The sequence below is a fragment of the Pagrus pagrus genome, assembly GCF_965226575.1.
Source record: "Pagrus pagrus genome assembly, chromosome: 7".
NCBI lineage: Eukaryota > Metazoa > Chordata > Actinopteri > Spariformes > Sparidae > Pagrus > Pagrus pagrus.
The window spans coordinates 20,661,854-20,733,942 of record NC_140191.1 but is presented as its reverse complement, the minus strand read 5'-3'; the positions used below and the strand labels follow the sequence as shown (position 1 = coordinate 20,733,942).

General features: G+C 41.0%; 1 protein-coding gene across 1 annotated transcript in view; it reads left to right on the top strand.

Moving 5' to 3' along the window:
• Positions 1–71,870: 71,870 nt before the first annotated feature.
• Positions 71,871–72,089, top strand: part of irx2a (iroquois homeobox 2a) — a 5,841-nt gene continuing 5,622 nt past the window's right edge. Inside the window, exon 1 of the mRNA XM_084358156.1 lies at positions 71,871–72,089. This exon is cut by the window's right edge and continues 292 nt beyond it. The gene's annotated coding sequence lies outside the window, so the exon portion shown is untranslated.

Genomic DNA, 72,089 nt, shown 5'->3' with positions numbered 1-72,089 from the left:
GTTGACAGATAATCACCTTGTTAACTGCTTAAGTGATAACATTTCTGCGGGTACAGTTTGACTCGCTTTTAATTGCATTGTAAAAAGTTGTGCTTCAGCAAGGTGGGCTCAAGCGAGGAGCCTCTCCATTGTTTTTGTGTTTGGCATAATGCCTGTTTATGACAGGCAATATAACATAGCAAAGTACGGCCGGTTTGACAGCAAGTGGGAAGCCGGAATTGTTTACTTGACTTCATTTCTTTTCTCCACTTGCTGCCTTTATTTCGTGCCAGTGTGAGAAAAGCGGAGGGAAGCAAGACGTGGTTGAAAAATGCAGCTGGCTGGCTGCTTGGCTAATAAGATGCCCATCATGCTAGCTAGCACGGCTGATTTGTGTCTCCCTCTAACTCTCTCCATGATTACATTCTAAGAAGCCCCCCCCCCCTCCTCCGCCTCTCTTCCCCCAGCTGATCCTCGTCTTGTTACGTGGCATTAATGACACTTCAGTCATTGTGGCTTTCAAGCAGAGCCCTTCCACAGCGAACAGAGAGTTGACATTTCCTGACATTTTCCCAACTAATTACAGTACAAATAATTAAGCATGTTCCTCTATGTAACAAATGAAGGCGAAAGCCGTCTGTCAGCCCGGGCCATGATTGATGACACTCCGGGAGACTTTATCTGATGGGTCCTGCCACGAGGTACAGAGGAAGCAAATTTATTAGAACGAACAATGCAAATTTAGAGTCATCTCATCCAGTTATGCGCCAAGGCAATATCCGTGTCAAGGTGAATGTGACAATGAAAGCAAAATATTAGCATTTTGTGGAGCGGGCTGAAGGGGAAATCAGAGCACTGAGATGACAGGCCTAATTATTTTGGCTCACACAGGCCAGGACAGCTGTTTCTGGTGTCCTGAACAAGCCTGTCACACAGGTAACCAAATAGGGTCTGCGTATGAGCCTCTGTATTCGACACTCGGCGGATGTGTCTGCCACTAATGACCAATGCTAATGTCGCTGCCATGTCTATAAAAACGGAAAGGAAAAAAAAATGCGGAGGTGTCACCACGGAAGTTTTTTTCTTTCTTTCTTTTCATCAGTCAACATTTTTCTTCATAATTATGTGTTTTTAGAATTAATGCCTGCCTGTCACCTATTGGCCACCCACATTTTCTATATGGTAATTTCGACATGTCAACTAAAAAAAAAAAAAAAAAGATTAACATTTGAACTCTAAGATATTGACATTGTTGTATTTATATAGGCCGTTAGTTTAGTTTTTGGGTACAGACATTGAAAGACTTTTAATGAAGATGGTTTAAGTGTTAATCGTATGTAAAAATATTTATAGGATAATAAAAAAAGACAAAAGAAAAGTGGTTAAAATATTTAGCAGTGGCTCATGAATCAGTTCTCACCTGTGTAGGTCTATGAAAAATATGAGAGTGAACATATATAATGATTAGAGATCAAGTATAAAATGTACTGCGAGCATGTAGTCATCTGTGGATTAAACAACAGACTAATTGAAGCTTCCTCCATTAAACCCACATGAAAAGATAAAACAAATGTGTTAAGGTCAAGTATGAAAAAACAATACATCTCTAATAGTTAATGTCAAGTATTTCACCACAAGTGCTCTGCTCTTTCTGCACTAGAGAGCTACTTGTGATATATGAACCAACAATGAACAATGGGCTTAGGCTTTTATGCTACCAAATAGCAATATGTTGTCTGCATACATCTGTGCTTTGGGGAATACAAAGGTTGCCGCCCACACTCATAATGAATCTAGAATTTGTACTCCGGGGCAGCCTCACAATGGCTCTTAAGGGGCAGGCAAATCCGGATGGGTTTGGAGAAAAAAAAAAAATCTACACGGGGATCAAAGTTTGCTGCTTAGTGGCTCGCTGGCTGCCTTGGAACAGATGGGCGTCGGAGGCACTATGAGCCCATTGAGATTCAGGATCCAAAGTGGCTGCTGCTGCTCTGTACACACAGGCAGATGATGCCTTTGTGTCAGTGGATTGGCGATATGCATTTAGGTAGGTAGGGGAGGGATGTGGGCTTTTTTTTTTTTTTTTTTTTGGCTTCTGACTGCAGAAGTAAAGCAAAAGACAAAGCGGCAGTGAAACAGGAGTTAGTTTAAAGGAGAGTGTGCTCAGGGACTCACTCACACAGGTTGGGTAAAATATGCAACTTTCGTATTCCTTGGTTGTAAGCATTGTAATTGAGTTTGAGTATCTTAAATGAAAACAACAGGCACCCGTTGTACACTTTGCCACAGCTTTTTTGGTTTTGTTTTGTCTCTCAAATACCACAATTAGCAGTAGCTTTGTAGGCTATACGATCCTCTATTGTATACACATCCTTCATATTTGCAAAATGAAATACTTTGCGACATATAAAGGTTTAAATACATATTATGGAAGGCTCGTTCCTTTTGATTGTGCCATTTTACAAAATCTGATTAAATTAAAATTCCTCTTGGGGCACATTTTAATTTTGCGCTGACAGGAATCAGCCCTCGTTTAGTGCTTCCTCCTTGGCTGAAAATATTTTAAAGGGTAGAGAAAGACAGTGTCACCTTTTCTGACACTTAACCCCTGACCTTAAGGAAGCTGATAGCAGGCAGAACAGGCTTTAGCAGCACTGCATTAAAGGACACTAGAACACTGAGGTACAATAGTTGCATGCACATACTGTAATATCATATACACATGCTGCACTATGCAGAAAAGCACACTTTCTTTACATGCAAAAATATGTATATGCAATTTATTCACTCTCTAAATGTGTGATTAATTGTAAATATATAAGTAGAAGAAGCCTTGAGAGTCAATTCCAGTGCTCTCTAAACATTTCCTGCTCCAGCAGCCCCAGATGTCAGAGCGCTGCCATTCCTTTAATGTTGAGTGCGGTGACGTCGCAGCTCTCCGGGTCTCACTGTTGACAGCTTTGAAATGCCATAAAGTTGAGCGGGGTTCAGAAACAGTGACTCAAAGCCTGACTTTCTCCTTCCAACACCACAATTAGTTCTTACAACACCGAATGTCAGCACTTCAAGCGCGAAGAAAAAAGCATTTAACAATGTAAAACAGGTTTAACATTTTCTGTTATGGAGACATCAGTGATCTTCGACAGTGCCCCTGGGGACACGGTGCTTGTTGTTCGTGCTGTACAAGCTGTACTGATTTAGCAGGGTATTTATTCCACTTTTTCATTTATTGTGGATGGATGTTTCTTTTGCACATTTGTGGTGGATCATTTGAATCACATCCTGTTTCAGTTTGCCATCGATTCTTTGCAAGTGGAACCGGTGGCAACTCCAGAGTCTGCTGGGGCCCGAGGCAAAAATTCCCACGGGGCCCCTCCAACCAGAGATAATCACACCAATGTGAAATGTACAAAATCCGAACCTTTATTTTTTTTTTTTCAAATTTCCAATGTTACCATTAGTAGAACTTTGAAATATAAATGACATTAAAATCAAGCTTGATTAAAACCTAAATTAAAAACTAAACAACTCTAATGTTGTCACAATGTAAATAAGCCACATTATAGGGCCAATCGTCAGCACATAAAGCATGATTTTGAGGCAGCAAAGATGTACAGTATAGTGTGTCTGTGTGAGGTGTTATAGGTGTTAAGGTGGTTTATAGTTGTAATTTCAAAATGTGCCAATGTGAGTTGCGATTGGGGGCCCCTTTTCCCAAATTTCTTTGGGGGTGGGGGTAAAACAGTATTACCTTATTTAACTTTATTTGCTTCTCCTGACGCCTCTGTGTAAATGTGTACTTCCCCATAAGAAGTTGATAATGTATTGGCTGATAGGCTGATTGTTACTCTTCAATAACAAGATAAATACGAGGTAGACAACACCCTGAATTTAAACTTGTATGACTTTTACAATCAGGACGCTGATTCTGACTCTGTGGCATAAGGGACAGTGGGGAAAGATGTACTGAGTCCAATAAACTCCCAGAGTTAAATATCCCGGCATGACAGGTAGCCAACGCAGATCATTAAGGTAACTCAGACAAATGACAATAAATGTCATTGCAGGATTCCTATGATACTGACAAATGTGTAATTTTGCAGCAGGGCAGTATTCTGCACTCCATCACATTACGGTTGGCGGAGCAAAAAAAGAAAGACAGAAGGAGACAGACAGAGTGAAAGCTAGAGAGAGAGAAGGAGAGGGAGAGAGTGCCTCAGGGGCTCGCATTTAACCTGCCCACCAATCGCAATCAATGTCATTACTCCTTTCCACTCCATTTTATCAGCTCCCAGCGACTGTAGTTTCCTAGAAGTGACCGTTGTACGGCGCTCTATGAAACAGTCACAGGGCTAATGGGATGAGATGCAAAGAATTATAAATGCTGACAGTAAATCATATTACATCCCTAATAAGCATTAACTGGATAACTGGGTCAAAGCTGTATTATCTTAATTGATTTTTCTAAAGAAACCTGACAGTGAAATGTCAATGCTTGAATATTTCTTCATGCATCATTAAAACAAGATTGGCTTTTAACAAAAGGGGAGGAGGACGGGGATCCTTTGGGCTGAATTGATTCTTGCTCGGGGCTGCCTTGCACAAGTAAGTGTATTACATAAAAATCTATACAGGATATTAAAACAACACCCATTCTGCAAGACAGTTACAATTAAAAGCTGACACCCACCCATGCTTTTGTGTGTCTGCCACTGCTGCCTGCCAACAAATGCATTTCAGCCCTGTGACTCAGTGCAATCAATGACGGGGGACTGTATAAACGCCCAGAACTCTTGTGTTTGCTGGGTAATAGAGCTGTTGCTTCCTGAACAGTGACAGCCAGCGTTTCCTGCCAAACTGAACTAGTCTACCAATACTTTAATGCTAACGATATCCCCATAGAAGTGATTCTGAAGTGAAAAAAAATCTGATAAATTAGTGCACTCCATATGAGATATAACTTCCAGAGATGTATCGTGTTATAATGTAAGAATGTTAGCATGATCAATTACAGAGAAAGGTAAGTTTGAATACATTTCGTTATTACAGTCAGATAAGCCATGAAGTTATTGGGCTACTGGGTCTCTTTTCTGAAGAATTCCCATCTTTGTTTAAAGCAACATTATGTAGAAATTGTCATGTTGTGCGATTTGGCGCCCCCTACAGTTTCTGAGTGCAACAAGACTGTCGTGTGGCCGAGACAGAGACACCATTTACCCTATTACAAGACACTGTACCATCATCATGATTTTGAAGCTGTTATTTTAAGGTAAATAAAATGACAATGTTGCTTTTAGTTCACATTTACTGTACTGTAGCGATGGCGTGTGCTATTGTCTTATTTTGAAGTCCTGTCCGTGCTCCATACCATGTGATTATGGTCTCAAGTCACATAAATAAATTAATTAAAAAAACTATATTTTTAAAAAACACTTCGAACGGCAGACGATAGTTGTGTTATTGTTGTTATTCAATTTACAGAGTGAAAGTTTGAGATATTTTAAAACTCCCCTACTTGTTGGTGTAGAACAAAAAAAAAATCTGATCAGCAAGAGCTGATGGTGTGACTAAACAGTCTCAAAATTGTTATGGATGATTAGAATGTGCCTAGTTAGTGGCCTAGTATAACGAAGTGCAGAGTTTCAATATCAGGATTTTCAGTTTGCAAAAACAAAAGAAAAATCAAAAGAAATGAATCAAATAAAACAAGGAGGGATCTTTTGCTCAGAATCATGTTCGCAGATTTACTATCACCATTTACTATCCCCGTTTAAAGACGACAGACGAAAACGGCACTCGACAGACTTTAGCAACATGATCTAAGCTTGATGCTAGCCGTCCACTCCATGTTATCCCTGAGACGGTAGCCTAGCTATCCACTATATTCTGTCAACCATCTGAAACTCGCTGTATATATGAACCGACTTGTGATCTGAGGATTATGCGAATGTGTCTGGTTGTTCGTACCGCTATAACTCATGGTCAAAACGTCAGCAGAAACTGCCTCGTGTGAAATGACTCATTGCATTATCAACTCGCATCTCGGGCGAAATTCAATCGGCTATCTGTGAAGTGGCGGGGGGATATTTTGCATATAAAGTTACCGCACCTTGGTGGGCTGGATCCTATTCTGAGGGTAAGCAGAGCCTCTCCAAGATGTTAGGGTCTGTGCGTGTGGAGGGCTGGCGTGGGGAGCGGGGTGGACCGGGTCAGTTGGCACGACCGCAGAGCAAATGCTGGGAATAAATCAGTCTCACTGACACGGTGCCTCTCATCAAGTGACATCCCGCGGTGTCCCCATCAGTTACAAACTAATAAAGACGTATGGGAGGAAAACAGAAGCGATCACAGCAGATGCCAAGGTGAAATGCATCTAGTGTCTGGAGAGATGTGTCAGGTCTGAGAAGTCCATCAGGAATGATTACCGATGTCACTGCGTTTTGAATCTGGGGCTGGTACAGCATGCATTGTCATGCACAATACATTTTCATTTTTGTTATTTGAATTTTTTTGCTTAAAAATGCAAAATTGAACAACAAAAATGTATGCAATATATTTACTAGTGTACTTATTATTATTTATCAAATGTCTGCATTGTTATTTTATCATTTTTATGACTTGTTAAGAGAATTTAATGGCATATATGTACTAATGTTGTTGCGAATGATTCATTTAGCTGCAATAAATGGTTTATCGTGACACCTTAAGCTTGTGTCTTCTATGTGTATGTGTGAGAGAGAGAGCGAGAGACAGGGTGTGAGAGAGAGAGAGAGAGAGAGAGAGGAGGAGCTATGTGGGTATGTGGAACGATGTAATATTCATGACAATCCTGGTGGAAGTTGTCTGGTCTCCGAGCCCCTGGAAAACACCACGCGCTCACTCATACACACACACACGCGCACGTACACCACACCGAGCTGCACAGTCCGGTGGTGCTCACCTGACATCTGCATATGCCATTCAGAAGGGCAATATGTGTCTGCATCAGTGATTTCTAAACACTTTGGGGTCAACAAATTATTAATATTTAGTATTAGCACTGATGACAATGTGGCATCCTCCTGAGAGCCGGGCAAAATGTTGAGCAGGGGCCATTCTCTTGACGTCAACTGTGTTTGGCAGATGGTGCTGTCAGTTTAGGTCTTCGTTTATTCTTCCATGCATATGGCAGCATCTCCCCTTCGTTATAAAAAAAAAAAAAAGAAAAAAATTCAGAGCAAGCTCATGTATTATCTATGGGGCTAAAAAGCATGCAAACATAAGCAGGAATGTATCAGAGGAGCTTAAACTTCTGTAAACAACCAGCAGTGGTTGTTGTAAATGGGATTTTACTGACAGAAATAGCAGAAACATATGGCCCGAGACAGGACGAGGGGCTGATACCTGGATGGGATGCAGTTCCGCCAGGGCCCACAGCGTCGTGTTTGTGACAGGATGTTGTCTGACAGTTAGAGACATGGCAGCCCCGGCAATGCAGATGACTTTTTTTTTTTTTTATGAAGTGCACAACACAATCCTGTTTTTTAATCACCTCACACTTGGCAAAATTCCCTCCTCTACATTTAAAGAAAATATTTAAATGATATTAGGAAGAATGTTAGACTGTGGTCTGACAGTCTAAGGTTCCAATAACGTTCAAATCCAGAGAAATCCAAAAGTTTGCTCAAGGTAGCGGTGTGTTTCATTTGTTCGCCTGTTGCTGTAAACCTTTGGGGAAACACAGGAAACACCAGATGACATGTCAACGAATGAGGAAGGAAGTTGGGAAAAAAAAAAAGTAACATTGAGCAACACTGAGGTACACTGGATAGACTTTCATCAGTGATGGTGATTGTTAAACAAGACGGCAACTCCCATGATCCCACGCTACTTCACAGCGTCATCAACCTGCGTCTTTTGTTTTCATTGTTTTGACTGAGAAAAATAACATACTTTGTGTAAAAGCAGCTCATATATACATTACAGTTAAAAGTCCTGCACGCAAAACTGCAATAAGTAATAAATGCAACAAAAGTAAAAGCACTCATTATGTGGAAAAATGGCCCGTGTGAGTGTTATTATCATATATTATATTTTATTATTGGATCATTATTACTGACGCTTTATTTAATGTGAAACATCTCAGCTTTTATTTTTTTGGGGAATTTTAACTTGAACTTGAATGAATATACAAAATAGTAAATAAAATGTTAAATAAATATTACTCTGAGGAATGTGAAGTAGCAGATACAGTAATGGTAATACTCAAGTGAAGTGCAAGTGCCTTAAAATAGTGGCACTGCATCACTGGGGCTGCGTCACACATGCGTATATATAGGGTGGATATAAAACAGATCATGTTATATTAGTCTCAGAGTTCTCCCTGTGTCAACACGGTTGTAGTTGACATTGATTGCCTTTAAACTTTAATGGTTGAAATGCTCTTATTACGTTAGAAGCTATGTCATATTTGTGTTTTATTTTTAGGCATCTGGTCTTTTAAATTAAGACTTTTTGCAGCAGCATACACACTCATACCCAGATCTTCTTGTACACAGGGAATTAATCACAGATATACAAACATACATATCACCAGCGCTTTGATTCATCTAAAGAGGTGTAAAAGTCATCCTGCAAAAGTGCTGTTACTTTACGTGAATGTGGTCGAGGATGTCTTTCATTTGTCAAGAATGTCTCCTTTTCATTTCCACAGGAGAAAATCAGGTGTCTTTCTGGAGGAGGTAAGAGAGGAGGGGAGAGGAGGGAGAGAGAGAGAGAGACCCCGGTTAACTTCTGGAGTGTTAAACAGCGAGGGGTCTTACTCCTGCTTTTCTCTGACATGAAGCTGGGTTGGATAGAATCGACACCGGGGTTGAGCAGGCGGATGAGTGGAGATATGAGGGTCCCTGTGGCGACCTGGCAGGTGCCATAGCAACAGAGGGTGGGAAGATAGGAAGGACAGACAGGGAGAGAGAGAGACAGAGAGAGAGAGAGAGAGAGAGAGGATATCCCGTTAAATGGGGGATGGGGGGGGCATGGCACCAGCAGCGAAATCACTTGTGACAGACCCAAACACAGGTCGGCAGCTTTCATGTTGGAGCCTGTGTCTAATCTTTGGGAAAGAAAAGGAGTGAGGGGAAGGGAGAGACACTGAGACAGACAGAGAGAGAGAAGGTGTGAGAAAGCAACAAAGACGGAGAGTGTCAATAATTAATCATCAGATTGTCGGATGCTGCAGTTGTTGAAATGACAGCTGTTTTGATTGACAGATTTGGAGCATTTGATCTGCATGCTATGGCTCTTGCCACTCTGCCACTCTCTCTCTCTCTCTCTCTCTCTCGACAGTACTCCTCTCCTGCTCTCGCCCCGCTCTTTTTATCCTTTAAATCCTCTGCAAGTGGCATGGCATCTATTGCATGGGAGTTGTAGCTGCAGGGCTGAAAAAGCACCTCCCTGCATTGGAATTTGGTATTTACTAGGTTGTTGTAGGTAACGTGTACTTAACAGCTCATATAATACACCTATCACTGTATTAACAGACAGAGGGTGGACCGTGTTCGAGTGGGGATGGATGCAGTTTAATTTGGAGCAGGGCTTAATACTAAATTATGTTTTCCTGTGAAAATCCAACAGTCTGATCCGAGGAGATGAGCAGAATGAGACAATTATTTAAATAGCAGAGCTGGAGAATTGCCAGTTGAGTTTGAGCGGAGTAATGTGAAGTGTAGGCATCTGTACAGCTTGTTAGTGGATAGTTTAATTCAGCTTGTTACATGCTTAAAATGCAACGAGAATCCGACTTTAAACAGTATCAGTCCACAGCGCATACCATTAGGACCGTAGAGTCTTAATAGACATCACGGGCAGGATTCGGCTGAAATGCGGTGCGACGTGTCCGTCGCCATCTGCTGATTTGCCGCATTTGAAAAGTTATTTCCAGTGCGTGGATGGTGGGAGTCCATCATTCAGTGAGACAGTGAGCGTTCCCTGCTAAACAACGCCTTCATTGACCTAATAACTGGCAGCCTACTCAGTCACCAGCATGTTGAGTAGTATTCATTATTCATGCTCATTAAATTCTGGGCCTCATACGAGCAAAGACTGCCAGCTTGCTGCCAAAGTGTGTTGGTTTTGTGATGTGCCCACTTGAGACTTGGGGATTTAAAACCGGGACACCACTTCTGAAAAAACTAGCATACAAATACACAGAATTCATTCCGCTTCCAGTTTAATTTGATCACATTTGACAAAATACACAATTATACTCACCTCCATTCTTTTGCCATGAATAGGATTTGGAATTAATAAATGGGAGAAAAATGTGCACATGCTCCCCCATGAAAGGAGATTTGGAGTCAGTTCCGGCTGTTTGAATATGCATATTCATAGTTAGTTGATCGTATTTTTCTTTTTTTTTTTTTCCTGCCACACTCCTCATCATTTATTCTGCAAGGGAATGGAGCTTGTCAACAAAACCTTTTTTCAATGAAAGGCGTCTTTGAAGTGTTTTAAATCGTTGCATCACATCCTATTTAGTTGTTTTCTCGCAGACAGAATCGGCAGCTCCTCCATCTATCTGCATCGCATTTGTGATTTTGGAGTGAAAACAAAGCGCAAACTCGGTATCTTAAGGCACAGCGTGTACATCTCATGTTAAGTCGGTTTTAGCACGGTGCTGATCTTGAATAGACGTGTTGTTTACTTTGCGCACGATGCCGGTGCCACTCCAAAAATGTTGATTTGTCATGATCTCAGCAGACAATGAAACACTGAAGGTTCGACATATGCTTGGAAGGAGGCGCGACAAGATGAACCTGAAATGGTGCGCTAGAAAAAGAAAACTGCTACGAACGTCCGTGCTGTTTACAAAGATGGAAAAAAGCAATATATTATACATTTAAGGAAAAGAGGCAATGTTTTACATGCAGAGCAAAAGTGTTACAAGTGCGCCACGATTTGAAAGGGGAGAATTTTTCATACAGCTCTCCGCCAGCGAGGATGTGAAAAGAGGCTATGACGGATAGGAAACAATTATTTATCAGAACACACATCCACAAAGTAACAGCAGCTGTCTGCACCATTTCCAGGACTGCAGGGCCATCCATATTTGTCTCCCCTATACTCAAATCCCCAAGAAAAATACCCACAGTTCCAGCACAGAGAGAGGATTACTGCTTTCCCATATGTCGTCCTGTGCACACACAGCCATATCAATCTAAGCCTGGTCAGTTGCTCTTTCATATACTCCTAATGTACTGGAAAGCCTGCCACAGTCGACTGCCCCTCGCTGCTGGTCCTGAACAGGTCTCAGTCCCGGATTCCACAATGGAGAACAATCGGGCTTTTCTGCTGGATGAAAGCCCCTGGTGGCTGATCGTAGTCTGCTAAGGTTATGTTGTAATACTGAGACACTTCAGCGCTGGTTCTTTGTGCGGGAGCTGTGTCAGAAACAAGAGGTCTAAATAAACAGTGAGGCCCACCGGAGCCCTTTCATTCATCATGGCCTCCTCTGACAGCGGCGTGCCGAGGAATCATCTGGAATCATCTTCTGCGGGCTCCGGCGAATGTGAGCTCCACTCTCTCCGCTCTCCTCCCCGACCCCGAAACTGAGGCCAGCCATGTGACACACACAGGAAGAAGTGTGTGGTCTCAGAATACATGCGCGGAATGTGTGCGTGCATTGTTAAAACATAGAAATAAGCATGTTATCTAAGCGTCGCCGCTCGCCAAAACACACAGCTACATGTCATGTCGAGCATTATACGAGACTTCTTTGAGGCAGCGTCTGCCATGTTTGTAAAAGATCAGCAGCTATGCCTAAATCGCTCTATCTATCATAAGCAGATTCAAGATGACAGCACACGTTTTATGAGTCACACACTAACAATAGGCTCACTTGTGAGACATGAGCTCAAATATTAGTTTTGAGCCTGTTCTTTGAATTTCTGGGGTTAGTTTGGATTACTACCTCTAATCTAGGCACTAGTACGGAGGGGAATTTCCTGGACTCAATGAGATGGGAGTGTTTCCGAACAAACAAGACTTCAAAGGGGTGTGTGCGCGGCAGAAAAAGGTAAGGGTTGAATGCAAACATGTATTCATTTAACAATATTTTTTTTTTTTCTCCCCCTCAAAGCATCTCTCTGCTCGGATCAAAAGCTTAACCTTTTGACCGCGGAGAATTCCGTAGCTGGGTTTGATTTCTTAAAAGAAACTTTCTTTTTTCAATCAGAGAGCTCGATAACTTGCGGAGGGCGGAGACTGCTCCCTGAAAATGCCACTTGTGTGCAGATGGAGAGGAACAAGCTATTTCAGTCTAAAACAACAACTGCCAATTAGTTTCGACTGCATGTGAATGCCTTTAACAGATGTAAAGCACATCGGTTCATTTTCGCCGTCCTGCCAAGTCAGGTAGGTGAGGCAAGACTGTCTGGTGGCTGAGTGCAATGGAAGACAACGAACGTGAAGTAGTAGTAGTGAGTAGATTTATTTTTAATTCTTACACCAAAACAAGTGATTATAGTCCTGTAGTCCCCTTTAACTCCATGCAAACAAACATATCTGACTTAAAGGGGCACTATGTAGTTTTGGAGGAGAAATTCAAACTTCAAGAATTGTAATATTTACAATATAAAAGAGGAAATAATATATATATTTTTTTCCATAACTGAATAAACAAGCTGTTCTCAGAGGAAAAAAGGCTCCACAGAACACTGTTTGAAGCCAGAAAGGTGGCAGCGTCCACTAAATTCAAGTAAAACAGGAGAGAAATCCATTATTTTGTTTGTTTAGGCGTGAAACAAATCCGCCGATGAAGATCTTTCTCTTCTGATTAAAATTTCTTCCCCAAAACTACGTAGTGCACCTTTAACATTGAAAGGTTTGTGTTAAAACATGACGGCACGACAGATTTTGGACGGCTAAAGAGATTATTAGCAGCGCAAAGTGAGGTCTACATAAGTTCCAAAGCTCCCGCTCTAAGACAAGGAAACCCTTTCTTCTTCTTTGGTCACAAACTCCATCTAGTCGAGCAGCCACTTAATTGACATTTTGTCCTGTGGCTGGTTGCTGAGGGCACGTCATGAGAGGGCTGTAAAATCCTATTTCTGGAAACTGCTCCTTTCTTTAAATGGTTGCATGGTAATGTACTTAATATAATTACTGGATAAGCCTGTAATAACCTAATGACATGCCGCACTAATGTTTTATGATCTCTAACAGCTCAGTTCCGCCTTTGAAATAGATGATCTTCTATTGTGCTGTTTTTTCGCCAACTCCACACATATTTTGGGTGGGCAAGACTACAAATCCGGGGGAGGTTCTGAGGAATTTATAAGAAATAATTAAGAACAGATTTGGTATGCTAAGCTCCTCCAGTTGAGTTAATGGGATAGAGACCAAAAAGGGGAGATGGGGAAAATGCCAAAAATATATTGAATTTGCTCTTTAATGGGCATACTGTCAGCTGTCTTTTTCAGCTATTTGAGTAAAGAGAAAACAATGAGCTGATGTTCAATTAATTCCTCACAGCGTAACTGCTTACAGCACTGCATATAAATGTTGTCATCGCTATCTGCATATACATTAGAGCAGATTATCATCATCAGCTTGCACAGCCTGTGTTTTTGAAACGACACGCACATTGCTACACCAAGACAGCACTGCACTATTAATTCTACCAATGTCAACTTGAAAATCTAACACAGCCAGCTTTGCACAGAAATTAAAATGAAAAATTTGTTCTCGCAGCATGAATCATAGTCGACAAATAGAAACAAAAAGCATTTTGAACATGTCCTTATCTGGCTGTAATTGTCAGACAAAACACCCCGTCTTCGCCGTTTCAAAATGCCGGCGTGACAGCAGACATATTTCAACAAAGAGCAATGTGTTTTGGAAGGAGGCAGTGTAAAGACGAGCTCAATATCACACGCGGAGTTATCACACTGTATCCAGTAATCTAAGATGTCACGGGCAGGAGCAGTTTCACATGTGAGACAGCCGTGATCTGTGTCAGGCAGTTTCCGTCCCCAGGCGAGGGGTCATGACGGTTGACTTCATCTCCCTCCCCTGGCCTCCAATCACTCAAACATAAATCAATACTGTTAATAACTGTTTGAACGATGTCTAAATGGGATATCTTTGCTTGAAGCGATATTAAAAGATATTCCCTCGCCGGTCCCCTCACTCACACACTCACTCACTCACTCACTCACCGGAAAGAGAAGGAAAAGCCCTGAAACGTGTGCTCCACAGTCAATTTATTGGGCACAGTCTTTCTTATATCTCCATCAGATTTATTAGCTGAGGCTGTTCTTTGTTTGGGTGCTGATGTTCAGTAGATGCAAAACCACACCGGTTCCGAAATCACATTTCTGTACCTCCTAGGTGTATGTGAGACAGTTAATGCGGTGGATGTGGCCAGTTGTCAGTATTTGAGTGCAATAAGTAGTTTGTCTAGTTCTTTTATTTTTTCTTCCTTGAAGCATCTTCATTTCTCTAAAATATGAGAGGAATGATAAACCCTTGACGTTCAGTTGTACCATGAGACTCATAGTTTACCAATCTTCACAGATGACTGCCCCTTTTAATACTGCCCTTCAAGGCAGAATTTCAATTTAAGTCCGATCACACAAAATAAGCAGGCATCATACTGATGATGGCCTGCCTTGGTGAGAAAAAAAAAAAAAAAAAAAAAAAGAGCTCAGGGTGAGAAATGATCAGGTTTACGAAGGTCAAAGCCACCGACTGTGTGAGCGAGGCATCCTGGATATCATTCAAATTATCCATTAATTAGCTTTCACACAACTGCGGTAATAACCTACATGCTTCGGACATCAGCTAAGGCACATTAAGTGTTTTAAAAGGTGTTTCTGCAGTCATGTGACCTCTATCTCATCTTGCTTTCATTTTCTACGGGGGTATGCATCACTGGGCTAAGCGTATTTACTCTGATAGCGCTGCCACAATGGAATTATGTGAGCTTGTAAATAGAGTTAGCAGTCAGCTGATCTTGGCTTTTCATTATTAGGTGGCGGAGGGTCTGTGAAAGAACTGCAAACTGTTTTGCTTTATGATCCATTCTAAAACCCATTGAAATGACGGCCATAAAATAATGCCATTACTACTATGTATAAAAACCTTACTGCTCAGCGATGCAGGATGATCATCAGCACGATTTGTAGGCTAACAGTGAAGTAGCCGCGGCACAGTGGAGGTAGAGTGAAGCATGAGGGCTGTGTGACAATACGCTTTTTATGTGACAATGTAATACACACAGTGTGACAGGGGTGTTTGTAGGACAGTGGAAGGGATTTTGCTCTGGTCAGGAGATATCGTCCAATGAGCAGCTCTGCTTTACTTATATATCATTTAAAACAAATGATCATTGCAGCATTTTCCCAAGTGCTCATTCCAGCTCTCTGTAAAATATTTGACATCAGTGTTGATGCCACATGTACTGTGAAATTACAATGAAAGCAATAATGACCATTATAACAAACAATCCAATGTAAAATACTGCACAATTCACATAAGTGGTGTGTTGGTACCCTCCCAAAAACACATTCTTCTCCTCCAACATAAACCTTTTTCATATCCTGCAACTAATTTATACCATGGAGGTGTAGTCTGAAAATCACTGTATAGACATCAATGGGAAAAAAAGCACTCAGATTCCAGAGAAAATCATTATGTAGAAACACAAAGCTTCTGCCAGGCACTAACAATGTGATCATCAATGATGAAAAGAACAGGTAATCTTTTATTTTATTTTTTTTCCCCTATCCAGACGGAGGCTTTTATTTTTCTCCCTGCTTTAAACCTATTATGCTTTGCTGTAAAACTAAGCAATGGTGAAACTATGGTAACAAATAATCTGTTTTGCTTCAATGAAAAGTATGTATCATGGTGGGAGACAAAGCCAGGGATAAACACTGAGGGAACCCTGAACAATGGGCCCTAAGCAGGCGTGTGTCCAAAACTCTGCTGCTCTTTTTGCTCGCTGCCATCCATCCCTGTCCCCGTGTGGCTCTGTAAAATTATATTCCATTTCCTAAAAAAAAAAACACGCTGGCGACTGCGCCACCGTAATGTGTAACAAAATGACAGTCTCTCTGACAGACATCCAAAGCAAATGTATAACATTGCTGGCCAATTACATTCCTAGCCATACCAAATTACAAGTGTTAGAATGCTCATATTGTAAAAACATTTCTTTTTTTTTTATTACTAATTGGCTTTAGCTCGTATGTAATGAGTATTTATTTTCTAATATGGTTTGAGGCATGGCGCGGTTAGCTGTTGTTGCAGCAAAGAAAGGCATAAACAGAGAAGATGACACACTAAAAGGATTAACTGCTATGTGTGACGAATATAAGTCAGCTTCCTGAGGTATGGAAAGGAATAATAAAGCTCCATACATGGAAAATGTGTCTTTCAAGAGAGCTGCTGATTGCATTTCTCACACAATCAATTAGCTTTGCTTTCCAGCACATGTATCATAATTTAATCTACAGTTCAATCACTGCATTGATGTCATTAATACGTTGGTTAAGTGTGATGACAGGAAGTCTTTCCACTATGTCTATAACGCCATAAACATCTATTGATGTATATGTTTTTTGTCATGATTCACCTTTACGTTTCACATATACACATTTTTTTTTTCTATTATAACACGTTTAAATCCCCCATATTCAATAACCCATGAGGTGTTAAATTTCATAAGTACGCTCTGTATACACCTGCAGCCACCTACAGTAACCATGGCCAAAGCAAAGTAGGGAAGCTTGCAAAATAAGCAGATGTGTTTTCCAACTACCCTTAACTGGATTTGAGAGTCTGGGATGGCCCTCCTCCAAAAGAAAAAAAGAAAAAGGAACAGGCTCGAGCACATCTATCAATTTGCAAACCGACTTAAAAGTGTCAACAGTGGCACACAAGCCATAAGAAACGTTCTGCTTATCCTACACCAATGCACCCCTTCATGTGATGTAATTTCATTCTCTACAAGATTCTCTCTTTTTGCCCCTCTTCTTCTGTCACTATTGCACAGAGGGGAACAGAGAGAGAAAGCCAATTCCAACAGTGACAGAAAACTGCCCACTCTTCCCCCATAAAATTAGAAAAGCTGTTCGTGGTTTTTTTATCTTTCAGATTTCCTGGGTTTTATGGCTAAATACTAAAGCACTGGAGGCTGGTCATGCTTTAAGCTACTAGAAAAAGTTAAGCTTCAGCGTTGGGCAGCAGAGATATGGGCTATAAGCTGACAAGTAATTAAACTGGCATATCTGTAACAACTGTCATCTCTTATTTCTCCACAGCCTGGACGTAAACCAAAGGCAAGAAAGCCGAAAAGGATGGAGTAAGAAAAAAAAAAAAAAAGAGAAGAAGAAGGGCGGTGGGGGGTGAGGGGGGTGGGGGCAGTAAAAGAGTGAGAGAGAGTCTTTACATTGCCGGGCAACTGCAGGGTATATCTCCTGCCGAACAGTTTAGCAGACTTGGGCATTTAGGGGATTGTGGAGGAGATCAAAAGGGTCAGGGATCCTTTTACCAATTAACAGCAGGGAGACGGACATCAAATAAGGTGTAAATTTCAGCTCTGCACTTTTCACTGAGCCGAGCATGAAATGCATTCTAATGCTCTTTTTGAGTTTAGAGGCGGCTTTTGAACCGCCAATGATGTCACCGCGGCTCTCCCAAAGACGAGCTTAATCGCTTCTCAGAATGGCGTGTAGCCATCTTGTCCACTGTGTAGGTGTCAAAGGGAGTGTCGAGTCAGTTATTGATAACGGCGGGACAATATGACTCTAGATTTAGAAAGTCGGAGAGGAGACAATAAGCTTGCAGTGACAGAGGTTTGACCTCCTGGCTTGTGTCGCGGTATTAAGCCGTTATTGATAAATCTGCAAGCTTCGTAAATGAGTGATTACTTGAGTGATTTGTTTGGGTGAATTGAAATGTTTGGTTTAGCTGAAGGCATCTCTTATTGGATTTTCATACTGCACAGCGGGGCAGCTGGTATACACATTTTCCAGATACCCTGATAAAGTGATCATGGAGAAACATATATCCTGGGCAGAGAAGCACATGTTTCAGTTAGACTGTCTGCTACAGTCTGCCTTCAACAAAAGACTTAAAGTGTTTTGACTGCATGACTGGTTCCATTATGTTTGGTTGAACTCCTGGAGACACAAACCTATCACACTATGATTTAACTTTTAGAAGTGTTTGCTCATAAACCTGTGGCACTCCATCTGAGGAGCAAATACAATCTCATGACTTGTTAGACTAAATAGTAAATGAGATAAGAGTCAACTCTAAACTTTGTTTCCTTTTTAAAACATGTGCTTGAAACAAAGAACACAATGATTTACTAATTAATATCACCACAGCTGTCATTTACACTGGGGATGCTGAGGACGTGTCCCCACCACTTTTTGAAATGGTTGATATTGTCCCATCACTTTTTAGAAGTATAATTTGTTAAAAAATTGTGCTTAAAAATAGCTCCTGAAACTCCTGCTGCTGATTCTGGTGCAACATTATGACTCAAATTTTGACCTAAGACCTAATATGTACCTTTCACTATAAACTAAGGCTAAGCATCAGCATACAACATGTGTTGGAAAAGTGTTATTGTTTGTTAGATAATAGATGTGCTCACCGTATTTGAGATGAGCTAGACATTAGACATGATTCGTTGAACTTGACTCATCAGCTCTCATAAAATCTGTTTCTGTAGCATTAAAAAAAGTAACTAACATGGAAACAAAAAGACAGTTTAACTTAAACAATCTAAAGGTAAGCTTGACTTACTATCTTAACTCAATCTTAATGTTATTGCTTCAGCTGTTTTCAGGGCAGTAATGTTGGATACTCTCATCCCTGGGCTGACTGACGTGCACTGCTGCTTTCTAAAGTATTGGAAGCTATTTGAATTTTTTTTTTTTTTCAGCTGCACCCTTATGTCCCTACCACTTCTGAACACAAAGTGACGCCCTTCAATATCACACACAAACTTACCTTCAAGCAGTTGTTGAATTCAATGCTACTTGAATTCATGTGGTGACTAGAAGTTTGTCCATCAGCCCATCACTGAAATCATTGTTTGTTTCTGGTGTGGAATCCTTCCAGCAAGCTTTAGCAGAGGTGCTCATGAGGCATTCAGCTGGGAAAAAAAAAATCTGAGCAGCTGCTTTTGTAGATAATATGCATCTATGTACAATAATGGAGAGAAAGCAATGATCACTTTAACACTGGTGGGCTGGACCTGTTATTCATCCTGACCTGTTGAGCCACCACACCTAGTTTATTTCTATTTAATTGCAATTGCAATGGCTGTGGTGATCAACTAATTTTAAAACATGTTAACAATACAAGCCTGTAGCGGTGACTGAAACAAATGCAAATCATCTGAAGGCACTATCATTTAGTCCAGAACTATGACACGCTGTTTTTTTAGCGGGATATGATTGCACGCTGAACATTTGAGCTGTTTTTTGTCTAAACTGCTTGTCAAACATATTGCTTCACAATATGCCACAAAACCCAAGATAGCCAATCTGTCTGGCTGTATTTTTAAGAACAAAGACAAAGAATCTGTATGCATGGGAGCTGACTATCAAAGGGATCGGTGGTTATAAAGTATATCATCTGCCAATATGAAAACTTTCCTCCTGCGTATAATTACACACACTCCCTGACAGTTTACTTAACAATAACCTGAGGCAGCATCATTAAAATCATCATTTGTATCTCGATGAACATGCCTCCGGTTCACAGTCCACACAGTCACAATCACTGGAGCTTCTGCTCCATCTTCTTCGCTCTTTCATTATGCATGCGCTGGGTAGGAGTAAGTAAAATAATCGTTTGTAATTCAATAGAGCAATCTTAACTCATTTAGTTGTGCTAAAGGCTGAGTGAGGGAAAGACAAAGAGCCTCAACATTTTGCCACCGCGCTCATTATGCGTATTTTAAAACAATTTGCAATTCAAGGCCACACAAAGTGGTGGGGAGAGGGAGAGAGAGGTAGGCGCCTGGGCTTCAAAGGCTGCTGCTAGAGAGTGACCTCGTACCCCACTTCTAGGGTCGCCACCCCTGATGAGAGCCAGGAAGATGCAATTAAAAGAATTTAAAAACAATGTGTAACCAGAGATTGTGGTGCTTATTATCCTATGGTGCCTTGCAATATCAGTGACCTTAGCTTTCTCTCTCTCCATCTGTCTCTCGGGGCACTTACCTATTAAAATATCAGGGTAACCCTTTCGCAGGGGTGCGGTATTATTCTGGAAATGTATTTTCACTATGGCTACTAATTGTATAATTCATTAACTGTTCGGCTGCCCTGCTCCGATTCTATCCCTATATTATGGCTTCATCTTCTCGAGATGTGAAGGGAATATGTGACACGCCGGTTCATTCGCACTGTTAAATTGATCATGGCAACCCTCCACAAACACACACACAGTCAGACACACAAAAACAGTTTAATCTTCACATCGTACAGTATGTTTGCATTAGATTTCCCATGAATGAAAGGATTAACTCATTTAGTGTCAGTTAGAGGCTGTATGTGCATCGGCTCTTAGAATTCACAACACCATGCTCACAGTATTAAGAATCAGTTGCTATCAAATTACAGTTTGCTGCAAAACCCATTATTTCTGTCCTCATATTAAATGTGATATCTGTCTGTACAACCCATGTCAGAGTCACTTTGGCGGAACAGTGATGTATTTATTTTTAGGGGATGTGCTCTCCCTCTCTCCCTCTCTGTCTGTCTCCCTCGCTCGCTCTCATACAGTTATTGCTGAAACAAATGCAATCAAAATGTCATTGCAGGAATGAAAAGGAGCTGTTTAAAAATGCATCAGGATGCCGCCACAGAGGGTTCATTAATTCTACTCAGGCTGTGTTGAGCAGTCGTGCTGAAAGCACTACTCTGAGACCCTAAACATTCTCCGACACTCCCTTATCTTTATGGTGTAATTTCCCATTTAGCGAGTTAGCACCTAGGGAGAGCACAGTGTTGCTGGTCTAATTGGGCAAATGAGAACACAATACAAAACAAGCTCACTTACTTTGTTTACAGAGGTGTCCCCGTTTGAACTCATGCGACACAGCCGAACTATAAACTGGAAGCCAGTCTTAAAATTGCATTTGAAGATTATAGGATAACAGTGCTCGCGCATAACTTACACCTACGTAATGATTTTTAAAACGCCGTCACTCTAAAATGTGTGCGAGGAAATATATTACCGTGGATGTGATATGACTACTTTGTCAAGCCCATCAGGCAAGATAGATGGTCACTCAGGATAGTTTGAAGAAACTATTCATAAAAGTAATTGAGTAGATTTGACGGCGTCCACATTTTCTCATCCTCGGTATCAGCTTCCCATCGCTGAGGTGATAGAAGTGGGATTACCATACACATCATCAATAACTGAAGCTCGGGTGTCGCTTCATGTGATGGATAACAAACGACAGGTGGCGAGCTGATGCAGGTACTCAATCCAGCCTGCTGTTGTAACAAACCGCTCTGTTTCAATAAGTGATGCAGGCACACACACATAGCCACCAAAACACTACATAGAAAGCCCCCACGATACACACACACACACCCACGTATAAATATAAAAGAAACAATCAGACCGACACACACTCTCTTACACACAGGTTGTGTGCAGGGCAAGAAAGGAAGAGAGCTATTAGTCTGGATCGGTTGTGGGTGGGGTAGGTCTGGTCTAGTGCACCTTATCAGCACCGGGCTGATTCTGACTGTTCTGACACTGACACAAGCAATCCATCATGTCATCAGCCCCCGCTGAAGCAACTCACGCTGTGTGTGTGACTATATGTCACTGTGTGTATGTCACTGAGTGTGTGTGTGTGTGTGTGTGTGTGTGTGTGTGTTTTCACTCGGCCTGACGCATGCAAGTGCTTTTGCACATCTTCTCATGTGCGCATGTGCACAGTTACATATGTGTGGTAGTTTAGAGGGGTTTGTGTGTGTGTGTGTGTGTGTGTGTGTGTGTGTGTGTGTGTGTGTGTGAAGAAGAGACAGAGAGAGAGAGAGAGAGAGAGAGAGCAAGCCGGGAAGTAAGTATTGTTAACTCCATCCTGTCTCCCTGCTTCCTACCTGAGGCCTCAGCCCATCAGTCAGTCACAGCCAGCAGAAGGGCACGACCACCTGACAGCAAATCCATACTAACTCTCACAATCTACCATCATGACCATTTCACTACACTGTAGTTCCCTGGCCTCCAATATCATGGCAGGTGTAACAGGGCAGTGTGTCTGTCCTCTGCTGTATTATACAGTCGGAATGTCTCGCTGTCATCCACATGTGGCTGCTTCGTCTCCAAAATGGCTGACTTTTTAGCAATTAATAATAATCAATATGTTGTTAAAATGATGTATTGTGTTTTATTGTTCTGTATTATACAGTATATATAAGAATCGCTTAATTTAGAACAGCCTAAATGTGTTTGGGATACTTAGGTTTTATTTGATTCCTGTCCTGAAAAAAGATGTACCAGCTCAGTCACCAGGATAAAACGTTCCTGCAAACCACAAATACGTCCAAATGTACGTGTCATAGGCCATGTGCCATACTGACATTTGTTCAAAACATTTGTCATATCACGTTAATGTTTATTAACTAACTTTCATATCTGGAGGCAGAGGGAATTGTGGTGGAGTTTCAGGCGCCAAGGCTGCCAAACCAGTGACCACAGCTCGAGTCTCCGTTTCGGCATTTCTGAGTGTGAAACCACTGGATATTTTTGGTGAGAGACCACAGCATTTGAAAATTTGTAGGTGTGACACCGCAGGATATTTTTGAGGAGCCCTCGGGACAATTTCCAGCAGTGTTTGTGGCAACAAAAATCAAGTCTGGCTATCTCCAGCCGTGTTTGAGACGACCTAAACGTGTATTTTAAGCCAAACCTTGATGTTTTCCTAACCCTAACCAAGTGGGTTTTGTGCCTAAACCTTAAGACCATAAGTACAGTGTTTTGACAAGAGAGAAGTTGCAACGTTAAGAAACGTAAAGTTTCAACTTATCTGTGGTTTTGCTGAAACATACTTTGCTAACATTAATTATGGCGATTGGGTCAGAAGTACAAAAAAGATAATTTGTGTCATGTTGTGCAGCAAAACAATATGCAAGATATAATAATCATGTTAAAATGTTAATTGTGTCAAGTTAATTGAAAATCATTCACTCTTGCTGTGATTTCTCTGTAAACTGCTTACAATTAAATTATTATTGCATTTTGTTGTTTAATAAACCTTCCACACCAATAAATTCAATTAAAAAGGTTCTTTTATGATGTAGAAATATATAAACATTGTTTTTAATTTCTATCAGATAGAGCGGTTTGAATTCCTTTTTACTTGCTCACGGCAAGGTTAAACCAACAAGTCAGCTCTCATCACCTCTGGGCAGTATTCTTTTCCTTAAGTAAATATACATGTGTAACACCATATGGTCAGATTCAGGCAGAGAAGGTGTTGCTACAGTATTTTTTGTTTCAGCTCTGAAAAACTCCTGTATCAAGCAAAACCAAAGAGATCTCAATCAACTTGTCTGAGTTAATGAAATGGTGTGTTTGGCTACATTTGCTACGTTTGAATTTGAATATGGATATATTTTGTTTTTGCTTTATTCATACCATTCTTTATCCGTGCAAATGATGTGAGAAGGAACAAGTAGCTTCAGGTTTTGGGGAAATAATCTGTTTTGTAGGGTTAGTGGCTGATAAAGATCAATAGTTATAGCCTGGAAGGCTTCATGATCAGAGATAAGAGAGAAGATTAAGCATGTTGCTGCTTTGTTTTGCCTCAGAAAGAAAAAGCCCACCGTGACCTATCGTTGGAGCGCACACAAACACATAAAGTACTGTATAAACATTGATATCATGCACATGCAACACACACACACACTCTCACACAGCCCGAGTATCAGCACTGTGGTACCTCCTGCTCAGACTTCTCAGGAAACAAATGTGGCCTACTGCTAACACAGGCACAGCCCAGCTGTGGCTGGTAGATACTATCAAGTGCGTGCCTGCTTTTTTCATTTGAAAGAAAAAGGAGAGTGATAGAAAGGAGAGACTGTGGTACCTATGTGTGTGTGTGTGTGTGTGTGTGTGTGTGTGTGTGTGTGTGTGTGTGTGTGTGTGTAAAATGTGGCAAGCCCCTTTTGAGGTTGGTGTCGGTAACGTACAAGTCAGACGCTATGAGCGCTAGATGTTATCACTGAAAGCAGGCAGTGTAAAGTGGAAGAATAATATGGTTTCTGTTGTTTGGTGACTTACTGAGGTTTGTGTCAGATACATAACAGTCAGAATCTGCCGGCCACATGCTGGACCTAAAGAACATAACAGACATGGATGAAGAGATAAAGTTTCCAGAAAACTGTGGAGAGTGATTGAAGAGAAAGAACAAGTCTTTAGATGAGGCAACATATTCAAAAGGGATCCAGCAGATATCTTGTAGCCAGTGTAAAGCTTTGAAGGAAGTGAAATTTATTTGTTAATAATGAAGAAAGATTCTTAACTTTTAGGAGCCAAATGTGTTCTGATTGTAACTCAAGAGGAATGTTGATTTGTTTGAGGATCTAAAAGCTGTTTCTTCAAATGACACACTTTCTAGAGGGGGAAGAAAACACGCAATATCAAAAGAGGAAATAAACAAAACTGAGACAAAATTCAAACAAATTCATTTCAGCTGTGGCGTGTTGAAAATAAACACTGACATGTTAAATTATTAAAAGCTCTTGCATATTCAGAATGATAATTCAGAGAGTAATACAGTGTGGATTGCAATAGCAAAATGTGCGTAAAGTGAATTATGTATAATAAAATTTGTTTTTGTATAACAAATGAACAACATTTCTCTATTTCTGTCCTGCCATCAGATTCAATTAGTGACAGAATGTCATCTTCACAAGTTTTGTTTCTGGTAAGCATTGTTTTGTTTGTTACTTTGTTCTTCTCTCTCTATGAAGAGATCTGTCACACACATTTGCATGACAAGTTTCCCAGTGTAGTGCTTTGAGAGCAGTTAGCTACAACAATATACTGTCGTCCTTTGATTGTGTATAGTCTGCCGCAGTTTCTGCTGTAACTGCATGAGTCTATGTGCGATGTACGTAAACAAAGTTGCAGCAATTTCTCTGAAACTCTGCGTAAAGTGTGGACAATTACAGTAGGCACATTAGTTGATTATTATCATTAAAATGTTTAAAGACTTTTTTTAAACAGGGTTATTTTAACCTGATTCCTGTTTTGTTTTTTTATTTACTTATTGCATGAATAAACTTGTACTTAAACTTAAACATACGTACCATATTAACAACACATATGTACCATGTGAACAAATAAGGATATACATGTGTCTTTTACATAAACCTAAAATGTGAAAATGCTCTCACACACATATCCTCCAGGGTTATGCCTCAAACAGCACACCGGCCTACAGTTGCAGGTTGTTATTTTTTTGTGAGTACCATTGCAAAAATAACAGCCCACTGTGAACACTTGTCTTCCCCGGCCGTTTCCCACTGTTAACCTAATCTTTATGATTATTGCAATGGCTTTAGCAGCAGGCCATGCCTGTCAGCAGACAGCAGCTCTCGCTGTAGGGGATACCATACACACACACTTAGCCTTCAATCAATGGGAAGACAGACAATTAGCAGAGTTTTCCATATTTTGAATGTGGCAGTTTTGCTTCATTAGATTGTTTACAGCGAAGATACCGAGAAGACAGGCGATAGAGTGAGAAAGGATAAGAGAGGAGATGAGTCATGACAGGTAATGATGAGCACACTTAGAAAATGAAATAAAGTACATTTGATAGAAAAATGAAACTTCCTGCAATTCAACAATAATGATGAAATAAAAGGCAGGCAGAATTAGAATAAAATAGGGACATGCAGTTAGGTTTGCCTGAATCTTTTATAAAAGCAATGCAGTTTCGTAGTAGTAGAAAAAAAATGTGTACACATACAATAGCATCAGTTAAACAATATAACATTTAAAGGCGGATTTACTTGTTGCGCACATTAAAGGGGCACTGTGTAGTTTTGGAGAAGAAATTAAAACTCAGATTTTTAATGTTTACAATGTTAATGAGGTAATAACTCAGAAATACTTTGCTTTCCGTCCCCAGAAGAGTGTTTGAAAGGTGGCAGGGTCCGCCAAATATAACAAAGTAAAACAGTATGAAACTGTCGAGTCCTTTAAGGTCAGTTTGTTTATTCAGTTTATTCAGTCATGAAAACAAATGTATGTTTAGGCAAAAAAAAAACATCAGTCAGTGAAAATCTTTCTCTTCTGATTGAAATTTCGTCCTAAAAACGACAAAGTGCACCTTTAAGCATGACATGCTACAATAGAAAAATTACACACAATTTACAGAGTTACATAAGACAATTACTGCAACACTCAAATCCAATTTTATCCAATACTTCCAAATCAGTGCAGACAATAAAATAGCCAATTTCGCAAATGTTTGCTTTAACTAATTATGTTCAGCGGTGGGTCTCGCTCTCTGTTTGCTTATCTCTCCAAGTACCACATGAGGTGTCACACTGAAAGAATTTCTGCCCAGGGCCGGTGACCTCTGAGGCGCTTTAAGCACAAGGCAACACCACAGGAAATCACTGAAGATGGTTCCTGCAGCATTTAGCGAGAGATAATACTCCCCCCTCCTCCCATTAAATAAAATCCCTAACAACAAACATCAGACTGAGCTAAAACTAAAAGATGGCTGATAAGGTTATTAGCAGCTCACGCTGAGAACAAAGGGGGAGGCACACAGCTAAGATCAATAGCAGATGTTAGCAGGTAGTCTTAAATAGTTTTATATTACAAATACCCCCTGTCAGAACGGACTAATGCAAAACAAATCTTGTTAACAACCCCGATATGTGTGTGTGCTTGCATGTGTTTGAGCCCCTGCTGGGAAATTTCTTGAAACTTGATACAACAACATACATAACCGCAATAAATTAAAGACATTAAAGAGAAAGACAGGGGTAAGTTGACTGACAGCTTAAGTCACTCAATATGCTCGTGTTTGCACATGTGCTAACTGAGCGTATTGTAATGTATGGGCCGCTTGTTCTCCTCTGCTCATCATCACAGAGCAGCTTTTATTGACAGCGCTCAGCCGGGCATCAGCCTGCATTAACCAAAGTTTAACATCATTCAAGAGCAGGAGATGACCTACTGCGAAAGTACATGAGTAAATGTGTAGCAATACAGCGCTTATTACTGTTCCCCCTCAGGCAAATACCTTTTGCTTAAGCCCCACGCATGGGAACATTTTGTTTTATTACCTTGCAAGATAAGTCGTGAGTGAAGACAGAGGGAGGGAGAGGGGAAAAAAAGAGAAAGAAAGGGGGCTCTTAAGTACCTGGGGAATTAAAATATTCCGGCTCATCATATCAGTGTCTTAGTTCTTGGTTTTCATGTGGGGGGCACGTAATTATAACAGCGTTTTAAAATTGAGCCCAGAAGAAAGATGGGTTCAAGTGCAAATTAATTTCAGATTACCACAACAAAGACAATCAATTCTCAACGAGGACGCCAGCAAAATGCTCTTAAAAGGGCCCAAGGTCTCTTCTGCACACACACACACACACACACACACACACGCTAACCAAGCGAACAACTGAAACAATTTGTGAAAAAAAAAAAGCCTTTACTTAAATTACACTCAAGATCTAAAGCAGTGTCCATGCTTACCTGGTACAGCCTTTGAATCTTTGTTTTTCCTCCTCCTCCCATCATCTCACCCGCCCTCCCCTTTACAACCATCCCTCCCTCGTTCCACTACCACCACCAGCCAGTGTCTCCTCTCTTTCAGATGTCTCTCATTAACAGTCCTATCACCAGTGGACTACACAAGGCCTCATTAAGGCAGCCTGAAAGCATGAGTGTACCTCTGACTTTAAAAGTCAAAGTGAAGGAGGAGCAGGTGGTGGGGGGGAAATAAGGGATGAAGAGTCATCCTGGCCTGGCAGTGTAACACAAGGTCAGCGACAGTCCGTCTCGGATCTTTTCATCAGGCTAATTTTCCAGATAAAGTCAGAGTCTAACGGTATCAGTGAGGTTTAAAGGGGAGCAGAAAGGCTGGTGATACACACTGTTGACCCGGACAAGTTGACTTTAATAGATTGTGGAGAAAGTTGTTCGTCTGAGTGAAAATTAAATCCACTTTTTGCCGAACTCTTAGAATACTTGGTGACAATGACTTGATTTTCCAGTTAATGGGCCACATTTTCCTGAACCATGCTTCGAGGTGCTCAGGCCTAAATGACTGAATAGGTTGATTGCCAGTGTCTCTCAAAACAACATGACCGTTGCAGCATAACGACGTCACACGTAACGGACCTTCGTCATACAGTCACAGCTTGGTTTGGTTTAGGCAGGAAAACTACCTGGTTAGGTTTAGGCACTAAAACGTCTTGGGTTAAAATCTCCCTGTTACTTCTTAAACTTCTGTTACCTAAGAATGCGTCATAACTATGTTAGCAAGTTAAAATAAATCACAGATGACTTATTTTTTCCAACTGGACATGAACAGTGGATGACCGTCCATTCCCGACCTCCTCCCTATACGGACCTTTCACTCTTTACATTCTCCTCCTCACTTCCTCCTTTGCAGCTCTAATAATTACTATAGCCACCGAACACCAAACGTAATTATGTGTTGTCACCAGCCTTTTTTCAGTTTCTATCTGGTAATTTTTTGGATGAGGGCAGGCTGTCTTTTCATCAATGTCACAATGTGAGTGTGAAAGACAACAAAGCTATTAACAAGAAAATGTCAAATTAATAGAATCTCAATTCCCCCCCCCACAAAAAGTTTTTCTTCTTACTTCTCCGCCATTATGTTATTAATGTGGTGAAATACAGTTGCAACATTTCAACAAACCATCCTGAAGTGTCTCTGTGTGCTGTGGTGTCGAGTCATTTTTCAGAATCCTTTCATTCATGATCAAAATTTGGTTTGGGTATACCACTGAATACGATGATGTCAAGGAATGGGTAGGGCCAGTAATACTGCTAGCCAATCAGATGTTAAACTTATGCATCATGCCATTACTTTCTTAATGACCCCAAAATGGCCTGATTCATTAGACGTAGGTTTGCAGCACTGGGGATCAAACAACTTTTCAGGAAAGCAAACAACAAGAGGAAAGAAAACGCCACAGATGTGTTTCAAAGACACTCGTATATTTGTCACAAAAGTGGGAAAAAATATGTCAACTGATGCACTATAATGATGCTTCAGTAGCTGAATAGGCACTGCAATGTGACCCAAGTCATTACTAACACTGTTATGAATTGCCAGTTAGTGGAAATTGTAGTGGCAGTACAAGCCTCATCTCGGTATTGAAGGACAAATTCCACATTGCATGTGATGCGATGGCATTTCTGACACACTCTAACAAAACACCAAAACAGTTCATGAGCTGTGCATCCTCATTAAGTTAAAAAAGGAGGGGGAAAAAGGTTTCACTTCAAACCTCTGTGTGGGTAATGCTTTCAACTCAACTTAGAAAACTTCTTAAGCTCTCTGAAAAAGTTGAAGGTTCAGAGTTCTCTCAAGACTTCACAACATTTAAGAATGTGTAAAACTCTGAGGCCTTTTTCTCAATGAGTGCCTGAGTGCAGCAACATATTACTGGTATATATATAAACACATTATTTATAGAATATACAGTAAGATTTAATTTAAATAATTGTCAATCCTTCTCTGTGTGTGACCCCACTTTTACAGTACATGACTTAATTCTCTAATATTCCTGGAGTCTGATTGATGGAAATGCGTCACATTTTGAGTTCCAGCATTGTAAAATCTGACAAAGTGACTTTAATTGAAAAGATTGAGGAATTACCTCAAAATTACCAAGTAAGGTAGACTAATGATTTTAAGTTGTTAAAACTTTTTAAATTGAACTGTTTAATCCTGAGGTTATCAGTTTCCTGATTTTTTAAAATGTATTTTTATTTACAGTTTGGGCTACGTTGCCTTCATGACACATCTTCAGACTAGTGGAAAGAAAATGTCCAAAATACACATTCAGTTTTGTTCAGATTTCTGTTCTGGGCATTTATGCAAATTATCACATGTTTAATTTGATCCATCAATTTGCATATTTAGTCATAAAATATAAAAAAAACTGGTACAACAAAAAATAATTTTGTCTTAGTGTGAGTAACGACCTGTGATAGTTTCATGGTGATATCTATTTGTTATAATAGATAACAATTTAATAAAATGTAATAAAAAATAATAACAAAGTCCATGCACGTCCACTATACATTTTAAAAGTTGACTTTACTTGAAAAAAAAATAAAGATTTTTTAAAGATTTCCTCCATTTTTTTTCAAGTAAAGTCATTTTTACAGATTTTTACAGTGTACCTGGTCTAACTTCACCTCCCAGCCCTCCTTGCTGTGAAAAGGTGTTATCCATGAACCTCCTGCTCCTGCGTCTTTCCTTTTCTTCCCTCTCTCCTGACATCCCTTCTCCTCTTTCCCCTCTCCTTCCTCTCTCGCACCTCTGCCACACATTCATCCTTCTATCTATCCATCAACGCGCCCGTTGTGGAAAGGCCCCACCAGAGCCTCTCCTCGAACCTGTTGTCGAGTAGTGGCTGCGAATGCTGAGAGGAAAAAAAAAAAAAGTCAAGCCTCATTAGATTCTCATTACCTTTGCAAGCTGAAAGCAACAGAGTGGGTTTTTTTTCACCATATAGTTACAGCCGCTGAGTGCCCTGGGAATCGCTGCGAACCCCCCACCTCACACACCAACTTCACCACCAAGTACCACCCTCCCTCTTTCCCTCTACCCACCATCATCCTTCCTTTTTAACGAGTGCACAACGAAGCATACAGATTAGCTCAGCCGGGGGGAATTAAAGTTTTATTTCCATTCCCGCAGCACAATAATCCCTGTCATTAGAATGGTCCCTTAAAGTTAAACATGCCTCGCGTTTCTCAGCGCCGGAGTCAATTTACAGCTCCTTAAACAACAAGTGGCAAGTTTTACAAACCTGTCAAGTCTTATTAGCGACATGTAAAAACACCACCTTCTTCAAGTTATTTAAGGATCTCCCCTCACTCTCTAAACCCACCCCTTGCCTAGATTTTCTTTGTTTATTTATTTTTTATTTTTAATAATGATCATTTCCTTCACTCCTCAGACTCATCTGCATTTCTGGAGCAGCTTCATACCGCACTTGTTCTTGTTTTAATGTGAATCTGGAGCTTTAGTCCTGTTGCTTCTATTTGTAATGTATTTTATCTCTGTTGCTGTGTGATTTTTGTGTGTCTTGTAATTGTTGCAACTTTTCTATGCTGCTGTCTTGGCCAGGCTTCCCTTGAAAAAGAGACCATTGTGTCTCAACGGGACCGACCTGGTTAAATAAAGGCAAATAAATAAAAAAAATAAATAATTTCTACCCCCTCCCCATGTCTGAGTCTAAGTGTGTGCTTGAACTCACATCTGGGGAATCCCTCCCTTGCTTCCCTCAACACAACCCCTCCCCTTCTCCTACAACAATGCTGCTGCTCAATACAAAGCCAATGTTGACGCTTAGTAAATTAGCGCATTTTGAGGAAAGACGTGTTGAAAAACAACACATCACCATAAGCTCAAATACCCAGAGGAAACCAATCATTACCAAAGCTCATGGCTGATATAGCCAGAGAATAAAAGGATTTGAGAAATGGAGTTCTCGTTGATATTCTGAGCTGCTGGAGGTGGTAGTGGCGGCGTGCATGTGTACATGCCCCTGTGTGTATGTTTTAGGGGGTGGGTTTGTAACCCGCAGTTCAAATTTACATACAAGAGTGCATGCTTGTATAAATAGCATTGTAGTTCTCACAATTAAGTGGATTTTTTTAACCATTAAATAGGTCAGAGGGCTGAGTAGATATGACGATTTGCCGTGCAGAACAAAAAGACAGAGGTAGTTCCTGTTATTAATCAGCAGGCTCAAAACAGCGCCTTCAAAGGGGGATCGCCATATTGCAAAAGCATTGAAGTCGAAAGCCCTTGATGTAAACGAACTGAGCCCTCCGAACTCCCAGTCAGAGTTTAAGCCCTCACACAAAGGAAGGAAAAACAAACACAAGCGTGACATTAACATCATATTTAATCTTATCACTAAACCGTGTTTACTATCAGACCCCATGTGTGATGCGCTGCAGCTTTACTTGAACCGAACAGCATGGAGTTGACAACTACGCTACAGGCTGAGAGAGCAAGAGTGGTCCCAGTGCAGGTATCAAAGAGGAGGTGATTCAATTTGTTTGTTATTAGTCTCCCCCTGTGGTTAATGTCTTTTTATAGTTCAGCAGTGCTGTGAAAAGTATCCAAAAGTCATACTTGTGTAAAAGTAAAGACATCGTGTTAAAATATTGCTTTGGTAAAAGTAAAAGTCCTGAGGTATCTGACATTAAATTTACTTAAGTGTCAAAAGTAATTTTCTGGCAGTAAATGTGTTATCAAGTGTAAAAAAAGTACAACTAAAGCTACCAAACAAATGTAGTGGAGTAACGGTACAATATTTTCCTCCAAAATCGGTGTAGTAGAAGTATAAAGCAGCAGAAAATGGAAATATGCAAGTAAAGTATGAGCACCCTAAAATTTTACTCAAGTACAGTACTTGAGTAAATGTACCTAGTTACATTTCATCACTGCTGAAAAGGGAGTCCTTTGCACTCTTAACTGTAAGACACACATAAAGTCATTACAGCTGTTATACCTGTAAAAACAATTTAGGCTAACATTTGGCAGTGGTGCATTTTAGACGTAAAGTTGAGAACATTTCAAATAGCATAGCATTTTAAAAATGTAAAGGTGCAATATGTAAGAATTGTTGTTTAAAAAAAACAAAAACTAATAGTATCCACAGAACGTGAAGCAATAAGAATTTTTTAATTATGTTAATGGCTTACTGAGTTAACTAGCTCACATCAGCTACAGTTAGCAGCAGTTAGCGGTTACTCTGGTGAAATGCTGCCCCCTATTTGTTTGGAGTATGGATGCAAGAGATGGCCAGTTCTTACATATTGCACCTTTAATGTCAACTTCTCATGACCTAAGACAAGTTGAAACCCTAATCTCTCAGTTGATTCACCGTTGCTAAGCTACCTCGTGGTCTCATCGTGCAAACGCAGAAAGAGAAGTAAAGGAGAAACAAAGAGAGCGACACATGAAAAAGCAAGAAAAATAGGAGTGAAAAAGACAAAACCCAAACAACATAGAAAAGACAACAAAGAGTTATATAAACAGAGAGACACAAAGAACCCACAATACGTTCACCTTAACTAAACAGGCAGGCTGGTAGTTGTTGGGATGGTAAAATGGGTTTGGGTTCTTTGTGAGGTATCAAAATAGGATTATCCCCTTACAGTTCAAGGCCACCTTTCACTCACTCTCCCATAATCCTTTGTGGGTCACTGGATACACACAAACATAGAATTAGATCCAATAGATTGGAACCTTTTTAACAATTTCTTCTTCTTCTTCTAGTTGATAGTGCTTATAGACTCCATAGCTCAGACTTATGCAGAGGTCAAAATATTAATCAGTATGGTCATGAATCTTAGCTTGAATAAAAAACATGTCTTAGGAGCATTTCTATTTTATTCATTGTTTTCACTCACAAAGGCTAGCTTGAAATGGGATCTCTGTTCTGTTTGTTCTACTTCTTTCTGAACGACCCTCAGGATCCTGATCAGTCCCATATGCTAGGGTCACACTTAAGCATGCTGTGACCCCAATGTAGTTACCAAGTGTCTTTTACAAAATGAAAAAAAAAAAGTCTAAAAGACAAATAAAATTTTGTCATCACTTTAACAGAAATTGTATTATAGGACTCTGCTTGGTTACTAGAAAACAAGCGAAGAAGTACTTTTCTTCAGTATATATCTCTGAACTTTCTGTATTTTTCTCTATTTGGTGATAAACAGAGGAGGGGAGTGTTCTTACCTCCATATTTATATCAGTGCCTGGAACCCAGCGAACCACAGCCTATCTGGGAACAAATGAATGAGAGCGCTAGGTGATTAATGAAGTGGCCCACGATAGCAAACTGACTCTGATAACAGTTTCTCTTGCAAATAATAAATTACAGACCTAAAATTCTTCTGGGAAAAAAACAGAGGGGAGGTATGAGGGTACATGAGGAAAGCGGTAGAAAGCGAGACTGCAAGAGAGAGGGGGGTGTTGAGGGTGAAAAAAGAGGGTTGGAAGGGGAGATAGAGAAAGATAGAGAGGGGGGAGAAAGACCCTGTTGTTAATACATGGTTAGATTAGTAAAAAAAATAAAAAAATAAAATGAATAAAGACACCGAAGGTAACAAGAAAAAAATGACAAAAAATAAGACCTCATGTTGCATTCTTTCTCTTCTTCCATTCTCTCTCCTCTCTTTGCCCTCAGTCACCCTGCTTTTGCTGTCCTGAACAATATCTCTTTTCCCTCCTTGTTCAAAGCTGGCACAGATGTGAAATACAATAGGTCCATTTATTTCTTCCATGTTGTGCAGTGAAACCGAGCTTGTAGGTTAGGAATTTCTTCCCCAAGCGGTTGCGTGCTGCGTGCGGTTTGTGGAACCTACTTTTGGCTCTTCCGAGACGCTGATATTCAGTCTGAGGTTCAATAATTTAGATGCCTTATTTACAAGCACGATCTGATATTGCTGTGTTGCTTTTCCTTGAACATCACGATTAATGTTGCTCCAGGACCATCACTGCAAGCAACCAATTGCGTTTGTTATTTTGTTACGGCTTTGTGACTTAGGGAAAGGATGCCAACATGGGACAGACCTATTCTGCGATGCATTTCCTATCCTTTGTTGTTTATTAAAGCCAATACATCTGCATACCTATACAACTGAATAGGACATTTGTGGTATGCTTGCAGTTTGGATAGTTTCTGGGCAACAAATGTTCTTGGTTAGGTTCAGGGAAAGATCTTTGTTTCGGTTAAACTTATGTAACTTAACTTACAAACATACATATGTTACACGCGTAAAGTTACATTATCTACGTCACCTAATTAAACAACATTCTTGTAAGTACATTAACTCTCATAGGTGAAAGTCCTTTGTTTGTGTTACACATCCGTCCCCAAGACCCCAAGACATCACGACGATGGCCTCTTTTTCTGCCCTAATTAAAAACTACAAGCGCGAGAGGTCACCACCCAACAATAACGGTGAACATGGGTCACACAAAGCTGCTTGAACAGTCTATATAGTCATTTTTTCTGATGAGGATGCACAATGAAATTGCACTTCTTCCCTTACTCAATCAAAATATAATGTAGCAGGTATTTATTCAAATTGGACAAAAAACGAAAAAGAGGAGAGAAGAGTGATGACTGTCGTGCAACTTGATGCATCCATCACTATTGTTGGCTAGAGCCAGATGACCCTTTTGAACTGGGCTTTCCTACCATACAGAAGTAGAAATAGGAAAGTGTAAAAGAGAGTGAGAGGGGGGGAGGAGAAAAAGCAAATAAAGACAGATTTTGCACTACGATTGGAAAAAGGAGCAACTGTGACAGCATCACCTTCGGCCCTGGGCCCCGGGCCCGGCAGCACACAACGCAGCAGAAACCAGAGGAAGTTGCCAGGCCCACGGAAGCCTTGGAGGTAATTAATCATTTTAACCTGAAGCCTGTCAAGATACCGCTCACTCTGTCTCCCTCCCTTTGCTGATTTCCCTGTCAATTATATGTCCAGACAATTCGACAACCTTTCAGTCCGTCTTTCGGCCTCCCGCTCTCCCTCCAAACTACCATCTGTAATTGTTTAAAAATGTTACTTTGAACCGATTCAACAGTGAACCAAAGTTCAGCATTCTTGAATTCTGACTGTTTTACTGAGCTGCTGAGGAAGTGTGAGTGAGAAAATGGTGTGCACAAATTAGTAGTCTAGAGTTTTATCAAATCTTGTTAAAACTTACAAACACAATCTTCCAAATGTATCTATCCACTCTCTGTAGCTGTACTGAGACAGACATGCAACATATTGGGAGAGATACAGTGTTTTTACGAGTACAGTGTGTTGTATGCTGGTTTTGGAGGCAAGTTTGGTGTCAAATCCTTTAAATGTAAATTACTTCTCCACCCTTTCCACCAGAAACATTTTCTCTGGAAAACTGCACTAATCTCAATCAACCCAGTCCCAGTAACTCCTGTGCTGGGCCCTGACAGCCTGCCCAGTGCTGCTGTGTGACCCAGAGGGCTGGTCCCCTGTGGTGGTCCCCCTTCTCCCAATTACCGCTAACAGACTTACTCAAAACCTGCCTCACCACTTCCATATTGCTGTCTTTCACTGTTTTCACTGCTGTGTGGTTCTGAGTTTTTTTTCTCCCCTTCTTCCTCCATCCTTTTCACTCTCTTGTTTTCTGTTCTCCCTCCCTCCCTCCCTCCGTCCTTCCTTCCCTCCCTCCTTCCCTCCAATCTCCATGCCTACATCCCTCCTTGTCCTCCAGGGAGCGGGTGCAGTACTAGTGCTGCTGCTGTGCTTGCCAAGAACAGATGTCCAAGAAATACCAGCCCAGTGAGAGAAAAGGAGTGAGGGAGAGAGAGAGAGAGAAAGAGGAAGGGAAAGAGAGAGGAAGCACATGGAGGCAGATTAGGTGAACCGTAGGATCTGCCTGTGCCGTCTGGAAATGTGGGATTCCATTCAGAGATTTGAAAACCTGTGTTGCTAAGCTTATGGTTTTTGTGTTCCTACAACATTTGGGATTATTATTATTATTTTTCACACACAAAGTCTTAAATAACAAAGGTTAGAATCAAAAAGTTTCTCTTCAGTCTTAAACGCGAAAATCACCAGTTTAGAGTAACTTTGATGGAACCAAGGAACCACTGTTGTTTTTTTATCAAGAAATCAGGTAAATGACATGAGGAAAGATAAAAGTGAAAATTAAAATATATAATCAGCTTTGGACATTTGGTGAGGGGACATCTGAATTGCAATATGCCCACCGTGAGTTCATTTTCTTATAGCATTACATCGGGTATGACTGGAGGCTCCAAGAAACAGGATATAGTTCATGGTGGGAAGCCAGTGAGGGATCATGTCTGTGTTCCTGTAGTGGTTACTAATATTGGTATCTGTCCAGCTGTGGAGGGAACAATTGTGGGAAATTGCACAAAGATTTGTGCAGGTTTACAAAAACACTGATCACATAATCTGAAATCTTGTCTAACCGAGGCAACATCTGACATCAACAAACTTTGAATAACTTCACAATTACACTTACATCTTCTTTCCACATACAGTGACCGTCGCACTATCTGGTCTTTTTTCTCTGTTCCCGACTACAACAATGATGAACAAAACAAATTTGTTTAAAGAAAACGGTGTGTCAGCCATTAGTCTCTCGGCAGCTCCACATATTTCACTGGCTGTCTACACCCACCCAGCAGGCCAACAGAGCAGTTGACAGCAATGGGGAAGCAAGCTAGTGCACACTGGGAAATAGCAAGTTTGAGTACCTCCTTTGTGGAATGCTGTGGACTCAGGGGGTCAAATTCATCACATTCATCACAGAGTTGGTGGTTTGATCCCTGGCTCCTTTTGCCCCCTCGTGTTTAAAGGTGCTATTTGTAAGAAAAGTTTATTTTTGAGTCTCAGTCCCAACTCATGAAATAATGACGCTCTGGGTTTCCCAACATGTTAAAAACTGATGCTTTGGGATGGCAGCCGACCCATCCTACAATCCCAAAGCGTCATTATTTGACGAGTTGGGAATGATACTTAAAAATAAACTTTTCTTACAAATAGCACCTTTAAGTGCCACTGAGCAACTACTGCATGATAGCTCACTTCCATTGTTCAAATTGTAAAGAGGCTGTTAGGTTGCAGTCCATTTAACATTGCTTAATTTTTCCTTAGAAAAAAGTGTAGGCTGGTTAAAGTTTTACTCAACTAGAGCAGCTCAAAGAAATAGTTGCACTGCAAACACTCCCACCTTCCCTTAATCAGACTACTGTGCAGAACAGTGATTGTTTAAACCAGTGTGACAATTAAATTTGTATTTCTTAGGGGAATATTGCCTTCCTTCAGGATGACTTGACTTTATCACACAGCGTTCTTTTCGGCATATTGGTCCAACATACCAGTATGTTATGGAAAAACAGGTTCAGAGCCGGTAACATGCTGTGTGCTGTGATCCCACAACTAAATAGCTAAACGGCTATTATCCACCTTTTTGAATATATGCACGCTTGCCTGAATTACTGGCAATATCCACCCTTGTGACCCCAAATCCAGAACCACATGCACACAAGAGCAGGAATTAAAGAGGAGAGAGGGGACCGAATCAGTGAGAGAAATAGCAGAATGGGGAAAAGAGAAGAAGAAGAGTGAGAAATGAGTGAGAGGGAAAACACAAAAAAGGGTGCCTGCCGTGGAACAAACCAGTGACCCAAGTAACCTGGGTTCCTCCCAGCAGATTATCATGGGCACTGTGTGATTAAGGCCAGCCTCATTAGCATAATGATTTCCCATCCTCCCTATTCTTTTCCTCCATCCCGCCATCCATCCCTCCTTCCCTCCCTCCTTTCCTGGGCCTTGTGTTGTTAGCCACCAGCTCCCAGTGCTCCTCAAGTACTTTAAGCTTGTTAATAATCATTATGGGTGTGCAGTGAAGTGGGGGAAAGGAATAATTACCTCACCTGAGCCAAACCAAATTAACCCCTTTTCATTTTCCCCCCTCTTTTACTGTTGTCGGTTACCCATTCCATATCCCCACCCACCCACTTGCACACATGCACACACACAGACACAGCATTCATCAGGGACCTATTAGGGTTGTCTGTTATTAAGTGCTGAAATAATAAATGCTTGCACACACCATTTGCTATTTGGTAACAGAAGTACCTGTTTAGATGAAAACCAGTCTTCATCTAAAAGAGTCTGGTTTCACGAGGCAGAAATTATACGGAGTAAAACCCAGAACATGCTTTTTGTCGGCTCTTTAAAAAAGAGATAAAAATATAATTATGGAAATATAAAATATAATGTTCAGATTTAAGACTGACTCAAAAATGCTGTCTTGAACAGTTAAATGGATGATAATGCAAGTTGATATTGTCTGATAGAGTCCAGATGTGATGGTGACACTGTGTATGGCACCTCTTTGTACCAGCAGCACCTTAGCAGAGCACCATCAGCCACTTGAGAAAATGGATTTAGTACATGAATATTACATATATACGTTTAGGCCTGTAGCATGAGTGAAGCGCCAGTTGTTACATGGCCTGCACACAGCCAGACTGGCTAACATAGGAGAATAGGAGTGTACCTGTTCCCATCTGAGCCAATCATGGAGAATGAACAATTTGTTCTCTTTTTTATTTGATGTATTTTCCAATATGACTGCCTGATCAGCTGTTTGTGGACTCACCTGTCTCAACTGCTTTTTTTACCCCTCTTCACTGTGGCAAAGTTACATACCCAGTTTATCCTGGGGCCTTTTCTTTACATTGTTCAACCCTTGTCGACTACCAAAAAATGTGTTTCAAAAACACAAGTACCACAGAAATGTGGTACTCCTCAGACACCATGCTGTACTTGATGAAACACTCACTGTATGACACGCAGTAACAAGTGAACAAATCTATACAAGTTTCTGGTGAACATTTTATTCCCAGCAGTATTTTGTTCGTCATAAATCCAATTTCCCCCTCTCAGCAGAGGGTAGACTAAAGACATATGTCTGTAATACAATAACCTGATGCTCCAATAGAGATGGATTAGGGGCCATAAGAAATGAAAAATGTTTAAATTGTTCAGGGAGAGAGCTGATATTTTCCATATTTCACTGTGCGTATATCAAAATGACATAATCTTAAATGGGAGGAAACAGAAGTGAACGCTCAGTACATATTTCTCATTTGAGTCAGCTGAGAAGTCAAGAGATGCAATATAAAGCTGGCTTAACTGTATTTAGAATGTGAATTGAACCCAGATGTTGCTCTGGTTTTTACGTCAGAATGTGAACTTTCCTGGCAAACTATGAAAAGATACACCAGTAATATGAAAGAACCAAAAACAGGTGACAATCAGTTTATTTTACAGCACCTTGTTGTCGACGTGTGAACATGGAGTGGGTTAGCAACTCTGATGTTCTTCAAGTAGTCAGCAGTGTCATGTTTTTTTGCGATCAACATTTTATTGCATTTTGTGAAGACATAAAATATATACAACACAGACATAGGAACAGAATAGGCATACACAAAATTAAAACGGAAGACAGTAGTGTCATGTAATGTTTGAACCATGTGTTGTAAATGGCCTTCTAAACTGCAGGATTGTAAACAAAAAATGTAAAGCATTAGCTGCTTTCAAACCCCATATGGATTTACAGTATGGAAGCGTAGGTTAACTTTCAAAAGGTCAACATCTCTTGTTCTTTATATATATTTGTGTCCTTCCAATGCTTCCACGTACAACCCTTACTAAGTGCATATCCTTTTTTGTGGCCCTTTTCGTGAAGAACATCAGATATCGGCTTCTGGAGTAGCCGGCTAACTGACTCTATAGCATCATTCTTATTTTTAGTTATTATCACTTTATAAAATTGAATATAAATTTAAAAAATAGCTGCCTCTTTACATATCCAGCAGACATGGGGCAATGTTAGCAAGCATTTACATGTTTCTGTCCACCTTATCAAACCAATCAATAAAAAGTTGGGATGCTGTGTGAAACATAAATAAACCAGCTAATCCTGTTTGATATACCAAATTGAAAACTGTACAAAGCCAATTTATGAAAAGTTTTATAAATTTTGTAGATATAAGCATTGTATACATTTTGTCAGCAACATGTTTGAAACAAGTTGGGACAAGGGCAACAAAAGACTGGGAAAGATGTGGAATGCTCAAAAAAACATGTGTTCGGGACATTCCACAGGTAATGTATTCAGTTCAATCCAATACGCTTTCAGAGCCAACACATCTACAGAGGATGCTTTATCCACTGCCCTCCAACAGCTACAGCAGAATGCTGTCTGTTGACTTCAGCTCAGCATTCAACACAATCTTACCAATGAAGTTGATTGGAAATTTAACACTCTGGGCTTGAGTACCACACTTTGCAATTGGATATCTGACTTCTAATCCAATCCAATCCTAATCTAAAACAGACCTCAGATTGTTCGGATTAGCAGTCACACCTCCTCTACTGTAGTACTCAACACCGGAGCTCCCCAGGGCTGTGTGCTCAGCCCCCTCATCCTTACACTGTACACCCATGTATGCGGACAACACCACCAACATCAGTCGCATTACAAACAAGGATGAGAGTTCATATCGGGAGGAAATCAACCATCATGCAGAGTGGTGCACAGACAATAATCGACTGCTCAACATCAACACAACCATGGAGCTGATTGTTGACTGGAGATGTCAGTATCGGCATGGTTCATGCATGAACAAGGACAGGAAGGCTCTAAAGCAGGCGATTTAATCCACCTAGAACATCATCAGCACCCATCTACAGAGCATCAGTGATATAGGCGAACATGTCTGTTTGTAAAACTGTCAATAAACAGTTTGTTTGCAGATGCTTGCATTCGGTTATTTATTTAAATTTTACACAGCATCCCAACTTTTTTGAAACCGGTGCTATGCATACTGCATAGAGCTGATAATTCATTCATTCATTTGTCACTACAAACAATGCCTTTCATATAACACATAATCATTTGACCCCATGTAATTATAAAAATATTGATTACCGCACCTTGAAGAACTCACGATGTAACATTGCTGACCTATGCTACATTACGTCTACAAGCTAACCTGCTGATTCTATGTACACCACATTCATAAGCATATGTCAAATTTTAAACAAGGGTTATGTGTATAACAGTTGTTGTTGTTATTATCTGCACTTACCTATCCATTTGTGAAAAATCCAGACAGGCAGACGGACAGACAGACAGACAGACAGTGTACAATCAGGGTGTGTATAAGCAATGAGACACATTATAAGGCTGAACTAAAAGTATATTGTATGTATTCATGTGTACTCTGCAAACAGGATGCCTGTTTACCAAACAGAAGCTATTAAGAGTTTGAAAACCCCCTGGAGCCCCCATCACTGCTCAACTTTGCAAGACAAAACAGCAGCTCCAGAAATGATCTCCTCTAAATGCCTATAAGCACATTAAACATGGGTGTCTCCACTGCCCATCAATGACAGCATTCATGGGAGGGGTACGTAATGAAAGACTTGGAGTACAGAGGGATAACGCTACAAGCAGAGCCATCATCACTCAGGTGTGTGGTTGAGATGAAGGATCAAAGGCAGCCTCTGCCACTGGCATGCCTCTGCTGTGCTGCCGGCCCTGCTGCCAAAAAATCACTGGGTTTATATCAGGGAGGATAAAGTAAGGATTAAGAATAAACGAATTCTTGAACACACAACATCATTTACACAAGAAACAACAAGCTGGATATGTGGGAGGCCTTTCTGTATTTCAGTTTGAATGCTCAGTCAGAGGGAGACGCTTGGAGTGAAAAGGTCTGAAGAGACAAAGCAGTCAAAGAGCACATTTCAACTCGGATTCACAAAAGCCTGCAGAGATGTGAAGGTATGAACAAGGTATGGTGTCGAGACGTTTTTCGGGTGTGGAAGCTGGTGTGTATTGATAGTCACTTAAAGTCATGTCATTATTATGAAGACAGAACACACGATTTCAGTGAGTGTTCTTGGTAATCCCTTGTTTGAGTCGGTCTGGTGAGAGCCGAAAGTGATTGAAATGTGATTCTGGAGGTGTCAGGAAAACAAAACAAGATTTTTTTTTTATCATAAGTGTAAGCCTCTGCAGTGTGTTTATCATTTCCCCTCATGTGCACGGGACAGTGTGCATCTTTACGGTGTTTATCGGAGAGGATGTCCATACATGCAGCCACGCGTGCCAACTCCCAATCCCCCTCCCCTCCTTCCGAACCAATCAACCACACTTCAGACTCATTCCCATTTCTCTTCCCATCTCTTCATCCAAGCAGTAGCATGTTGTTTCACAGGCACAAGCCCATGTTTTGTTTTGTTTTCTCCCCTCTTTGTTTTTAATTGCTACCGTGGAGGTCAATTAATTTCACTCCCCCCTCTCTCTATCTGCAGCCCACACAGCTGCGGCGCAGTGTGTTTGTTAGCCCATCTCCTTCCAAGCCCTAATGCCACATCACTTCAAATGGATTAATCGAGCCACTTTGTTGTTTAATCTCGCCTCGGCAGAACTAGTGGGTGGGTGGGTTTGGGAGGGGCGGGTGGGTGTGCGTGCGGGAGGGGTGTGATCAGAGATGCGCGGGCTTGTCTGTCTTTGTCATGGACGGACAGGCCGACGAGCAGACGAATGGACGCGCAGGAAGAGGGATGGAGGGACAGAAGGACCGGATGATAGACAGAGAGGGTTTGAAGAAGACAATCAGCCGCAGACATGGACAAGTTGGTGATGACTGTGAGACACAGAGAGGCAAATGGGTGCAAATGTGTCACCTAATGTCTATTTCAAAGTAAATGGTTTAATGCAGACATATCTTTATGCAGGGATTCATGCTTATTGCATCATATTTTCAGTGTTATGAAGCTGTAAACTGCATCTGATGCCTGCGCTGTACATGAATCTCTCTACTGGAGACATCCAAGTCTGTCTTTCTCCTATATTTGGTGACATGTCAATCAGTTATTATGAATTAAAAAAAAAAAAAAAAAAAAGCAGTTTACACAAAAGACACGCCGCAAAAATGTATCACAGGTACAAAACACATGAAATTACATGTAGAAGCCCACAAATTCACGCCTGCCCGAGGACACACACGCCAACAATCACAAGCCCGCAGACGAGCATGTGGACATGATACCCAACACCACCTCTCCTGATACACACACATGTACACACACAAGCACAATTAAAGGTCCCGTTTGATGTTTTGATGCTTTCATGTTCCGATGACAATTTCATCGAGAAGGAGGGAGGCAGCGTGGTTCAAACCTCCTGGCTACGAGCGCACAGACATGCGCAAAAAAAAAAAAAAAAAGACTTGCTGCCACCCTACCACCAAACTCACACACACACACACACACACACACACACACACACGATCCACATGGATTTACACACAGGTACGCAGACAGCCTCCCAGCTACCAGCTTTTCTCTCTTCTGACCTGCTGAGTCAGCCCGAGCCCCTTAAGACTTCTGGCCTCTCCGTTACTAGATATCAGAGAGAGACAGAGTGCAGACAGGGAGAATATGATGGGAGACAGACAGAGAGAGGGTGTAGGAGAAAAGATACCGTCTGGGGCCAATCCACAGACCTTTGTAGTCGCACCAGTAAGAAATCACTTGGCTGGCGAGGAGAAGAATGGAGGCCACTGACCTGACATTGGATTCATTGTGCCATTCCTTGACATTTTGAATTTGTCCAGTTAGTTTTGCTTTTCACTTGTCAAGTTGCAGGGTAGAATAATAGTCTATATTGGTATTCAGGTCAGCAAGTTCATCTGAAGGGGAACCGCACTAATTTTACACATCAAAGTCTGTTTACAGGTGTGGGGAGTACTGCTGCATAGTTAAAAAAATAAAATCTATACGGTATTTTGCATTTACAGTCGCATAAATAGCCTCAAGTGATGTCACTTTAGTCAACATCTGATAGATCTGAAGACTACAAGTTTGAAAATGAATATAATCTGGTGGTATTGAGCAGCGGCGGACTCAGGATGTTTGAGGGACAGGGGTGAAAAAAATTAAGAAGGCACCAGCTGTATGTGTTGGGGTACCAGCACGCAGAAAGTCGCTATACATTTCATCCTGAAAGGCACTTTGCAATGTTTTGTCCACTGGAAGGGCACCCTAGAGGGCACTTTATCATGTTTTATCTACCATAGGGGCTCCAAGAGGGCACTTTTGCAGTGTTTTTTAGAACATGGGGGCACCAGGGGGGGCAATCCCCCCGAGTCCACCAGTGGTGTGGAGCAGACTTCTGTCCTGGTCCTTATTTCTGCTTGAGGCTAGTGGATTCAGGCCACATTAGCCGCTACTAGCATAACACACCTCAATCTCTGACCAAACTGTTGATGGTCAAGTTGCATTGTGGGTAATGTAGGCATCAGGTTTTGACAAGAAAGAACACAGCATGCACTAAAAATGATGCTGTCTCTGCTGCATTGATTTTTATCTTTTTTTTTTAAACTGTCCATCATAAGTTGGACAGTGTTATTGTTTTATTTTCAGGAAAACTAACATCAGCCTTTAAGCAATATGTGTCATTTTTTTCCCCCACGATATTTTGACATGTTAAAGAGAAATTGCAATAAATTTCCAACTTTATAAGTAAGTATGAGACCATTTCATGTCCGCTAACATCAATATTATAATTTTATTGCTCAAAATAAACTTGTGATTGTCTAACATGGATAAGTCATCAAAGCTTGGGATGTGTCACACTCTGTGTGTGTTTGATGAGCACACTATTCAAATTGAGGTCAGAAGCTGTTTAGTGGATTGAAAACGAGCTCACAGTGTGTGTCTTTGCATTATACGTGTATTTGTGTGGCTGCGCATGTGGAAGTGCACACTAAGGAGCACAGACAAAGTGTGGTTTCCTCTCCTGTAAAAGCACAGCTTTGGGTGAAGCAGTGAATAAACGGTTTTCAGTTAGCCCTAGATGGAAAGTTCCTTTACTGATAAGGCGAGCTAGAGGGCTGAGGAAGAGGGCAGGTGAGAGAGAGAGAGAGAATTAAGTTGGAGGGGCCACTGCAGGTTTCCACTGAGCTGACGGTTGAGTAATACAACTATTGCTATTACAAGAAACAACACCACCGACATCCAAAATCAGGTCAGACTGGCATTTGAAGATGCAGATAGGTGAGGAAAACAATACAGATTTTTTGTCTTTTTTGCATAATGGACACAAGTAACCTGTACATTATTGAGAAATAAAAAAATTATGTGTTTATACCAGAAGGGCAGTGTGCCTGCAGTAATGTGATGTTGTCTTTGTGTCAACGTTTGTGGTTTATCCCATTGTTATAAAAAGAAAGAAATATAAATCAATTAAAAATTTGAATAGAAAAAAGTAAAGCTTAATGTCCCCGGCTCATGGATAACCCTTCATTACACGTAAACCAGTGCTTAAATTACCAAATAGCCCCCCATAAAGCACCGTAACTTTCTAATCTGTTTATAATTAGCATTTCAATGATCCTACACATTAACGTCCGACCTTCAAGAACTCTGACCCAGCTCTAATTAGTGCTAATATCCGATCATTGCCATATATGAAACTAGCCATGACCAAACAAATGGACCTCAGGTACAGCTAATTTCTGGAGCAATTATCTTTTCATGTTGAGAGATTTAGCCGATTATCTGCACAATTTCACACAGTCTTTTTTTCCCCCCCCTCTGTGATTCTAAATGACATTACATTACAAAAAAATATTATTTTAATCACTTTAAAGCCGGGTCCTGTGCAGAGGCTGCTCAGATGATATTTCGCTTAATGTTTGGTCATGTGGAAATGCGCTAAATGTCGGTCAACTCAACTGCACATTATTATATGTTCCTGTCTTTTACTATACAGCGAGCACATTGAATACATGGAAGCATGCAGGCAGTGTTACCCACACTACAATGCTGCTGATACAGGTGTAGGATAGTTCATATTCACGCATGAAAGATGGTCAAACTGTATAATTAAGCTGAATGTACATCGAGTCATTATAGACATCCTGTGGGCAGAGGACTGAAAACAATAATTATAAGGTACGTCTGTGAGAAAATTACTGTAGCATATAGGAAGCTGCCTGTGTGGTCCAAACACGCTGATTCAAATGTCCCCATTAGAGCCGGTGACAAAAAGCACAATGACAGCGTGCAGACTGGGTATAAACAGCGATTAGAGGCAGGTGTAAGTGGCCTTTACAGCAATATCAAGGTGGAGGACTGGGAAAAAATGGGAATTGTTGTCAGATTGTATGACTTAAAGACGAGAACGGCCTGCATCGTCGAAAAAATAGTTCCCGTATCACAGAGTTTGCACAGTGAAGTGTTCCCCTTCAGCTTCACCCTCCGCTGTGTGCTTCTTCATGTTAACAGATATGCATGACGGCGGCAGTGTGATTTCCCCTCTAGAAACACCGCCTTTAATTCACTGACTTTTAATAATGAGAACATTAATTGTAACGCTTTGAATCGCTAATGCTTTTGATTGCTAATCTTATCAATCCTGCACAACACAGGGCTGATCAAATGAACACATTTCCTGTGGTGGGTCTTGGGGAAAAAAAAAAAAGTTGATGGATTAATGGGGGGTGGGGGGAGCAGTTAAGGGAAATGTAAAAGTTAACAGGCAAATGAAAGAGATAAAAAAGCAGTAATTTATGAAAATAAAAGCAACAAAAGGGGTTCTGAATTCCTGTTGGGGGTGCTGGGTTTCTAAGATGCAGTGATTTGATCCATCAGCTCATATTCTCTTACATGTTTGCGCCTAAAAAGAATTAAAAAAAACTTAAATACGGGAACATTATACATATTTGGATATATTAAAAATATAGTAAGCATGAAAACAAGTGAGTGGATTTTATTTTCTTGCTTGAGAGAGAAAAAATAAACATTAGGAACTCAGTCACGTCAGTTCTAATAATGCATTTCACTTAGCTTCTTTAAAAAAAATAGGTTTATATACACTCTATGAAGCCAGGGTAAGCAAAAGCAAGAGCTGGGGTGGTGGGGGTGGGGGTGGGGGATTCACCTCGCTAAGAGATCATTTCAAAAAATGCATCCTCATAAATTGTCATCCCATCCTCCACCCGTCCAAACGTGTATTTTTCTAATGCATGGGAGGCCATATTCAAATGAAGGAGGGGAAGACCTTTCACACCACGCCGGGCTATAATGGGGAAAGCTTAGCATAACTTCCGTCTGATTTCCAATGCAAATATTAGCAGTCAAGTTCAGTGTGCGGTGGCAGATTATAGTTTATCCCTCTCACACACCACAGAGTTCTTTTACGCTCTGGAAACATTTTTGCTTATCAGTGCAATGCAATGATCAACTCTCCTCACATCCTCTCGGTCCCTCGGAGACTTGAAGTGGGACTGGGGGAGAGAGAGAGAGAAAGGGACGATGATAGGGGGGTTAACGGCAGAATGAGAGAGGGGAGATGAAGAGGGAGAAAAGAGAATAATCAACATTCAAATGTAGTCAGATCCACCCCAAACTTCAGCCACCACACATGATTATTATTTTTTTTTTCTCTTCTTGTCTGAATCCTCAGTGCTTAAATCCTTAAATTAAACATCTTAATTGCTGTAAGCCTCGCTATCAAATAGGGAATTACAAAGACCTCAGAGGAGTCTATAGCCCCCCCCTTTCCCCAAACTCCCCTCTCCACTCCTAATAACATATCACATATTATTGTTTATGTAATTACACTGTGTGAGATGCTGCAGCAACAACCCTCCTATCTCCCTCCGCTCTTCTTGTGTGTGTAATAGTATAAAGGCAGCATGACTGATGAGTCGTCACATCAAACAATAGATGGAGAATAGCACCGATAATTCTATTAGCCTATAAAGTTTTCTCATTGGGTTGTCCGGGGACGTGTGAAGCATTTCCATTTATGTATATTTTTTCTCTCTTGTACTCAAAGTATAATCCATCCATCTTTGGGACCGCACAACTGTGCTGCTGTCTGAAAACACATTGGTGAGAATAAGGTGATTGCCACAATACATTATGTTAATAATATGCATTGTGCTGCAAAACATGTATTTTTTCAAACTGGAAACACAGTTTCAGGTTTCTATTGGAGCATTCAGTACATATGTTTTTATGATTTACCAATATAGATTTGTCTCTATATAAATATGTATATTCACTTCTTAATAATCAGTGTATCTTAATATGTGAGGTCAACCATGTTGCTGCTTGGATACAACTGAACATGGACCTGTATGACTTTATGCGTTTCAAACCAGGCATACAACTAATACACATTTTACATCATAAATAAATCTGGTGATTATTTTAGCAATTGTTCAAGTACTAAAACATATGAAACAATGCCAATCACATGTTCACAAGGCCCAGCTTGACCTATTCAAATTGCTTGTTTTGTCCAACAACAGTAAGCAGCCATTACTTTCTTAAAAGACAATGAAGATGTTGACAATTTTCAGAATGTATATTCAATCTGTGTTACCTTGGGGAATTTTTGCTTAAAAGATGTCTCAAAAGATGAATCGATCACGTTCCACTTGTTAAAATTCTAATCCAAATGTGAAAAAGCCAATCACATATGAACTTATGTAATTAACAAGTGAAAATGTACATTTCTTGTGCAGGAATTGCCAATCATTTTGAAAAATGTTCAGTTCACATGTGACATTACTTCACATGCGATAATAGTCAATCGCGTGTTAAAATGTGGACTTCAGATGTGAAGAAGCACATTTTTGACATTATTTCATGTGCCATGTTGTATTTCCACATGTTGAAATTCTAATTCACATGTGAAAAAGTCCAATACGAGCCTATATGAGTGGACGTAGGTCACATTTTATAATGTAAACTTCTAATATATTATAATCTATAATATATAAATAATTATATATGTGGAAAAAGACAGTCACTTAACTTAATACATTTCTAGTTCACATCTAACATTACTTTCTTTTAACATGTTGAAATTTTAGTTCACATTTAAAAATAGCCAATCACATGTGAAAATATTAAAGCAACATTATGTAGAAATTGGCATTGTGGGAGAACTGGCGCCCCCAACAGTTTCTGAGTTCAAAACCACTGTCGTCAACACAAATCCCAGGTCTGTAACAATGTGTCAGATGTAATGTAGAGACAAACTAAAGACAAACTAAACTCATTAAGTCATAAAAATGTGTGTCTTAAAAACTTACACTGAAGTGAACATGTATGTAACACTGTGATCCTACCCTCTCACTGAAGTTACATAGTGCAGAAACAAGTGATGGGGGGACGGAGTGGCTGAGAAGGAGACACCATTCACCCTATTATAAGACACTGTACCATCAACATGACTTTGAAGTTGTTATTTTAAGGTAAAAACAACTCACATAATGTTGCTTTACATTCACACGGAAATTGTGATTTTCACGTGTAAATGCTGATTTCACACATGATAAGGGATGTCCACAGTTGTTTGCACTTCACTGACATAGTGCCCATATGATGGCTCTGTTCTAACATCATTTGTAATTACCGAATATATTTCTAGCACTAGGACTTGTTATTGGTGCATTTTACAGAAACATTGTCTGTTTGTTCTTTCTCAAAAGAGACAGGTCAGCATTGTTAACATCTAAATAACCTTTAAGTTGAGTCAGATTTTCACCTGAAAATGAGCCTTGTGCATAATGTGTCTGAATGTTGCGCCTCAGCAGCAATATGTCAGCTAATAATAGAGCAAGAAGAGGAAAGTGTTTACTGTTTGGTGGATTATACTCCAACATTTACAGACAAGGCTGCACCACTTTTGTTGGACTGTGTCGCACTAAACACCAGAGGGTTGGGTAAACACAGCGAGCAGTGTGGCAGCAGAGCCAATTAGAAGTTACTTAAGGTCAGGCCGAGGCCCGAGGGAGTGGAGGAAACAATAAATTATTTGGAGGGTAAAAAGCAAAGTGTTGCCCAGTACAAAATGCATTGTGTTCTTTAAAGTCTTGACAATTTATTTTCCCGATGAATTATACATGTGAGACTCTGCTGCAAACATGCGTTGCCCAGCGAGGGGGAGATAATCTTCAATCTTTGTAAGTACTTCAACAATGGTGTGTATGACAAACACTGGAAGAGATTTGGTGCTGGATGGAGACGTGAAGTGCTCCCTGTATTGTTACATTGCCCAGCAGCTTTGGAAAACAACAATCCAACTGCACTTATCCTCAGCCAGTGTTTACTGATTGTTTCATGTAATGGGCAAAACACTGTATTATAGCAGCTTGTGGTAGCAGTTCTTAACTGATGGTGCAAATGAATAAATCCCTGAAAACAAATTAATCTGTGTCGCTCAGGAAAATAAAGCATTTTTTAAACAAATATATTTGATTAATTTGGTTAAGAGCCAAACAGTTTAAGACTGCACGTCGTCTAAGTTTACACAAACACCAGTATAAGTTGTCTGGCAGGGAGGAGTAATCAGTTTTGAGACTGTAAGCTGTGGCAATTGTGAATACCGGCAGAGTGAGTGAACCTGAAGAGTGGCTTTTGTATTTAAAGTTTTCAGCTGTGAGATTAAAAATTTCCAGTTGGATATATCGCTGGGAACCTCTCCTCAGAAGCGTACATATCCTTTTCAAACCAAATCCAGTCACGCAGAGCCATTTGCAGCATTCTACTTTTCCCTATTCTTGTTTTCCAAAACATTAGTCTTGCAAACTCTAATGCGTGCAAATGCAATGACTCAAGCAGGCTGCCTCTCTCTCTCTCTCTCTCTCTCTCCCCGCCGCTCGTCCCTTTCTTTCCCTCGCGCTTCCTCTCTCTTGTGTTTAGAAGGCGGTGAGTAAATCATATGGTCAGGCTTGTGCAAAGCCAGAAAATAATGGGATCATATTCCCCTCTCTTCCGCCTATCAAAGTTTCATACAAAAGCAAAAAAGCTTCTAGTTTCAATACCCAGGAAATTCTAAAGACTCTGACAAATCAACATCCCTTGACAACTACATAATGTATGGCTTTTAGTATCTAGCCTGTGAAGCCCCATCACAGCCTATGATAGCTACACTGACTTACCTACACATTGTGCCAACGACATTGGGAAAGCAGGCGAGGGCTCGGAGTCAAGTTTACAGTGTGTGAAAAGTACTTGAAAACACAAGTTAAGCAAAGGACATCTGCTTTGCGAGCTTTGATGGACTTGGTAGATTTCACAACCAGAGATTTGTTTATTTATTTTTGGTTCGCAAAGTAATGAGTGTAGGAAACGGCCTCATGAAAATGCAGAATTCTTGTCATTTGGGAATGTGAAACATCACAGCGTACACTTTTGATGAAGCACATGCATTGTCTCTGTCAGAAAACTCCTTCTTGAGTGAAATGTTTACAATCCCGTCTTGATATCTCCATCTAAAACACAACCGTTTGGCTTTGGTATAAGCAGCCGGATTCAGCGGAGTTGCTTCCTGCTGACTGATGAATAGCCAGACAGACTCCAACTCCAACTTCACCAGAAATGACAACTCCTTCCAAAACCAACTTGTGTCTCCTCTCCCTCTTTTTTTCTCTTCTTTTTTTTTGTCTGAAGTGTGTTTTCAAGGACATCTGGAAAGCAGCACCGTAGAAAATTTTTACAGTATCTTCGCATGGTTGCACTTTTCGACAGCTGTGCCGCATATGGCACAGCATAGAAATCATACGGAAATCATAACATGCCCGGTGCTGTAATTGCATTGTAAAAATGCCCCCATACACAAACACAATGATGGAATAACCAAAAGGAATGATGGCGGACGGGAACTGCACTTCATAAAGCACGCTCATACCAATCCACCACCACACATTAGGTTAGACATCTAATTTAAGTCTCTATATAATTTAGTACATCATACATACGTCAGGGTCCTGCCTCTTTACTCATGCACACTCCCTCTAATCCAACATTTCCTGGGGTCAAAGTGGAAGTGGGTGGAAGCCATTTCCAGCAAGAGCCCTCTGATGGGGTTGATTAATCTGCAGCAACTATGGTTTGTCTTCTACAGCTGAGTGAACAACTTCATTTCAACTGATGAGTTCAAGCTCAGGTCAGAGCGGTCCTCATCTGTGACATTACAACAGCCACACAATGAGAATTAATTTCTCTCACTCTGAAAACAACTGCGCGGTGCTAGGACCTGGCTTTTGAGACATATTGCAATTAGGATCAAACAACTCGGAGAGGAGTTATACGCCGAAGTGATACCGCTTTGTGTGCTCACGTGTAAGCGTGCGCGCAGGATTTATTTATTTTTTTATTTTTTCTATACTTTGTTCATTCTTCTTGCGGCTTTGGTAATGTTGGTCAAGAGTAAACAATGATGGCTTTTTTTCCAGCCCTTCTCTACATTTGACAGATGATTGTTTGGAGTCTGCCTCTCTGTAGTTTCCGGCTCCCAGAAACGAATGTGCTGAACACAAACAGGTGAAGCAATCTGCAATACTCATTTTCACAAAAAAAGGAAAAAAAAAAAAAAAAAAAGTGGCGCCGGGGGAAAGCAAAACTTCAAGCGATGTTTGTCTTTGTTTCAGAGACCATCCATTCTGTAGTATGGGTTCCATTTGCATCTAATATTACCACTGCGAAATCAAAGAAAAATGAAAACTATTTTTTGATTTCTGCATGGTTCGCCATCTGTTACCATACATCTGAAATCTACATATCCAGTCTCTGAGGCACTGACTCGCACTCTCTGTAATTCGCAAGCATTTATCTTTTTCATTTTTTTCTCTCTCTCTCTTTTCCCCTTCGCAGTCAATCATAAAATAATATGCCAAACTCTGAGCTGGCCTCTCAAGCATCACCAATGTGCAGAAGGGCTTCATCAAAATATTTAAACATGAGCGATATAAACCTCATGTCCTGAGCCCTTTTAGTCTGAGCCTCGACAGAAGAACGTTAACGCAGGAGTATACTCTGTATTTCAACATGGACGCAAACGTACACACATATAGGGGTTATGTGGACTGAAGGCATGGAAAAAATGAAGTGACTTTTAAATGGGTGAGCATTAATAAATCAGCAGGGCCTTTCAATAGACTATGTCCTGTTTCCGCTCGGTGCCTTTTCCACCTGTCTGCTGGGGCTTTGACAGAAGGGGAGTGCTGGCATTATTACAAATAAATATTGGTTTGAATATATGGCCCTGTCATAGCTCTGTATTATGGTTATGGTTTCAGGAATAATTGAATCTGTGCAGATTGTGATCTGGGTGAATTAATGGATTGTTCCAAGGGGCCAGTGCGAGCGGAGGAGGGGGTCCAGGTTTGGCGATGGTGATGTGTGGGAATTCATTTCACTGTTTAGCACGGAAGGGCATATTGTAAAATGGGCGAGAGGTGTCCCGCGATGTATGTCACAGTCAGTTTTATCATCAGCGTTATGATGAAACTTGTGTGTCTGCGGCGGTTTGAAATAACGCCGCGTGTTATCTTTCGCTGTGGAATATTCATTGCCGCAATTATTCAAACCCGCAGAGCTCCTGTCTGCGCTTATGTGTACCGAAGAGAAGATATGGCCTGTGAAAAGTTATTCGCAATTGTCTGTACATAAATCAGCATCACATTATGAAAATCAACACACAGCTACATAAAACCTCAGCGTCGATAAGAAATGCTACCTGCGGAGAGGTAGAGGATTCAAGATGGACTGTAATAAAGAAAAAAAAGAAATCCTCCAAAGTTAAATCCGCTTTGATAAAGTTTCCACGAGTCCGCGCCTCATGTGAAGGATTTGTAAAAGAGACAGGGAAAACAGCCCAGAAGTTGTCAAGATCGAGACGATAGAGAACATGTCGCCTGTGCTCTATCTATCTGCACTCGCATGAAACACAAGTTGGGCAGAGCAAAGACAAAGAGCTTGTCTCCTTCAAGCATGAAGGAAGACAGAGAGAGAATATGTAACCATCCTTAAGTAATTTTGTTTACTGGCCCTGGCTCCTGTGCACTCGGGGTAAAATCTCTAGGCACTCACCCATCTATTGAACAAAACTCAGCAAATTGGTACCTCAGGTTTATTTCTCTTTGAGCTCTCTCACCTGGGAGTCGGGGGAAGAATTGCCTTGTAGGCCTGAACTGCAAACAGCTTTCTCTCTGATCTGCTCCCTTCGCCCTCACACTATTTGAACTGTGTTTTCCCCTGGCATTCTGGGAACCGTTTGCTCTCTTTCTCTGTGTCGAGAAAGAAAAAGGCTGTGTTCTTCATACATTTTTCAAAGTCTGGTGTATGTTCCCTCATGCAAACCCAAACACACGGTCGTCCACACAGACGCACTTTCTGCCTCCTGCGCTCGTCGATGCTTTCAGGCCAGGTCTGTCAGTACCTGGACGTCAGGTTTTTTTTTTTTTTAAAGCGAGCGCTCTGCCAACTCGCCCCAATTTGTAAACAAGTTTGGACGACATGAGCGCATTAGTGTCGGTTCTCTGTAAATTCAGTGTTAAGAAATGCCAAGTACGTGTACAACACGGTGCTTTGATGAAGCTGTCATCGATCAATAATTCATCACAACTTTGCTTGGCTATACAGGCGTCTCAATAAGTTTCGAAGCAAAACAGAGAAGAAGCAAATGAAAGCAGAAAGATCAGAAAAAGAAACACACACACGCATCGTGTTTATATTTAATGGCTTTTTGCTTTTGGAAATGCCACAACGCACTTGGTCAGCATGTTTAGACAGGACCAGAGGAAGGAAGGAGGATGGAAGACGAGGGAGGGAGGGGAGAGTGAAAAACAACTTCGTACAAGCACCTCTGGTTTGTTCTCATTTTGTTATCTAGCTCCATAAAGAAAGAAAAAAAATGCTTTGGCCACCATCTTGTGGTATTTCCTGCTAATCCCCACAACCTCCTGCTCAGCGGTGGTGCTGGTGGTCTGTGTGTGCGTGTGTGTGTGTGTGTGTCTGCATGTACATATGTGCACCTGCGCGTGTGTTGGAGCTCTAGTTTCTAGTGTGTGTGGCCAAAATCTAAATCCATGCCAGGACAGCAATCCGGTCTGAAAACACAGCTCCTAATCCTTTAACCTTCAGAACAAGAGGAGAGGGAAAAACAGCTGAAGGGCCCCGCGTGGTGAGGCAGAGGGAGAGAGACAGACACCCAACTAAGACCCGACCAGACCAGACCAGGAGGCCACTGATATTCATTCACCCCCCTCCCTTTCTCCTCGAGGCAGGAAAATGGATTTCTATTTCTGGTGGCTTGATATCGCTGATCATGGTTCATAGCCCCCTTTCAGGGCCTGGAGTTAACATCGCGGGCTGATGTCAGGATGCGAACACTGATCAGAGCCAGGGAGATGGGTCCTGATGGCCTTCCAATCTGCCAAAGCTGTGATGGCTGCTTTGCTGATACCATCACAGTAAATTCTATCACTGTCACTCTCTGTTTCTATCCAGAAGCACTCAGAGTATGTGTTGGCACATCTTAGTGTGAGCGTTTGTGTGTATGTGCCTTTTCCAGCTGTCCATGACTGACAAGTTATCTGATGGCTTTGTGCTCTGTGTTATGTACTGTAGCTTAACCTCAATGATGCCTTTTCCTTGAAAACTCGAGGAGGTGGAAAAACAGGTGTGATGACTAACAATATGTCATATACATTTGTAATGCGCTTTGTAGTATCTATAGTAAGGACTTCATTTTGACTTAGGGATGGAACTGACTGACATGATGACCAGCATACAAAAAATGACTAAAAAGGATTCTGATTTTGAATCCACCAGATACAGACATTATTTTTAAAAGACTTGAACTTTGCACGATCACCAGAATAAATGTTGACAATGTTGTTTCTGTAAACCACAGCTGCCTGTTCTCACTCCCAACATGTCAAATACAGCAGCCTGGTCCTGGCCCTACACTACACAAAGTTTGATGTTGTAGGTAGCTCTCTGGGTCTTAAAGCGTCCTTCTAGAGCAGTAATATGAATAGCAATGATAGTTGGATGGGCATTTCACAAGACTTTCCCTCCGGACTCCAGGGTTTGCATCCAAGCGTTTATGACTGAGAGTGATTTGTTTTCAATTTGTGTAACGTAAGTAAGTTAACATACGTAAATGATGTAATGTATGCCACTTATGTAACGAGAGTTGTATGTTAACCCAGAATGTAGTTAACCCATTCTAACCAAGTCGTTTTTGTGCCATAACTTAACCCAACTGCAAGTGTTTGACAATGTGAATAACAATCCAAGTCATAATGTGTCATACTATGTGAACTGTGTGTCAGCTAGTCTTATTTCAAAATATATTTAAATTGCATGCAATGGATTATTGCTAACTGGACTGTGGAGCCCTCCACATGCAAAACTGGTGCTAGAGAGGGAGGTTGAGCATGACAGTTTGAAGGTCACTGACCAAGCTGCCATATTAGGTGAGTTGGGAGTGTGAATGTGTTGATCACGAATAAGATGAAACTTTACATTTCTTTATGTTGCAACTTTACTCTATGCTTCTTTCTGCTCAATTTTGAATTTTTTGTTTTGACAACTCTGAGCTCATGGTCTGGCTAGCTTATGGTCCTGACATCTTGTTAAAAACATGCAGTGGTTTGCAGTATTGTTGAAATGCCATCCTGAACAGTGGTCTCTCACCTGGGTGCTGTCTCCATACGATATGATATGATAGGATGCGATACGATACAATACGATACGATACGATACAATACGATACGATACGATACGATACGATACGATACAATATGTAACGGTACAATAAACTTTATTGACAACAACAACCACAACCCATCCTCCTGACATGAAAGCCAACTCATATACATGTAATCTGAATGTGATATATGTCTTGCAGAAATGTTGATATGATACATATGAAACGTACAAATTAAACATATCCGTTGTTTGCAGAAATGTAAAATGCAGCTTCATGGTCATTAAAAAACTCAATCTTTGATAACTTAAGTTCTCACCTAAATTTTACTTTAAATTGATGAATTGATTGACAGCAGTGCACAGTGGGGTAAGCACACTACTAACACTCCAGCCATAAGGTATGTGTATCAGGGATCAAACCCTCTTCGTCCCCAGTTGCAAATCTCCATCATTTTCCATGCTATTAGAACTCAAACCTCCCCGTCCTTTGGCTGTATTGATATTTATGCTGAGTGATAATTCCTGACAATAAATAAATAAAATGTTCCTCCTGCTCTTCTGTGTCTGTATAGCCCCCAGCATATTCCTGGGGCCTGGAGTCTAGGAAGGGAAATACATAAACAAGAAAAGATCTGAAGAGACTTAGCCAGGGGCGCTGGATATACACACACTCACACACAGACATGCACGCGTACTGCATATGCAAAGCAACAGGCCTGTACTGTACGTATCCAATCTCCCCTCCACACACGCATGCACATGTTCCACGCACTGGAACACTAATGGTCAGCAAGCCAACTTGTTTAAAGTAATCAGAGGCTCCTGTGTTGAGTTTTGATTCTTTAGACGAAAGACATTGGCTCCTGGGGGCAGGTTGTGTTCATTAAACCCTTTTTTTCATATTTTTCTACCAACTTCCGCCAAACTAGTGGATTAACTGCTTGGCCAGACTTTCTTATACCATGCTATTCAATTATACATGTAAGATGTGTGTGTACAGGGTGGGAGTACAACATGGTTCTGGAGTGCAGCTGCTGGCTTTTCGATAAAGGTTGCTTGTTTTTACATCTTTTTTAAAGTCCTCACAGATTTATATTAAAGCTGCTGAAAATTAATAAGAATACAAACATACAACACACGCAGGAGTCTTCTGACAGCCCTAAGAAGGTCTCTGAGACTTCTCATATACGTTTGCCTCTTGAGAATCCAACAGCATGTGGTATACAACACATAAATTGAGTATTTCTGGCTAACTGCCTGTTTCTCCTGTTACAAGCCAAGTCAGGAAGTGGCAACCCTTTTCTGTAAAAGACTAGACTTACGTGTGACTGTCTTCTGTAGCACAAAAATGTATGCAAATCGCATTACAATCACAGAACTACATCACTTGTCTTCAAGCACGACATATGTAACTGTAAACCTGTACACACTGGACAGGGTACACAAACATAAACACAGAGACATATTCATGAGATTTTTCTTATTCTTCAGAAGCAGTGGAGTTGCCTTTATGTTCCCTAGAGCAGCAGCAGATGAAAAGATATGATGTACCATCGAAGAAAAACACACAAAAACTAACTTTAACTTCTGTAGTGAGGAATGAAACTGTGGATACCTGGAGAAAAATCAAGCGTTATTACGCCAACAAACTACGAGCAAAGAGAGCAGCACGTTTCCTTTCAGTGCGTTTGCCAATGCAGAGAAAAGGTGCTCCTGTGACTCAGGGATATTCTTGTTAGCATAGTCACTTTCAGTTTATACAATGTTCACTGTGGACCTTAAGTATAATTCACAATAAAAACAGATAAACATCATGTTCCCCCCATTGGTCCGGGAGGTCGTTCCGTACAGTGCATTACATTTCCAGTGGCAGGCAGTTTCCCTCATCCTCCATACCATTAGGGCCATCAATGTTGACAGGATCAATACCTGTGTTTTGGCCCCAGTGCCCCTGCTAGAGATAGCATGTCACTGCTGACAGACAAATATCAGCGCTTGGCCCTGTGACGGAGGGGAAATCACAGTCCTTTTCCGTTAAGATCATCAAACACGGTATTGATTCGCCCTGTGCTAATCATACATCAGAGCTGAATAAATGGCTCAGAGGCAAACGCTCCATTGTTCACGATTGGGAGATGTAATAAAAAAGAGAGACATTTCTTTTATTGCTAGTAACTCGGGGCTAGTCACATAATCGTGCCTTGATGGGAAAAGGCCTGGTTAGATCGAGGTCCGTCAAAGTGTTGTCGGTACTTTTTAGTGATGATCCCATCGACTGAGGCAGGTCCTGATTACAGTGTGGGTGTGTTTGTTATATCGTGGTGGTTGTGAAATGGTAGAAAACATCTATTTTACACTGTAAAACCCCAAATCCATTCAAAATTTTATTGTCAAGTCCACATAAATGTTCAAGATTGTAAAAATTACATAAAAACTTTATGTTCAATTGACAGAAATACTCATCCATTGTAGGCTTGACACATGTTTTTTTTTTAATATATATTTGAGTTTATTTCACCTACATGTTTAAAACCTACATAGCCTCACTAGTTTAAGACCAATTACCAACACCTACATTTTGCAATGTAGAACCAAACAAAAAAAACGTTGTAAATATACATAATAAGACATGTAATCACTAACTTGTTCAATTAAATGAAAAGAAAATGTGTTCACTCTACATAATAAAAACACATCATTACAACAAGAATTGCAGAGGTACTGATTACAAAAATATTTTGTCGTCTTAACATGAAACTGCCATGATTTTCTGTGTTTTAACCAGAAACCTGGGGAAAAAAATGGTAATCTGTGTTTGTGTAAAATAAAGTCTATTGTTTCCATAGTGTACAGTATGCCATGAGAATCAAGGCTGTGTTTTGTTTTCGTTGGGTGGTACTATTTGGTAATTATAAAAGACTAATAGCTGCTCAGATCAGATTCAATATTCCACATCAGTTCCTCATCAGAATGACCGTCATGGCTTTGTTACCTGTTCCAAGCTTGAATTAAAAAGTGTTAAAAATGTGCCACTTATTGGAAAATGCAACAGTCTTTTTGACTAGATGATAAAACGTACAGGGCTGTGGCTCAGATATAAGGAGATTGTCATCTGACATCCCCTTATTCAATCCAGTCAAGGCCTTGCGACAAGGACGGCCTGCCAGTTGGGCACCAGTCATTTCTCATTTGCGATGCTGGCAACAAGCAATTACATCTTGAAGACAGCAATCAGGAATTCTTTCAGAGGTAGCCAATGTCAAACCTTCTGATGAGCCTCTGAGGCTAGAACAGCGCTACCGTCCAAGATATACTGATTTCACTTCAAACTTACCATTTATTCTAATGTTGTATCCACACTGAGTCTTAGTCAATGAGTCACAATCCTCGGAGCAAAATCAAAGCAGGAAAGGACAGCAAACGTTCCAAATCCATATTTACTTTTCTGTAAAATCAGTTAAACACTTCAAGCTGTTTCCAAACCAATAGTCCAATAAATCCACCCCGCTGCTGAATGTGTTGAGAGCGATACGGTATGTTAAAGGTTAGAAATAAATCTGTTGCTATGTGGAGATGGTGCAATAATTATTTCAGAACCAGCAGTTCTTGATCTCCTGTTTCCTTCCATCTTTTCTGAGTACTCTGTTATCTGCACTATTCCATCAAAAAGCACACTGATAACAGACTGGAGAACTCAATTGACCTTGACTGAGTGTAGGAGAGAAGACACTTGTAGTACTGAGGGAAAGAGGGTGAAGGAAATCATCTTTCTGACTGTCTGCTCCACCTGTTTTCACAAAAAAATATAATACACGGAAGTGGTTTCTGATCTGACTTCCATATTGGCAGATGACAACATTTGTCTGTCCATAACATTACAAATCACTGCTGATAAATTGTTTTCTGATTTTCTGAACACTACGGTTAAGATTTGGTTCGCTTTACACACAAAGACTAGGAAATAGGTTTTGCTTTTGGGTTAAAATAAGCACTTGTTTAACATCAGGGAAAGGTCTTTTGGGTTCAAATGATTCCTCCACTCCTAGGTAAGGGGACCTTCATCGTCATGGTCACAATAATAAACATGCGGTTAAGGTTATGGAACAATTGTGGTCATGAAACGAGAAATGAATAGTGGTTCTCCGTGCTGAGTCTTAAGTTTTGTTGTGGTTTGGGGGCACTTGTTGAAACAGCCCATGTCCTCTCAGTGTGAATCCGAGTGCAGGCCTTTTTGTTCCTTTTTTGGTGCCCCCGGTGCTTGTAGGATAGGTTTCATCAGGACGAGCTGCTGAACAAGAATCACTAAAAAAACATAAAAATGTGGTGGAGCCCAGCCGATAATGGATTGTTGGGGCTGATGCCCATACCAATATTAGGGTAGTGAGTAAAATCTTGATATTGATAAAATGTCCTAAAATGAGTCTGGGTTCTAAAAAGCAAAATTAACTTCAACTTCAGCTGATCATACATGGATTTAGCTCCCTAAGCTATAAGTTATGAATCTAACTAAGGTTCTGCCAATAAAGAATCCTGCTTCTGTTAAGCCACCATATTTAAAACACACGATAGAAGTCATTTAAAGTTGTTGAAAACATGCAGTCAAAATAAGAATACTAAACAAGGGAGATGTTTTAAACATGCACAAGTGTATGACAACCTGTTATCCTTACTGCAGAAGTGACTGACTGCTTTCTGCGAACAGAGAGAGATGACCCTGACAGAAGCTGGCGGCTGTCAATACAGTGGAAAAGTGCCAAACGTAAAAAATCACGAAGCTTTAGACTGCCACATACAATAATGATTCTCCTCTGACAAAAACTGCTGACCGGTAAATTATTCATATTCACGCTATGAATAAATAAAGTAAACAGGCCCCGCTCTCAGTCTACAAATCTAGGAAGTATTTGCCCATTTAATCATCAAATTTTAACAGAAGCTGCAACACATTGCATAAGCACTCAGGACTCCTGGGACAGTTGCAAACTTGACCAACTGCCAATAAGTGGTTGTGCCTAATTTTCAAGAGCCATTTGCCTCCTAACTGATTCCTTTGCTTCATATCAAGGCCCTCAGTATAAAGCCTGTCTCTCTCCCTTGGTCCCGTGATAATTAACTTGGCTTTGTTGTCTACAGCACACATGCACATTCATTTCTAATTAGCAACAGACAGCATCTACCACTACTACACACAATATTTTAGAATAGCTTAGTGATTCCCCCCCCCCTTTTTTAACATACACCTAGCGTAGGTGAGTCAATAGTGTCAGCGAAGCACCACTAAATGAATTTAACTCCACACATGCCCTGCAGCACACTTCCTAATGGTTCTCTTCTCTACATGTAAATGACCTCCTGTCCCGGATCTTTGATTGCAGATCAATGACTGTTTGCTTTATTTCAACATTCAGCGGCGGTGAACCGCAACGCCACGGGGGCAAATGTTGAACAGAGAATTTACAGGTTTGCTATCGAGCACTTTGAAACAATAAAGCTGCTAGTGAGCTATTAAACAAACGAGAGAATAAAGTGGCTGCTGTGCACCGAGATTAACACGATAGATACAACGTCGAAGGGTGTAATTATTCTTTACTGACACAAACGTTTAGCCCCTAGAGCGGAACAGTGTTTACCACAAATACCGCCACCACGCTTGACCTAATCACGGGCAAAGATTTACCTGACTGCAATCGGAATGTGTTACAGCTGATTTGTGTGTTGGAGCTGACAGTTTCTAGCAATCAGCACATTGTATATCCTGACTTCGGTGCTGCATTTGATACCCCAAATAACTGGCACACAATGATAAGTGCCCTCTTAAACTTTGATGAATGATAGAATACAAAACAGAGCATCTGATTTGCTATATAAAAAAGCCACGTGCAGAGTTTGAACATGAATGATGACATCAAGGGATAATACGTGCATGTTTACCTGACTTTGGTTGATTTGTTGGATCTTGCTGTGTCAGTGTTTCACGTGACAATCCGCAGCCTTCAAAATCGCATTATCCTTTTGTCCTTGTGTCTTTAGCGATTGAACATACAGTAGCTGTTAAATGCGATTATTTTCTGCAGCCTCCCAACAACATACGACATACCACGGCAGAAATTAATCCACATTAAATCAGCTGCATTTACATACATTACTAAGGTAACTGTATGGTTTGCTTTGGCGCCAATGTAAAGGACAGGATTAAAAAAAGTTAGCCCTAGAAATCCCTTCCTAATACAAATAATACTGAACAAATTCAAAAAGGAGTGAGTAGTCATGGAAAACTGTAAGATATGTGTGTAAAGTGCTTTGTTGTTGTACACACTCAATATCGGTTATCTTTCTTCATTATTGTCACATCATTGAGAGCTATGACAACCAACATATGCACACTTGACCACAATGGTTTGGACATTTCAAATTTCACTTTGTGGCCATATGAGACACAGAATCATAGTTTCAGAAACATAAGTTGAATATTCCACTTTCGTTTAAAAAAAAAAAAAAGCCACAGGAATTACAAAGCACATAATCATACATAATGCAGGATATTGTGTATAATTGCATGGTGAGGGACTCCACAAAGCGTATACATCAACGAGCATCCAGACCAGCAGGGACAATGGAGGACAGACTTAGCCACTACTGCCAACTCCTGACTGTAGAAATATGGCAATCTCTATATTGTCCTGCCAATGTATTAAAGCCATGAGCTGCATTCCAGGTCTTGATTATGTGTGTGATTTGTCTGTTTTTGTGTATGTATGTATGTGGTGTGTGTGCGCTACGCCTGACCACTGATGTGTACGCTGCACATATTGCGTGGCTGGCATGTGTGGGCATGCACCGATGTGTGTGTCAGATCATGTGTGTGCGTAGGTGAGTGTGCACATGTGTTCGTGCCCACTGTGTGTGTGAGCGCTAGCATGCATGTGCGCTAGCTGGCATGTCAGCTGATGTCCCCAGTAATCCAGCAGTGGGCCTGTTGTGGATTAGTAGCAGGCTCCAGGGGATGGGAATCCCATTCCCGTTTACAGCTCTCCCTGGCAGGAAGAAAGGCAAGGATGCCTTCTCTCTACTGCCTTCACACCGGTTGGAGCCTGAAGGTGTGTGTGTGTGTGTGTTTTGTAGGGAAGAGGTGTACATGCGGATGTCAAACGGATGCTGGTGAGTGTGTATATTATGTATGGTGTCTAATGTTAAACTCCTGTTTCCCTTCTTATATTGATGGCAAACACTGTCTTGCAAAAGCATAACTTAATTGAGTTTCCTGGTTAATTAATATTAATACATTTTTTTTGTATTAGAGTAAACATGTGTCTTTATGTGGCATAGCTTATGTGCGTTTTAGGTCAGTATAGAATTATTGCTGCTCAGTGACATATTGGTTCCCCTCATTAAAGGTGCACTTTGCAGTATTTGGGAAGAACGACTGAATAAACCGAATATACAAACTGACCTTAAAGTACAACACAATTTCATACTGGTTTACAATGACATTTACAATTTCATTTGGCGGACCCTGCCACCTTTCCTGCTTCAAACAGTGTTCTGGAGACCTTATTTTCCCCCGAGAATGGCTTGTTTATTCAGTTATGGAAATAATAAAACATTTTTTTTAAGATATTGCATATTACCTTATCAGTATCACTATCATTTAAGGTAAATATTACCATTTGAGTGTCTGAATTTCTTTTCCAAAACTACATAGTGCACCTTTATTTGACTTTTTTTTATGCTTAAACAAACTCCCTTCGTTTTCATGACTGAATAAACAAACTGAAAGGACAACACAGTTTCATACTGTTTTACTTTTCGAACAGAGATCTGGAGATGTTTCTAGTTCGTATTATTTCCTTATTACTATTGTAAATTATTCTTAATATATAAATTAGTAGAACTAACTATAAAATAGTTTAAGCTTCGTCTCCAAAAATCACATAGTGCACCTTTAATACATAGGGAATCTAAAGCACTAAGTTTTCGCTACCAGTTATTTAACACACCTTTTTGTATTTTTTCCTCTTGTGACTACACTTGCTCTTTCCATGGGGGAGAAAGAAAATGCTGCAATATCACTTAGGCCTTGTCTGAGAGATACTCTTTGAAGGAACATGTTGTAGATGTATGGTGGCATTTCTATCACATCTAGCGCACACACACACGGTCACATACATGGTAACACACACGCATGGGCCATTGCGTGGCAACAACATGAAATTTCATCACGATAGGATTTGTTTTGAAGTCATTCGAACACCATCCAACACAAGAGCTGACCTCTTGAACCTTGAGATACAACCTTACCTTCTCCCCAGTGACAATTTAAATGCCACCTTTCTTCCACCCGGAGAGAAAGAGAAAAACATTTTTTTTTTTTTTTGGTGTGTGTGTATGCGCGAGGCTGGGACTTGCAACTCGATAGCACAACAAAAGAGCTGTGGTGGCAAGTCCCCACGCAGACATTATATGTCAGCATCACCGTCATACTGTTAGCTTGTCCCAACTGTACAAAGCCATCCTCATTCAGGGCACCTAACCAAGGTCAGCCTGGATTAGCCGCTAGTAACCCTATCAGGTCCAGCACAATGATTACAAAGCCCAGTGACACTGGCTGTCAGCAGACTCTTTCTAGGCAACCCTATCTGCCCGACCCTTGGCTACAGAGCCACCGGAGAGGGTTAGTCCATTTCAAATTGTTCCCCCCTTTGTGTCTCCCTTTATTTCCCCCCTTTGATTTTCGGCGACTCGTTTGGTTCATCAATCAGTCTGTCTGGATGTGTGTGTGTTTGAAACCCATGCTGCACATAATTCCTATAATTTGTGGATTTTTTTTTCTTCTTCCCCTTCCACATAGCCCATTCTTTGTGCTTGTTACTTCTGAAGCCAACAGCCACCCCACCTAAATCCCTCCACCATCCACCCCGCAGATGAACGAGCCCCACAGCTTTACGCTATACATCACATGATTCGTTCTCACGTGAACATCTGTAACGTCATAATATCAATCAGAGTTGTAATAGTCCTGGTGTGTGTCATACACTGTGAGGCAGTATTTTGTGTATTAAAGTGATGTTTGTAGTTTGCAAGACAGCACATGTGAGAGAAGTTTTCCAGCCATGAATTAGGAAGCAGGAACATTGTTCTCCTTGTCTCCCCAATTCAGACAACGTGTCAGAATGCAGCAAAATAAAGACATGTGTTTCACTACAAGTGCGGTTGTTATTTCCCCTGTTTTTCAAGAGGAATTACACTTCAAGCCCATCAGTTCACTGCTTCACTTTCCTGCCCGAGAACTGTTTTCCCAACATCCATGTCAGTTAGCGGCATGTTAAACAAATCAAACCTAAAGACAGGGGCTGCCTTGTGATTTCGGTTCAGGGAAGAAGAAAAAAAAAAAAAAACTATGATAAACAAGAACAAGAACAACAGCAACAACAGTGCTGGTAGCATAACATATTCGAGGCAACGTGGCAACCGATGTTCTCCACTTCAGCACATCAGAGGCGTCCCCGCTTCAGTCGCCCTAAAGGTACCCGTTTACAAAGTGATAGGGCTTAGGGTTTTTAACTCGGGGCGAGAAGCTGATTCGAAACCCCCTCCGCTGCCAAGCACATGGACGGCTGCTGATTAGAAGAGGGTTGGCAGCAGTGGGCAGATGCCAGGCGGGGAGAGAGATGACGGCCTGTCGCCAGTCTGCCACCCAACCCCTCGTCCCCCCGGTTGCCCCCCTCCCCTACTGACCCCTCCCCCATTGTACAAAAAAAAAAGAAGACCAAAGACATTTCCGCGACAAACCCCGAACGGGGGAGGGGATCAATTGTCTTTGTATCAAAATGCAGTGAATGTGACACTGTTGTGATGACAGATACGCGAAGACGCGCACCACAACATTTTGTCGCTTCCTCTCCCCGATCTCAGGAGTTTTTGGGGAGTCGTTTTTGATCATGTGAAGCTGACAATGAGTCTGCCTAGCTAACTAAGTTGCACAATGAAAGATCACAGTGCAGTTTTTCTTCCTCCCTCTGCACACCCACTCACCAACACGAGCACACAAACACACGTGCGCCGCACTTCATGCAAGTTTGGGATGCTGAGCATTCCTTCGCCAGCCCACAGAGGATAAAACGGTTTGAGCTTTCGGGATGTTTTAGAATTCAAGAGAGTCAACAGTGCAAAATCGGGAGTTTGTCCAGCAAAGATGAGTACAGCAACTCACTCAATACAAAGACAAGGATGAGTCCAAGCCTGCAGTGAGAGACACCAAGAAGACACGGTGGAAAAAGTCAATACACTGTGCTAAGTCACAAGATCATGGAGGCAGTGGTTACCGTGAACAATAGCCAGGCTCAGGCTTTAATCATACTTCTATATTCCAGACTGTATTGATTTCAGAGCAGCTCAATATGACTACATAACTAGTCCATTTCACTGCTACACCACTGCACTTAGTCATGCACCTACAGCAGTGCATAGTTAGGGTGACAGACAGACACACACATGCATTTACACATTTACCCAACAATGCACCCGCATAGTTAACACATCATCCCCGACACCTCCGTCTCAACCCATGCCGTATCAGTTGATAAAACGCAAAAGGCCCACAACAGCTACACCGCAGAGCTTCAAGAGAGTATGAAAAATCAGAAATCAATATTTATTTAGTCATATGTGTAATAAACAAAGGGCATGACATCAAAGCTATATCCCTCAGCTATTCAATTCAACTCTGGGCAATTTACTCTAGCAAAAAGGGTTCGCAGTTAGAGATCATCAGCCAGCACAATACAAGCAAATCTGCCAGTTCTACATTATTCAGTGGTAAATTTTGTCGGGAGGAAGTAGATGAGAAATCAATAGCTGCTTCCTTCATTTAGGGAAGAGGACATTTTACACTAAAATGACTGAGTTATCTGCAGTGAGAGGAGGCAGAGAAACAGCGTTCAGCCATTAGAGATCATACGTATTTATATGTGACAATCAGTGGTTAAAGGAGTGTCAGGTTTCTTTGTCTATATTAAAAGCTAATTAAAGGTAAGAAAGGCAATACTGCAGAAAGATAGTTGATTGTTTTGAGTCTGATTCCCAGGTCATCAAATACCGACGCTTTGGGTTCAAATTTCAGGCCCAATACCGGCCCAGAGCGTCGGTACCTGACGACCTGGCAATGAGACTCAAAACAATCAACTGTCTTACTTACTTTAAATCTGAGGACATTTTCATCTGAGTGTTTTTAAGTGTGTTTCATTTAAGTGTATTTTATGTGTGTCTTTTAGTCCAAGGTGTATATTGGAGAGGCAAACTGTCGAAAATTATTGCAAATGTAGATAGATAGATAGATAGATAGATAGATAGATAGATATTGTACTTTTATTCATTTCCACTTGGTAAATATTTCACTCATTTTAACATCGTTAGCAAAAACAAATGTGAACACCATATTGACACACTGTATTTAAAGTCACTACACCCAATTCATATTAGTCTGAACTGGTGATAAGGTCATGCAGGATATCTGTACGTCTGACTATACATCTTATCCCAGTCTGCCTCTCCGTCTGTCTGACCTGACGCTTTACTGTCTTGCTCCACCTGCCTGCCTCACTGTCTCTATACTCTACACACTGTCTTTAACTGTCTGTCTCACTGTCTGCCTTGTCTTCCTGCCCGTCTGTCTGTCAATCTCCTTTCTCCTCATCTCCTATATCTCCATCAGGCTGGGACTAAAATATCTTAGGAACTCCAGCCTGTCTGAAACTGAGACCTGGAATGCACTACTGCGGGGTTCAACACACACACACACACACACACACACACACACACACACACACACACACAGACGCACAAAGTTATACACCTTAACAGGCCGACAGGTGCACTTTCACATTGACAATATGCATATGTGCACACAGACATTTACATGCGCACACATATACCCTCACCATAAATTAAATACACTTACACACACACAACTGAAAAAAAAAAAAAAAAACTCACACACACACACACTCACACACACAGAGAGAAGGTACAGTACTGATGGTTGGCCTGTGGTCTGTGTCTAGAGGAGACAGTGCCCCCTGGTGTGGGCCAAACAGTACTCCCAGTCAGCCATATCTTGACCCAATCTTTTGAGAGTACTCATTTACTCTTCTGGGATTGATTAGTCCTGCCTGAAACAGAGAAACCACCTACATCTTCCTAAAATATTCAAACCACTTCCTGAACGGCAGGCAGACTATAGAAATAATTGGATGCGATAAATATCCCGCCCTTAGTGTCTCCGGAAACATGTAAAACTTTACAGGCTGAAAACAATGACTAATGTTGACTCTAAAGTGAATATTCAGCTATATATCCACACAGATCAAGAGGTATTTGACACTTTAATTGGCTCATAAGGTGAATTAGTGTGCACAACTGATACTGAGTACACTGTGCAATTCAAGAATATGGTTAGACCTACAGGTTCTTAAACAAAGTGTGGACAGGTTCAGCTTCAAATATTGAAAAATGCTAATGTACTTGCTCTCATACATACATACAGTATGTACAGCACATTCCTTTTTGGAAAATACATACAGCAAAAATGTTCTTTAAGTGCATGAAGTCAAACACACATTCATACATAAAGAAAACATGTAGATGTTGCACAATATTCAGTATTTTCAAAGATTTGTATGCAGATACTTTTATTTTTTGTTAATGTGTTGTGTTGTATTCTAAATATAAGGACTGCAGTTACAATGTAAAAAAAAAGTACATATATGAACAATTAAAAATATGCATATAGTCTATTTTGGTATTATAATAAGTGCTTATTTATAAAGAAAACTGCATTTCCAGTCAAGGTGTTTATAATACACTCACATAATATGTTATGATAAGTAGCCTGGTTCTATTAAACGTCATGTAATGGTCATTACACTCTCATGTCTTATCTCAAAGTAATATAAATTGAAGAAATAAAAGTCAAGATTTAAATACAGGGCATTGTGGGATATTGTGTATAATTAACTGCAGCGTGTAAAGATTGCAGGACATTATAATGCATGCACGTGTTTAGGCGTTACAAATAAATGAGTCCTCCCTGCTAACAGGCGAGCTGTATCGCACCTATTTAAATTGCGCTGTAGCTGTTTACAACAGTGCCAGACCACACTGCAGTGGAGGAGCGAGCACCTGATGGATGAATACATTCAGTCGGGTGAATACTGATGAGGAAGACTCGCCGGGCCACTCTTCCTCTCTTCCTCAGCAGTTGCCACCTTGACTGCCCGTTCCAAAAGCAAAAAAAAAAAACCGCTGTCACAGTTTCAGGTTTCCACCATGCTGTGCTGTATCGCTTGTCTCCAACAGAGGTCATAATGCCTGTAATCACAATAATAAAGGACAAGGCTGCGCCCTGTTGTTTGCGTGCGGACAAGTCCAAAAAGCGACACACGAGGATACACAACAGCGTAGACAGGTGAGGGCCCTGAACACACCGGCGGGGTGTGCGTGAGCAGACGCTGTCAAAACTCAGGCGCACACGGCCACACACATCAGCAGTCAGTGTTGGTGGTTAGTTTGACACGTGTGGCTACAATCACCGGGCCCTACAGCTTTATTACAGCTGGCGATTGTTATTGTAATAATAAGGGCTGGACGCATTTGAAGTGGTGGGAATTAAGGGAGCAGGGTGCAGGCCGGAGCGCGCACTGCCCGAGGAGCGCGCACCCTTATCGGTGCTCGCATGCATTCGTGGATGTGTCCGCGTTTGATGGCCGGACTGACGAAATAACCAGCTGCAAGAGGAGAGCACTGGCCATTTTATACTCCCCCCTCTCCCTCTCTCCCCCTCCCTCCCTCTCTCTCTCTTTCTCTTTCTCGTGCACAGTCGGGAGTGCACGCAAGTTCTGATCAGACAGACGCTGCGTGACACAATAAACGTGACCTCAAAAAACAATCCAAATAGAGAGCAGGACGCACAAAAGCATCGAGGAGAAACAGGTGAAGTACTTGTGTTTACTTCTCGGTCTCACCAAAAACACTCCACTAACGTCTTATACTACAAACACATCCATCACAACGAGTCGAACAACGCACTGTCTGGAGTTTAAATGGCTGAAGTGATAAGAAAATGTCAAATTTACTCAATTTTGAACACTTGAACGCATCACCTGTGTGGTAAATCTCCCCGGGACAAACGACAAATAAGGCAGATCGCATCTGCAGACCACTTCATCTGCATTAGCAACAGTTACATTCTCATCTCGTCCATTCGTCCGATGTTGTGAAGTGAACTATGTTGTAAAAATCCCACTCTGAGGCGAGCAACTCTTGGAGGGAGCCCACTTTTTGCAGTGTGGAGTCTTGGTTTTGTTCCGCGGCTCCATTTCTATGAGGCAGAAAGGGGGCGGGGACGGGATATTCAGATGAGCCGGAGTGACAGCTCCAGTTTCCCCCAATGCTCTGTGTGTCTGAAACTCCACTGGCTCTCTCCCTGCTAACTCCTCACTTCATAGTGCTGCGTACTAAAAACATCGGACGCTAGGGGATCAAGACGCATGCCACATTGCCTCTATGAGGGCACTTTAACAGATCTTTCGGGGTTTTTTTTCTCCCAGTAAGGGGGCTGCGGAGGGAGGACTTTTTTTTTTTTTATTTTCATTGTCTGATGACTGTTTGCACGGCTGATTATTGAGTTGATTGTTTATTATTTTGGCTGTTGTTGCCCAGCGCCC